The following is a 72,089-nucleotide window of genomic DNA, read 5'->3' as shown; positions in this document are numbered from 1 at the left end:
ACGCCGTGTTAAGCTTCCAGAGCCCCGGCTAAGCAATTTTACCGGGTCGCCCGGTTCTTTTTTTAACCAGCCCGGTTCTTTTTACACATCCAGCTGGAGCTCAGCAGCGTGTAAAACATAAACCAAACGATGAAATTGGTTATTTCTTCATGTATAATGATCAATTCGATACTCCCTAGCCCCCAACAGCCTTTTTTTCCATAACACTTTAACCAGAGTGACGGGAGAGCGGCATTTCAGAAAACGTGCTTATCTCGGCGAGAAAAAGCGATTTCGGCAATAAAATTTAAAACGCGTGTAAAACATAAACCAAACGATGAAATTGGTAATTTCTTCATGTATAATGATCAACTCGATACTCCCTAGCCCCCAACAGCCTTTTTTTTCATAACACTTTAACCAGAGTGACGGGAGAGCGGCATTTCAGAAAACGTGCTTATCTCGGCGAGAAAAAGCGATTTCGGCAATAAAATTTAAAACGCGTGTAAAACATAAACCAAACGATGAAATTGGTTATTTCTTCATGTATAATGATCAACTCGATACTCCCTAGCCCCCAACAGCCTTTTTTTTCATAACACTTTAACCAGAGTGACGGGAGAGCGGCATTTCAGAAAACGTGCTTATCTCGGCGAGAAAAAGCGATTTCGGCAATAAAATTTAAAACGCGTGTAAAACATAAACCAAACGATGAAATTGGTTATTTCTTCATGTATAATGATCAACTCGATACTCCCTAGCCCCCAACAGCCTTTTTTTTCATAACACTTTAACCAGAGTGACGGGAGAGCGGCATTTCAGAAAACGTGCTTATCTCGGCGAGAAAAAGCGATTTCGGCAATAAAATTTAAAACGCGTGTAAAACATAAACCAAACGATGAAATTGGTTATTTCTTCATGTATAATGATCAACTCGATACTCCCTAGCCCCCAACAGCCTTTTTTTTCATAACACTTTAACCAGAGTGACGGGAGAGCGGCATTTCAGAAAACGTGCTTATCTCGGCGAGAAAAAGCGATTTCGGCAATAAAATTTAAAACGCGTGTAAAACATAAACCAAACGATGAAATTGGTTATTTCTTCATGTATAATGATCAACTCGATACTCCCTAGCCCCCAACAGCCTTTTTTTTCATAACACTTTAACCAGAGTGACGGGAGAGCGGCATTTCAGAAAACGTGCTTATCTCGGCGAGAAAAAGCGATTTCGGCAATAAAATTTAAAACGCGTGTAAAACATAAACCAAACGATGAAATTGGTTATTTCTTCATGTATAATGATCAACTCGATACTCCCTAGCCCCCAACAGCCTTTTTTTGCATAACACTTTAACCAGAGTGACGGGAGAGCGGCATTTCAGAAAACGTGCTTATCTCGGCGAGAAAAAGCGATTTCGGCAATAAAATTTAAAACGCGTGTAAAACATAAACCAAACGATGAAATTGGTTATTTCTTCATGTATAATGATCAACTCGATACTCCCTAGCCCCCAACAGCCTTTTTTTTCATAACACTTTAACCAGAGTGACGGGAGAGCGGCATTTCAGAAAACGTGCTTATCTCGGCGAGAAAAAGCGATTTCGGCAATAAAATTTAAAACGCGTGTAAAACATAAACCAAACGATGAAATTGGTTATTTCTTCATGTATAATGATCAACTCGATACTCCCTAGCCCCCAACAGCCTTTTTTTTCATAACACTTTAACCAGAGTGACGGGAGAGCGGCATTTCAGAAAACGTGCTTATCTCGGCGAGAAAAAGCGATTTCGGCAATAAAATTTAAAACGCGTGTAAAACATAAACCAAACGATGAAATTGGTTATTTCTTCATGTATAATGATCAACTCGATACTCCCTAGCCCCCAACAGCCTTTTTTTTCATAACACTTTAACCAGAGTGACGGGAGAGCGGCATTTCAGAAAACGTGCTTATCTCGGCGAGAAAAAGCGATTTCGGCAATAAAATTTAAAACGCGTGTAAAACATAAACCAAACGATGAAATTGGTTATTTCTTCATGTATAATGATCAACTCGATACTCCCTAGCCCCCAACAGCCTTTTTTTTCATAACACTTTAACCAGAGTGACGGGAGAGCGGCATTTCAGAAAACGTGCTTATCTCGGCGAGAAAAAGCGATTTCGGCAATAAAATTTAAAACGCGTGTAAAACATAAACCAAACGATGAAATTGGTTATTTCTTCATGTATAATGATCAACTCGATACTCCCTAGCCCCCAACAGCCTTTTTTTTCATAACACTTTAACCAGAGTGACGGGAGAGCGGCATTTCAGAAAACGTGCTTATCTCGGCGAGAAAAAGCGATTTCGGCAATAAAATTTAAAACGCGTGTAAAACATAAACCAAACGATGAAATTGGTTATTTCTTCATGTATAATGATCAACTCGATACTCCCTAGCCCCCAACAGCCTTTTTTTTCATAACACTTTAACCAGAGTGACGGGAGAGCGGCATTTCAGAAAACGTGCTTATCTCGGCGAGAAAAAGCGATTTCGGCAATAAAATTTAAAACGCGTGTAAAACATAAACCAAACGATGAAATTGGTTATTTCTTCATGTATAATGATCAACTCGATACTCCCTAGCCCCCAACAGCCTTTTTTTTCATAACACTTTAACCAGAGTGACGGGAGAGCGGCATTTCAGAAAACGTGCTTATCTCGGCGAGAAAAAGCGATTTCGGCAATAAAATTTAAAACGCGTGTAAAACATAAACCAAACGATGAAATTGGTTATTTCTTCATGTATAATGATCAACTCGATACTCCCTAGCCCCCAACAGCCTTTTTTTTCATAACACTTTAACCAGAGTGACGGGAGAGCGGCATTTCAGAAAACGTGCTTATCTCGGCGAGAAAAAGCGATTTCGGCAATAAAATTTAAAACGCGTGTAAAACATAAACCAAACGATGAAATTGGTTATTTCTTCATGTATAATGATCAACTCGATACTCCCTAGCCCCCAACAGCCTTTTTTTTCATAACACTTTAACCAGAGTGACGGGAGAGCGGCATTTCAGAAAACGTGCTTATCTCGGCGAGAAAAAGCGATTTCGGCAATAAAATTTAAAACGCGTGTAAAACATAAACCAAACGATGAAATTGGTTATTTCTTCATGTATAATGATCAACTCGATACTCCCTAGCCCCCAACAGCCTTTTTTTTCATAACACTTTAACCAGAGTGACGGGAGAGCGGCATTTCAGAAAACGTGCTTATCTCGGCGAGAAAAAGCGATTTCGGCAATAAAATTTAAAACGCGTGTAAAACATAAACCAAACGATGAAATTGGTTATTTCTTCATGTATAATGATCAACTCGAGTCGAGCTCCAGGGAGAGAGGCTGATTTTTCGCTTTTTGAGGCCGACCGACGAACCGGCGCGGGTCGGACTCAAAAGCTCGCAGAGCCGTAGGCACATAGAAAAGTTTCGCCTTTGGCTGTGAGCTCCAGGGGGAGAGGCTGGTTTTGCGTTATTTCAGGCCGGCTGGAGAACCGGCGCGGGTCGGACGCACAATCCCCGCAGAGCCGTGGGCACTTAGAAATTTTTCGCCAAGTTGGCTCTGAGCGCCTGGTACCTAATATGGAAGTATAGAGGCCGACTTTCGGGCAAGATCACGCCGCGTTAGGCTTCCAGGACCCCGGCTAAGCAATTTTACCGGGCCGCCCGGTTCTTTTTTTGAACCAGCCCGGTTCTTTTTACACTTCCAGCTGGAGCTCAGCAGCGGCTTTTGGCGCAAGATCACGCCGGGTTAGGCTTCCAGGACCTCGGCTAAGCAATTCTACCGGGCCGCCCGGTTCTTTTTTTGAACCAGCCCGGTTCTTTTTACACTTCCAGCTGGAGCTCACGAGCGGCTTTTGGGACAAGATCACGCCGTGTTAGGCTTCCAGAGCCCCGGCTAAGCAATTTTACCGGCCCGCCCGGTTCTTTTTTTTTTAACCAGCCCGGTTCTTTTTACACTTCCAGCTGGAGCTCACGAGCGGCTTTTTGGACAATATCACGCCGGGTCAGGCTTCCAGGACCCCGGCTAAGCAATTTTACCGGGCCGCCCGGTTCTTTTTTTTAACCAGCCCGGTTCTTTTTACACTTCCAGCTGGAGCTCACGAGCGGCTTTTTGGACAAGATCACGCCTGGTTAGGCTTCCAGAGCCCCGGCTAAGCAATTTTAACGGGCCGCCCGGTTCTTTTTTTTTAAACAGCCCGGTTCTTTTTACACTTCCAGCTGGAGCTCAGCAGCGGCTTTTTGGACAAGATCACGCCGTGTTAGGCTTCCAGAGCCCCGGCTAAGCAATTTTACCGGGTCGCCCGGTTCTTTTTTTAACCAGCCCGGTTCTTTTTACACTTCCAGCTGGAGCTCAGCAGCGGCTTTTTGCACAGTATCACGCCGGGTTAGGCTTCCAGGACCCCGGCTAGGCAATTTTACCGGGCCGCCCGGTTCTTTTTTTTAACCAGCCCGGTTCTTTTTACACTTCCAGCTGGAGCTCAGCAGCGGCTTTTTGGACAAGATCACGCCGTGTTAGGCTTCCAGATCCCCGGCTAAGCAATTTTACCGGGTCGCCCGGTTCTTTTTTTTAACCAGCCCGGTTCTTTTTACACTTCCAGCTGGAGCTCAGCAGCGGCTTTTTGGACAAGATCACGCCGTGTTAAGCTTCCAGAGCCCCGGCTAAGCAATTTTACCGGGTCGCCCGGTTCTTTTTTTAACCAGCCCGGTTCTTTTTACACATCCAGCTGGAGCTCAGCAGCGTGTAAAACATAAACCAAACGATGAAATTGGTTATTTCTTCATGTATAATGATCAATTCGATACTCCCTAGCCCCCAACAGCCTTTTTTTCCATAACACTTTAACCAGAGTGACGGGAGAGCGGCATTTCAGAAAACGTGCTTATCTCGGCGAGAAAAAGCGATTTCGGCAATAAAATTTAAAACGCGTGTAAAACATAAACCAAACGATGAAATTGGTAATTTCTTCATGTATAATGATCAACTCGATACTCCCTAGCCCCCAACAGCCTTTTTTTTCATAACACTTTAACCAGAGTGACGGGAGAGCGGCATTTCAGAAAACGTGCTTATCTCGGCGAGAAAAAGCGATTTCGGCAATAAAATTTAAAACGCGTGTAAAACATAAACCAAACGATGAAATTGGTTATTTCTTCATGTATAATGATCAACTCGATACTCCCTAGCCCCCAACAGCCTTTTTTTTCATAACACTTTAACCAGAGTGACGGGAGAGCGGCATTTCAGAAAACGTGCTTATCTCGGCGAGAAAAAGCGATTTCGGCAATAAAATTTAAAACGCGTGTAAAACATAAACCAAACGATGAAATTGGTTATTTCTTCATGTATAATGATCAACTCGATACTCCCTAGCCCCCAACAGCCTTTTTTTTCATAACACTTTAACCAGAGTGACGGGAGAGCGGCATTTCAGAAAACGTGCTTATCTCGGCGAGAAAAAGCGATTTCGGCAATAAAATTTAAAACGCGTGTAAAACATAAACCAAACGATGAAATTGGTTATTTCTTCATGTATAATGATCAACTCGATACTCCCTAGCCCCCAACAGCCTTTTTTTTCATAACACTTTAACCAGAGTGACGGGAGAGCGGCATTTCAGAAAACGTGCTTATCTCGGCGAGAAAAAGCGATTTCGGCAATAAAATTTAAAACGCGTGTAAAACATAAACCAAACGATGAAATTGGTTATTTCTTCATGTATAATGATCAACTCGATACTCCCTAGCCCCCAACAGCCTTTTTTTTTCATAACACTTTAACCAGAGTGACGGGAGAGCGGCATTTCAGAAAACGTGCTTATCTCGGCGAGAAAAAGCGATTTCGGCAATAAAATTTAAAACGCGTGTAAAACATAAACCAAACGATGAAATTGGTTATTTCTTCATGTATAATGATCAACTCGATACTCCCTAGCCCCCAACAGCCTTTTTTTTCATAACACTTTAACCAGAGTGACGGGAGAGCGGCATTTCAGAAAACGTGCTTATCTCGGCGAGAAAAAGCGATTTCGGCAATAAAATTTAAAACGCGTGTAAAACATAAACCAAACGATGAAATTGGTTATTTCTTCATGTATAATGATCAACTCGATACTCCCTAGCCCCCAACAGCCTTTTTTTTTCATAACACTTTAACCAGAGTGACGGGAGAGCGGCATTTCAGAAAACGTGCTTATCTCGGCGAGAAAAAGCGATTTCGGCAATAAAATTTAAAACGCGTGTAAAACATAAACCAAACGATGAAATTGGTTATTTCTTCATGTATAATGATCAACTCGATACTCCCTAGCCCCCAACAGCCTTTTTTTTCATAACACTTTAACCAGAGTGACGGGAGAGCGGCATTTCAGAAAACGTGCTTATCTCGGCGAGAAAAAGCGATTTCGGCAATAAAATTTAAAACGCGTGTAAAACATAAACCAAACGATGAAATTGGTTATTTCTTCATGTATAATGATCAACTCGATACTCCCTAGCCCCCAACAGCCTTTTTTTTCATAACACTTTAACCAGAGTGACGGGAGAGCGGCATTTCAGAAAACGTGCTTATCTCGGCGAGAAAAAGCGATTTCGGCAATAAAATTTAAAACGCGTGTAAAACATAAACCAAACGATGAAATTGGTTATTTCTTCATGTATAATGATCAACTCGATACTCCCTAGCCCCCAACAGCCTTTTTTTTCATAACACTTTAACCAGAGTGACGGGAGAGCGGCATTTCAGAAAACGTGCTTATCTCGGCGAGAAAAAGCGATTTCGGCAATAAAATTTAAAACGCGTGTAAAACATAAACCAAACGATGAAATTGGTTATTTCTTCATGTATAATGATCAACTCGATACTCCCTAGCCCCCAACAGCCTTTTTTTTCATAACACTTTAACCAGAGTGACGGGAGAGCGGCATTTCAGAAAACGTGCTTATCTCGGCGAGAAAAAGCGATTTCGGCAATAAAATTTAAAACGCGTGTAAAACATAAACCAAACGATGAAATTGGTTATTTCTTCATGTATAATGATCAACTCGATACTCCCTAGCCCCCAACAGCCTTTTTTTTCATAACACTTTAACCAGAGTGACGGGAGAGCGGCATTTCAGAAAACGTGCTTATCTCGGCGAGAAAAAGCGATTTCGGCAATAAAATTTAAAACGTGTGTAAAACATAAACCAAACGATGAAATTGGTTATTTCTTCATGTATAATGATCAACTCGATACTCCCTAGCCCCCAACAGCCTTTTTTTTCATAACACTTTAACCAGAGTGACGGGAGAGCGGCATTTCAGAAAACGTGCTTATCTCGGCGAGAAAAAGCGATTTCGGCAATAAAATTTAAAACGCGTGTAAAACATAAACCAAACGATGAAATTGGTTATTTCTTCATGTATAATGATCAACTCGATACTCCCTAGCCCCCAACAGCCTTTTTTTTCATAACACTTTAACCAGAGTGACGGGAGAGCGGCATTTCAGAAAACGTGCTTATCTCGGCGAGAAAAAGCGATTTCGGCAATAAAATTTAAAACGCGTGTAAAACATAAACCAAACGATGAAATTGGTTATTTCTTCATGTATAATGATCAACTCGATACTCCCTAGCCCCCAACAGCCTTTTTTTTCATAACACTTTAACCAGAGTGACGGGAGAGCGGCATTTCAGAAAACGTGCTTATCTCGGCGAGAAAAAGCGATTTCGGCAATAAAATTTAAAACGCGTGTAAAACATAAACCAAACGATGAAATTGGTTATTTCTTCATGTATAATGATCAACTCGATACTCCCTAGCCCCCAACAGCCTTTTTTTTCATAACACTTTAACCAGAGTGACGGGAGAGCGGCATTTCAGAAAACGTGCTTATCTCGGCGAGAAAAAGCGATTTCGGCAATAAAATTTAAAACGCGTGTAAAACATAAACCAAACGATGAAATTGGTTATTTCTTCATGTATAATGATCAACTCGATACTCCCTAGCCCCCAACAGCCTTTTTTTTCATAACACTTTAACCAGAGTGACGGGAGAGCGGCATTTCAGAAAACGTGCTTATCTCGGCGAGAAAAAGCGATTTCGGCAATAAAATTTAAAACGCGTGTAAAACATAAACCAAACGATGAAATTGGCTATTTCTTCATGTATAATGATCAACTCGATACTCCCTAGCCCCCAACAGCCTTTTTTTTCATAACACGTTAACCAGAGTGACGGGAGAGCGGCATTTCAGAAAACGTCCTTATCTCGGCGAGAAAAAGCGATTTCGGCAATAAAATTTAAAACGCGTGTAAAACATAAACCAAACGATGAAATTGGTTATTTGTTCATGTATAATGATCAACTCGATACTCCCTAGCCCCCAACAGCCTTTTTTTTCATAACACTTTAACCAGAGTGACGGGAGAGCGGCATTTCAGAAAACGTGCTTATCTCGGCGAGAAAAAGCGATTTCGGCAATAAAATTTAAAACGCGTGTAAAACATAAACCAAACGATGAAATTGGTTATTTCTTCATGTATAATGATCAACTCGATACTCCCTAGCCCCCAACAGCCTTTTTTTTCATAACACTTTAACCAGAGTGACGGGAGAGCGGCATTTCAGAAAACGTGCTTATCTCGGCGAGAAAAAGCGATTTCGGCAATAAAATTTAAAACGCGTGTAAAACATAAACCAAACGATGAAATTGGTTATTTCTTCATGTATAATGATCAACTCGATACTCCCTAGCCCCCAACAGCCTTTTTTTTCAAAACACTTTAACCAGAGTGACGGGAGAGCGGCATTTCAGAAAACGTGCTTATCTCGGCGAGAAAAAGCGATTACGGCAATAAAATTTAAAACGCGTGTAAAACATAAACCAAACGATGAAATTGGTTATTTCTTCATGTATAATGATCAACTCGATACTCCCTAGCCCCCAACAGCCTTTTTTTTCATAACACTTTAACCAGAGTGACGGGAGAGCGGCATTTCAGAAAACGTGCTTATCTCGGCGAGAAAAAGCGATTTCGGCAATAAAATTTAAAACGCGTGTAAAACATAAACCAAACGATGAAATTGGTTATTTCTTCATGTATAATGATCAACTCGATACTCCCTAGCCCCCAACAGCCTTTTTTTTCATAACACTTTAACCAGAGTGACGGGAGAGCGGCATTTCAGAAAACGTGCTTATCTCGGCGAGAAAAAGCGATTTCGGCAATAAAATTTAAAACGCGTGTAAAACATAAACCAAACGATGAAATTGGTTATTTCTTCATGTATAATGATCAACTCGATACTCCCTAGCCCCCAACAGCCTTTTTTTTCATAACACTTTAACCAGAGTGACGGGAGAGCGGCATTTCAGAAAACGTGCTTATCTCGGCGAGAAAAAGCGATTTCGGCAATAAAATTTAAAACGCGTGTAAAACATAAACCAAACGATGAAATTGGTTATTTCTTCATGTATAATGATCAACTCGATACTCCCTAGCCCCCAACAGCCTTTTTTTTCATAACACTTTAACCAGAGTGACGGGAGAGCGGCATTTCAGAAAACGTGCTTATCTCGGCGAGAAAAAGCGATTTCGGCAATAAAATTTAAAACGCGTGTAAAACATAAACCAAACGATGAAATTGGTTATTTCTTCATGTATAATGATCAACTCGATACTCCCTAGCCCCCAACAGCCTTTTTTTTCATAACACTTTAACCAGAGTGACGGGAGAGCGGCATTTCAGAAAACGTGCTTATCTCGGCGAGAAAAAGCGATTTCGGCAATAAAATTTAAAACGCGTGTAAAACATAAACCAAACGATGAAATTGGTTATTTCTTCATGTATAATGATCAACTCGATACTCCCTAGCCCCCAACAGCCTTTTTTTTCATAACACTTTAACCAGAGTGATGGGAGAGCGGCATTTCAGAAAACGTGCTTATCTCGGCGAGAAAAAGCGATTTCGGCAATAAAATTTAAAACGCGTGTAAAACATAAACCAAACGATGAAATTGGTTATTTCTTCATGTATAATGATCAACTCGATACTCCCTAGCCCCCAACAGCCTTTTTTTTCATAACACTTTAACCAGAGTGACGGGAGAGCGAAATTTCAGAAAACGTGCTTATCTCGGCGAGAAAAAGCGATTTCGGCAATAAAATTTAAAACGCGTGTAAAACATAAACCAAACGATGAAATTGGTTATTTCTTCATGTATAATGATCAACTCGATACTCCCTAGCCCCCAACAGCCTTTTTTTCATAACACTTTAACCAGAGTGACGGGAGAGCGGCATTTCAGAAAACGTGCTTATCTCGGCGAGAAAAAGCGATTTCGGCAATAAAATTTAAAACGCGTGTAAAACATAAACCAAACGATGAAATTGGTTATTTCTTCATGTATAATGATCAACTCGATACTCCCTAGCCCCCAACAGCCTTCTTTTTTCATAACACTTTAACCAGAGTGACGGGAGAGCGGCATTTCAGAAAACGTGCTTATCTCGGCGAGAAAAAGCGATTTCGGCAATAAAATTTAAAACGCGTGTAAAACATAAACCAAACGATGAAATTGGTTATTTCTTCATGTATAATGATCAACTCGAGTCGAGCTCCAGGGAGAGAGGCTGATTTTTCGCTTTTTGAGGCCGACCGACGAACCGGCGCGGGGCGGACTCAAAAGCTCGCAGAGCCGTAGGCACATAGAAAAGTTTCGCCTTTGGCTGTGAGCTCCAGGGGGAGAGGCTGGTTTTGCGTTATTTCAGGCCGGCTGGAGAACCGGCGCGGGTCGGACGCACAATCCCCGCAGAGCCGTGGGCACTTAGAAAATTTTCGCCAAGTTGGCTCTGAGCGCCTGGTACCTAATATGGAAGTATAGAGGCCGACTTTCGGGCAAGATCACGCCGCGTTAGGCTTCCAGGACCCCGGCTAAGCAATTTTACCGGGCCGCCCGGTTCTTTTTTTGAACCAGCCCGGTTCTTTTTACACTTCCAGCTGGAGCTCAGCAGCGGCTTTTGGCGCAAGATCACGCCGGGTTAGGCTTCCAGGACCTCGGCTAAGCAATTCTACCGGGCCGCCCGGTTCTTTTTTTTGAACCAGCCCGGTTCTTTTTACACTTCCAGCTGGAGCTCACGAGCGGCTTTTGGGACAAGATCACGCCGTGTTAGGCTTCCAGAGCCCCGGCTAAGCAATTTTACCGGCCCGCCCGGTTCTTTTTTTTTTAACCAGCCCGGTTCTTTTTACACTTCCAGCTGGAGCTCACGAGCGGCTTTTTGGACAATATCACGCCGGGTCAGGCTTCCAGGACCCCGGCTAAGCAATTTTACCGGGCCGCCCGGTTCTTTTTTTTAACCAGCCCGGTTCTTTTTACACTTCCAGCTGGAGCTCACGAGCGGCTTTTTGGACAAGATCACGCCTGGTTAGGCTTCCAGAGCCCCGGCTAAGCAATTTTAACGGGCCGCCCGGTTCTTTTTTTTTAAACAGCCCGGTTCTTTTTACACTTCCAGCTGGAGCTCAGCAGCGGCTTTTTGGACAAGATCACGCCGTGTTAGGCTTCCAGAGCCCCGGCTAAGCAATTTTACCGGGTCGCCCGGTTCTTTTTTTAACCAGCCCGGTTCTTTTTACACTTCCAGCTGGAGCTCAGCAGCGGCTTTTTGCACAGTATCACGCCGGGTTAGGCTTCCAGGACCCCGGCTAGGCAATTTTACCGGGCCGCCCGGTTCTTTTTTTTAACCAGCCCGGTTCTTTTTACACTTCCAGCTGGAGCTCAGCAGCGGCTTTTTGGACAAGATCACGCCGTGTTAGGCTTCCAGATCCCCGGCTAAGCAATTTTACCGGGTCGCCCGGTTCTTTTTTTTAACCAGCCCGGTTCTTTTTACACTTCCAGCTGGAGCTCAGCAGCGGCTTTTTGGACAAGATCACGCCGTGTTAAGCTTCCAGAGCCCCGGCTAAGCAATTTTACCGGGTCGCCCGGTTCTTTTTTTAACCAGCCCGGTTCTTTTTACACATCCAGCTGGAGCTCAGCAGCGTGTAAAACATAAACCAAACGATGAAATTGGTTATTTCTTCATGTATAATGATCAATTCGATACTCCCTAGCCCCCAACAGCCTTTTTTTCCATAACACTTTAACCAGAGTGACGGGAGAGCGGCATTTCAGAAAACGTGCTTATCTCGGCGAGAAAAAGCGATTTCGGCAATAAAATTTAAAACGCGTGTAAAACATAAACCAAACGATGAAATTGGTAATTTCTTCATGTATAATGATCAACTCGATACTCCCTAGCCCCCAACAGCCTTTTTTTTCATAACACTTTAACCAGAGTGACGGGAGAGCGGCATTTCAGAAAACGTGCTTATCTCGGCGAGAAAAAGCGATTTCGGCAATAAAATTTAAAACGCGTGTAAAACATAAACCAAACGATGAAATTGGTTATTTCTTCATGTATAATGATCAACTCGATACTCCCTAGCCCCCAACAGCCTTTTTTTTCATAACACTTTAACCAGAGTGACGGGAGAGCGGCATTTCAGAAAACGTGCTTATCTCGGCGAGAAAAAGCGATTTCGGCAATAAAATTTAAAACGCGTGTAAAACATAAACCAAACGATGAAATTGGTTATTTCTTCATGTATAATGATCAACTCGATACTCCCTAGCCCCCAACAGCCTTTTTTTTCATAACACTTTAACCAGAGTGACGGGAGAGCGGCATTTCAGAAAACGTGCTTATCTCGGCGAGAAAAAGCGATTTCGGCAATAAAATTTAAAACGCGTGTAAAACATAAACCAAACGATGAAATTGGTTATTTCTTCATGTATAATGATCAACTCGATACTCCCTAGCCCCCAACAGCCTTTTTTTTCATAACACTTTAACCAGAGTGACGGGAGAGCGGCATTTCAGAAAACGTGCTTATCTCGGCGAGAAAAAGCGATTTCGGCAATAAAATTTAAAACGCGTGTAAAACATAAACCAAACGATGAAATTGGTTATTTCTTCATGTATAATGATCAACTCGATACTCCCTAGCCCCCAACAGCCTTTTTTTTTCATAACACTTTAACCAGAGTGACGGGAGAGCGGCATTTCAGAAAACGTGCTTATCTCGGCGAGAAAAAGCGATTTCGGCAATAAAATTTAAAACGCGTGTAAAACATAAACCAAACGATGAAATTGGTTATTTCTTCATGTATAATGATCAACTCGATACTCCCTAGCCCCCAACAGCCTTTTTTTTCATAACACTTTAACCAGAGTGACGGGAGAGCGGCATTTCAGAAAACGTGCTTATCTCGGCGAGAAAAAGCGATTTCGGCAATAAAATTTAAAACGCGTGTAAAACATAAACCAAACGATGAAATTGGTTATTTCTTCATGTATAATGATCAACTCGATACTCCCTAGCCCCCAACAGCCTTTTTTTTCATAACACTTTAACCAGAGTGACGGGAGAGCGGCATTTCAGAAAACGTGCTTATCTCGGCGAGAAAAAGCGATTTCGGCAATAAAATTTAAAACGCGTGTAAAACATAAACCAAACGATGAAATTGGTTATTTCTTCATGTATAATGATCAACTCGATACTCCCTAGCCCCCAACAGCCTTTTTTTTCATAACACTTTAACCAGAGTGACGGGAGAGCGGCATTTCAGAAAACGTGCTTATCTCGGCGAGAAAAAGCGATTTCGGCAATAAAATTTAAAACGTGTGTAAAACATAAACCAAACGATGAAATTGGTTATTTCTTCATGTATAATGATCAACTCGATACTCCCTAGCCTTTTTTTTCATAACACTTTAACCAGAGTGACGGGAGAGCGGCATTTCAGAAAACGTGCTTATCTCGGCGAGAAAAAGCGATTTCGGCAATAAAATTTAAAACGCGTGTAAAACATAAACCAAACGATGAAATTGGTTATTTCTTCATGTATAATGATCAACTCGATACTCCCTAGCCCCCAACAGCCTTTTTTTTCATAACACTTTAACCAGAGTGACGGGAGAGCGGCATTTCAGAAAACGTGCTTATCTCGGCGAGAAAAAGCGATTTCGGCAATAAAATTTAAAACGCGTGTAAAACATAAACCAAACGATGAAATTGGTTATTTCTTCATGTATAATGATCAACTCGATACTCCCTAGCCCCCAACAGCCTTTTTTTTCATAACACTTTAACCAGAGTGACGGGAGAGCGGCATTTCAGAAAACGTGCTTATCTCGGCGAGAAAAAGCGATTTCGGCAATAAAATTTAAAACGCGTGTAAAACATAAACCAAACGATGAAATTGGTTATTTCTTCATGTATAATGATCAACTCGATACTCCCTAGCCCCCAACAGCCTTTTTTTTCATAACACTTTAACCAGAGTGACGGGAGAGCGGCATTTCAGAAAACGTGCTTATCTCGGCGAGAAAAAGCGATTTCGGCAATAAAATTTAAAACGCGTGTAAAACATAAACCAAACGATGAAATTGGTTATTTCTTCATGTATAATGATCAACTCGATACTCCCTAGCCCCCAACAGCCTTTTTTTTCATAACACTTTAACCAGAGTGACGGGAGAGCGGCATTTCAGAAAACGTGCTTATCTCGGCGAGAAAAAGCGATTTCGGCAATAAAATTTAAAACGTGTGTAAAACATAAACCAAACGATGAAATTGGTTATTTCTTCATGTATAATGATCAACTCGATACTCCCTAGCCCCCAACAGCCTTTTTTTTCATAACACTTTAACCAGAGTGACGGGAGAGCGGCATTTCAGAAAACGTGCTTATCTCGGCGAGAAAAAGCGATTTCGGCAATAAAATTTAAAACGCGTGTAAAACATAAACCAAACGATGAAATTGGTTATTTCTTCATGTATAATGATCAACTCGATACTCCCTAGCCCCCAACAGCCTTTTTTTTCATAACACTTTAACCAGAGTGACGGGAGAGCGGCATTTCAGAAAACGTGCTTATCTCGGCGAGAAAAAGCGATTTCGGCAATAAAATTTAAAACGCGTGTAAAACATAAACCAAACGATGAAATTGGTTATTTCTTCATGTATAATGATCAACTCGATACTCCCTAGCCCCCAACAGCCTTTTTTTTCATAACACTTTAACCAGAGTGACGGGAGAGCGGCATTTCAGAAAACGTGCTTATCTCGGCGAGAAAAAGCGATTTCGGCAATAAAATTTAAAACGCGTGTAAAACATAAACCAAACGATGAAATTGGTTATTTCTTCATGTATAATGATCAACTCGATACTCCCTAGCCCCCAACAGCCTTTTTTTTCATAACACTTTAACCAGAGTGACGGGAGAGCGGCATTTCAGAAAACGTGCTTATCTCGGCGAGAAAAAGCGATTTCGGCAATAAAATTTAAAACGCGTGTAAAACATAAACCAAACGATGAAATTGGTTATTTCTTCATGTATAATGATCAACTCGATACTCCCTAGCCCCCAACAGCCTTTTTTTTCATAACACTTTAACCAGAGTGACGGGAGAGCGGCATTTCAGAAAACGTGCTTATCTCGGCGAGAAAAAGCGATTTCGGCAATAAAATTTAAAACGCGTGTAAAACATAAACCAAACGATGAAATTGGCTATTTCTTCATGTATAATGATCAACTCGATACTCCCTAGCCCCCAACAGCCTTTTTTTTCATAACACGTTAACCAGAGTGACGGGAGAGCGGCATTTCAGAAAACGTCCTTATCTCGGCGAGAAAAAGCGATTTCGGCAATAAAATTTAAAACGCGTGTAAAACATAAACCAAACGATGAAATTGGTTATTTGTTCATGTATAATGATCAACTCGATACTCCCTAGCCCCCAACAGCCTTTTTTTTTCATAACACTTTAACCAGAGTGACGGGAGAGCGGCATTTCAGAAAACGTGCTTATCTCGGCGAGAAAAAGCGATTTCGGCAATAAAATTTAAAACGCGTGTAAAACATAAACCAAACGATGAAATTGGTTATTTCTTCATGTATAATGATCAACTCGATACTCCCTAGCCCCCAACAGCCTTTTTTTTCATAACACTTTAACCAGAGTGACGGGAGAGCGGCATTTCAGAAAACGTGCTTATCTCGGCGAGAAAAAGCGATTTCGGCAATAAAATTTAAAACGCGTGTAAAACATAAACCAAACGATGAAATTGGTTATTTCTTCATGTATAATGATCAACTCGATACTCCCTAGCCCCCAACAGCCTTTTTTTTCATAACACTTTAACCAGAGTGACGGGAGAGCGGCATTTCAGAAAACGTGCTTATCTCGGCGAGAAAAAGCGATTTCGGCAATAAAATTTAAAACGCGTGTAAAACATAAACCAAACGATGAAATTGGTTATTTCTTCATGTATAATGATCAACTCGATACTCCCTAGCCCCCAACAGCCTTTTTTTTCATAACACTTTAACCAGAGTGACGGGAGAGCGGCATTTCAGAAAACGTGCTTATCTCGGCGAGAAAAAGCGATTTCGGCAATAAAATTTAAAACGCGTGTAAAACATAAACCAAACGATGAAATTGGTTATTTCTTCATGTATAATGATCAACTCGATACTCCCTAGCCCCCAACAGCCTTTTTTTTCATAACACTTTAACCAGAGTGACGGGAGAGCGGCATTTCAGAAAACGTGCTTATCTCGGCGAGAAAAAGCGATTTCGGCAATAAAATTTAAAACGCGTGTAAAACATAAACCAAACGATGAAATTGGTTATTTCTTCATGTATAATGATCAACTCGATACTCCCTAGCCCCCAACAGCCTTTTTTTTCATAACACTTTAACCAGAGTGATGGGAGAGCGGCATTTCAGAAAACGTGCTTATCTCGGCGAGAAAAAGCGATTTCGGCAATAAAATTTAAAACGCGTGTAAAACATAAACCAAACGATGAAATTGGTTATTTCTTCATGTATAATGATCAACTCGATACTCCCTAGCCCCCAACAGCCTTTTTTTTCATAACACTTTAACCAGAGTGACGGGAGAGCGAAATTTCAGAAAACGTGCTTATCTCGGCGAGAAAAAGCGATTTCGGCAATAAAATTTAAAACGCGTGTAAAACATAAACCAAACGATGAAATTGGTTATTTCTTCATGTATAATGATCAACTCGATACTCCCTAGCCCCCAACAGCCTTTTTTTTCATAACACTTTAACCAGAGTGACGGGAGAGCGGCATTTCAGAAAACGTGCTTATCTCGGCGAGAAAAAGCGATTTCGGCAATAAAATTTAAAACGCGTGTAAAACATAAACCAAACGATGAAATTGGTTATTTCTTCATGTATAATGATCAACTCGATACTCCCTAGCCCCCAACAGCCTTTTTTTTCATAACACTTTAACCAGAGTGACGGGAGAGCGGCATTTCAGAAAACGTGCTTATCTCGGCGAGAAAAAGCGATTTCGGCAATAAAATTTAAAACGTGTGTAAAACATAAACCAAACGATGAAATTGGTTATTTCTTCATGTATAATGATCAACTCGATACTCCCTAGCACCCAACAGCCTTTTTTTTCATAACACTTTAACCAGAGTGACGGGAGAGCGGCATTTCAGAAAACGTGCTTATCTCGGCGAGAAAAAGCGATTTCGGCAATAAAATTTAAAACGCGTGTAAAACATAAACCAAACGATGAAATTGGTTATTTCTTCATGTATAATGATCAACTCGATACTCCCTAGCCCCCAACAGCCTTTTTTTTCATAACACTTTAACCAGAGTGACGGGAGAGCGGCATTTCAGAAAACGTGCTTATCTCGGCGAGAAAAAGCGATTTCGGCAATAAAATTTAAAACGCGTGTAAAACATAAACCAAACGATGAAATTGGTTATTTCTTCATGTATAATGATCAACTCGATACTCCCTAGCCCCCAACTGCCTTTTTTTTCATAACACTTTAACCAGAGTGACGGGAGAGCGGCATTTCAGAAAACGTGCTTATCTCGGCGAGAAAAAGCGATTTCGGCAATAAAATTTAAAACGCGTGTAAAACATAAACCAAACGATGAAATTGGTTATTTCTTCATGTATAATGATCAACTCGATACTCCCTAGCCCCCAACAGCCTTTGTTTTCATAACACTTTAACCAGAGTGACGGGAGAGCGGCATTTCAGAAAACGTGCTTATCTCGGCGAGAAAAAGCGATTTCGGCAATAAAATTTAAAACGCGTGTAAAACATAAACCAAACGATGAAATTGGTTATTTCTTCATGTATAATGATCAACTCGATACTCCCTAGCCCCCAACAGCCTTTTTTTTCATAACACTTTAACCAGAGTGACGGGAGAGCGGCATTTCAGAAAACGTGCTTATCTCGGCGAGAAAAAGCGATTTTGGCAATAAAATTTAAAACGCGTGTAAAACATAAACCAAACGATGAAATTGGTAATTTCTTCATGTATAATGATCAACTCGATACTCCCTAGCCCCCAACAGCCTTTTTTTTCATAACACTTTAACCAGAGTGACGGGAGAGCGGCATTTCAGAAAACGTGCTTATCTCGGCGAGAAAAAGCGATTTCGGCAATAAAATTTAAAACGCGTGTAAAACATAAACCAAACGATGAAATTGGTTATTTCTTCATGTATAATGATCAACTCGATACTCCCTAGCCCCCAACAGCCTTTTTTTTCATAACACTTTAACCAGAGTGACGGGAGAGCGGCATTTCAGAAAACGTGCTTATCTCGGCGAGAAAAAGCGATTTCGGCAATAAAATTTAAAACGCGTGTAAAACATAAACCAAACGATGAAATTGGTTATTTCTTCATGTATAATGATCAACTCGATACTCCCTAGCCCCCAACAGCCTTTTTTTTCATAACACTTTAACCAGAGTGACGGGAGAGCGGCATTTCAGAAAACGTGCTTATCTCGGCGAGAAAAAGCGATTTCGGCAATAAAATTTAAAACGTGTGTAAAACATAAACCAAACGATGAAATTGGTTATTTCTTCATGTATAATGATCAACTCGATACTCCCTAGCCCCCAACAGCCTTTTTTTTCATAACACTTTAACCAGAGTGACGGGAGAGCGGCATTTCAGAAAACGTGCTTATCTCGGCGAGAAAAAGCGATTTCGGCAATAAAATTTAAAACGCGTGTAAAACATAAACCAAACGATGAAATTGGTTATTTCTTCATGTATAATGATCAACTCGATACTCCCTAGCCCCCAACAGCCTTTTTTTTCATAACACTTTAACCAGAGTGACGGGAGAGCGGCATTTCAGAAAACGTGCTTATCTCGGCGAGAAAAAGCGATTTCGGCAATAAAATTCAAAACGCGTGTAAAACATAAACCAAACGATGAAATTGGTTATTTCTTCATGTATAATGATCAACTCGATACTCCCTAGCCCCCAACAGCCTTTTTTTTCATAACACTTTAACCAGAGTGACGGGAGAGCGGCATTTCAGAAAACGTGCTTATCTCGGCGAGAAAAAGCGATTTCGGCAATAAAATTTAAAACGCGTGTAAAACATAAACCAAACGATGAAATTGGTTATTTCTTCATGTATAATGATCAACTCGATACTCCCTAGCCCCCAACAGCCTTTTTTTTCATAACACTTTAACCAGAGTGACGGGAGAGCGGCATTTCAGAAAACGTGCTTATCTCGGCGAGAAAAAGCGATTTCGGCAATAAAATTTAAAACGCGTGTAAAACATAAACCAAACGATGAAATTGGTTATTTCTTCATGTATAATGATCAACTCGAGTCGAGCTCCAGGGAGAGAGGCTGATTTTTCGCTTTTTGAGGCCGACCGACGAACCGGCGCGGGGCGGACTCAAAAGCTCGCAGAGCCGTAGGCACATAGAAAAGTTTCGCCTTTGGCTGTGAGCTCCAGGGGGAGAGGCTGGTTTTGCGTTATTTCAGGCCGGCTGGAGAACCGGCGCGGGTCGGACGCACAATCCCCGCAGAGCCGTGGGCACTTAGAAAATTTTCGCCAAGTTGGCTCTGAGCGCCTGGTACCTAATATGGAAGTATAGAGGCCGACTTTCGGGCAAGATCACGCCGCGTTAGGCTTCCAGGACCCCGGCTAAGCAATTTTACCGGGCCGCCCGGTTCTTTTTTTGAACCAGCCCGGTTCTTTTTACACTTCCAGCTGGAGCTCAGCAGCGGCTTTTGGCGCAAGATCACGCCGGGTTAGGCTTCCAGGACCTCGGCTAAGCAATTCTACCGGGCCGCCCGGTTCTTTTTTTTGAACCAGCCCGGTTCTTTTTACACTTCCAGCTGGAGCTCACGAGCGGCTTTTGGGACAAGATCACGCCGTGTTAGGCTTCCAGAGCCCCGGCTAAGCAATTTTACCGGCCCGCCCGGTTCTTTTTTTTTTAACCAGCCCGGTTCTTTTTACACTTCCAGCTGGAGCTCACGAGCGGCTTTTTGGACAATATCACGCCGGGTCAGGCTTCCAGGACCCCGGCTAAGCAATTTTACCGGGCCGCCCGGTTCTTTTTTTTAACCAGCCCGGTTCTTTTTACACTTCCAGCTGGAGCTCACGAGCGGCTTTTTGGACAAGATCACGCCTGGTTAGGCTTCCAGAGCCCCGGCTAAGCAATTTTAACGGGCCGCCCGGTTCTTTTTTTTTAAACAGCCCGGTTCTTTTTACACTTCCAGCTGGAGCTCAGCAGCGGCTTTTTGGACAAGATCACGCCGTGTTAGGCTTCCAGAGCCCCGGCTAAGCAATTTTACCGGGTCGCCCGGTTCTTTTTTTAACCAGCCCGGTTCTTTTTACACTTCCAGCTGGAGCTCAGCAGCGGCTTTTTGCACAGTATCACGCCGGGTTAGGCTTCCAGGACCCCGGCTAGGCAATTTTACCGGGCCGCCCGGTTCTTTTTTTTAACCAGCCCGGTTCTTTTTACACTTCCAGCTGGAGCTCAGCAGCGGCTTTTTGGACAAGATCACGCCGTGTTAGGCTTCCAGATCCCCGGCTAAGCAATTTTACCGGGTCGCCCGGTTCTTTTTTTTAACCAGCCCGGTTCTTTTTACACTTCCAGCTGGAGCTCAGCAGCGGCTTTTTGGACAAGATCACGCCGTGTTAAGCTTCCAGAGCCCCGGCTAAGCAATTTTACCGGGTCGCCCGGTTCTTTTTTTAACCAGCCCGGTTCTTTTTACACATCCAGCTGGAGCTCAGCAGCGTGTAAAACATAAACCAAACGATGAAATTGGTTATTTCTTCATGTATAATGATCAATTCGATACTCCCTAGCCCCCAACAGCCTTTTTTTCCATAACACTTTAACCAGAGTGACGGGAGAGCGGCATTTCAGAAAACGTGCTTATCTCGGCGAGAAAAAGCGATTTCGGCAATAAAATTTAAAACGCGTGTAAAACATAAACCAAACGATGAAATTGGTAATTTCTTCATGTATAATGATCAACTCGATACTCCCTAGCCCCCAACAGCCTTTTTTTTCATAACACTTTAACCAGAGTGACGGGAGAGCGGCATTTCAGAAAACGTGCTTATCTCGGCGAGAAAAAGCGATTTCGGCAATAAAATTTAAAACGCGTGTAAAACATAAACCAAACGATGAAATTGGTTATTTCTTCATGTATAATGATCAACTCGATACTCCCTAGCCCCCAACAGCCTTTTTTTTCATAACACTTTAACCAGAGTGACGGGAGAGCGGCATTTCAGAAAACGTGCTTATCTCGGCGAGAAAAAGCGATTTCGGCAATAAAATTTAAAACGCGTGTAAAACATAAACCAAACGATGAAATTGGTTATTTCTTCATGTATAATGATCAACTCGATACTCCCTAGCCCCCAACAGCCTTTTTTTTCATAACACTTTAACCAGAGTGACGGGAGAGCGGCATTTCAGAAAACGTGCTTATCTCGGCGAGAAAAAGCGATTTCGGCAATAAAATTTAAAACGCGTGTAAAACATAAACCAAACGATGAAATTGGTTATTTCTTCATGTATAATGATCAACTCGATACTCCCTAGCCCCCAACAGCCTTTTTTTTCATAACACTTTAACCAGAGTGACGGGAGAGCGGCATTTCAGAAAACGTGCTTATCTCGGCGAGAAAAAGCGATTTCGGCAATAAAATTTAAAACGCGTGTAAAACATAAACCAAACGATGAAATTGGTTATTTCTTCATGTATAATGATCAACTCGATACTCCCTAGCCCCCAACAGCCTTTTTTTTTCATAACACTTTAACCAGAGTGACGGGAGAGCGGCATTTCAGAAAACGTGCTTATCTCGGCGAGAAAAAGCGATTTCGGCAATAAAATTTAAAACGCGTGTAAAACATAAACCAAACGATGAAATTGGTTATTTCTTCATGTATAATGATCAACTCGATACTCCCTAGCCCCCAACAGCCTTTTTTTTCATAACACTTTAACCAGAGTGACGGGAGAGCGGCATTTCAGAAAACGTGCTTATCTCGGCGAGAAAAAGCGATTTCGGCAATAAAATTTAAAACGCGTGTAAAACATAAACCAAACGATGAAATTGGTTATTTCTTCATGTATAATGATCAACTCGATACTCCCTAGCCCCCAACAGCCTTTTTTTTCATAACACTTTAACCAGAGTGACGGGAGAGCGGCATTTCAGAAAACGTGCTTATCTCGGCGAGAAAAAGCGATTTCGGCAATAAAATTTAAAACGCGTGTAAAACATAAACCAAACGATGAAATTGGTTATTTCTTCATGTATAATGATCAACTCGATACTCCCTAGCCCCCAACAGCCTTTTTTTTCATAACACTTTAACCAGAGTGACGGGAGAGCGGCATTTCAGAAAACGTGCTTATCTCGGCGAGAAAAAGCGATTTCGGCAATAAAATTTAAAACGTGTGTAAAACATAAACCAAACGATGAAATTGGTTATTTCTTCATGTATAATGATCAACTCGATACTCCCTAGCCTTTTTTTTCATAACACTTTAACCAGAGTGACGGGAGAGCGGCATTTCAGAAAACGTGCTTATCTCGGCGAGAAAAAGCGATTTCGGCAATAAAATTTAAAACGCGTGTAAAACATAAACCAAACGATGAAATTGGTTATTTCTTCATGTATAATGATCAACTCGATACTCCCTAGCCCCCAACAGCCTTTTTTTTCATAACACTTTAACCAGAGTGACGGGAGAGCGGCATTTCAGAAAACGTGCTTATCTCGGCGAGAAAAAGCGATTTCGGCAATAAAATTTAAAACGCGTGTAAAACATAAACCAAACGATGAAATTGGTTATTTCTTCATGTATAATGATCAACTCGATACTCCCTAGCCCCCAACAGCCTTTTTTTTCATAACACTTTAACCAGAGTGACGGGAGAGCGGCATTTCAGAAAACGTGCTTATCTCGGCGAGAAAAAGCGATTTCGGCAATAAAATTTAAAACGCGTGTAAAACATAAACCAAACGATGAAATTGGTTATTTCTTCATGTATAATGATCAACTCGATACTCCCTAGCCCCCAACAGCCTTTTTTTTCATAACACTTTAACCAGAGTGACGGGAGAGCGGCATTTCAGAAAACGTGCTTATCTCGGCGAGAAAAAGCGATTTCGGCAATAAAATTTAAAACGCGTGTAAAACATAAACCAAACGATGAAATTGGTTATTTCTTCATGTATAATGATCAACTCGATACTCCCTAGCCCCCAACAGCCTTTTTTTTCATAACACTTTAACCAGAGTGACGGGAGAGCGGCATTTCAGAAAACGTGCTTATCTCGGCGAGAAAAAGCGATTTCGGCAATAAAATTTAAAACGTGTGTAAAACATAAACCAAACGATGAAATTGGTTATTTCTTCATGTATAATGATCAACTCGATACTCCCTAGCCCCCAACAGCCTTTTTTTTCATAACACTTTAACCAGAGTGACGGGAGAGCGGCATTTCAGAAAACGTGCTTATCTCGGCGAGAAAAAGCGATTTCGGCAATAAAATTTAAAACGCGTGTAAAACATAAACCAAACGATGAAATTGGTTATTTCTTCATGTATAATGATCAACTCGATACTCCCTAGCCCCCAACAGCCTTTTTTTTCATAACACTTTAACCAGAGTGACGGGAGAGCGGCATTTCAGAAAACGTGCTTATCTCGGCGAGAAAAAGCGATTTCGGCAATAAAATTTAAAACGCGTGTAAAACATAAACCAAACGATGAAATTGGTTATTTCTTCATGTATAATGATCAACTCGATACTCCCTAGCCCCCAACAGCCTTTTTTTTCATAACACTTTAACCAGAGTGACGGGAGAGCGGCATTTCAGAAAACGTGCTTATCTCGGCGAGAAAAAGCGATTTCGGCAATAAAATTTAAAACGCGTGTAAAACATAAACCAAACGATGAAATTGGTTATTTCTTCATGTATAATGATCAACTCGATACTCCCTAGCCCCCAACAGCCTTTTTTTTCATAACACTTTAACCAGAGTGACGGGAGAGCGGCATTTCAGAAAACGTGCTTATCTCGGCGAGAAAAAGCGATTTCGGCAATAAAATTTAAAACGCGTGTAAAACATAAACCAAACGATGAAATTGGTTATTTCTTCATGTATAATGATCAACTCGATACTCCCTAGCCCCCAACAGCCTTTTTTTTCATAACACTTTAACCAGAGTGACGGGAGAGCGGCATTTCAGAAAACGTGCTTATCTCGGCGAGAAAAAGCGATTTCGGCAATAAAATTTAAAACGCGTGTAAAACATAAACCAAACGATGAAATTGGCTATTTCTTCATGTATAATGATCAACTCGATACTCCCTAGCCCCCAACAGCCTTTTTTTTCATAACACGTTAACCAGAGTGACGGGAGAGCGGCATTTCAGAAAACGTCCTTATCTCGGCGAGAAAAAGCGATTTCGGCAATAAAATTTAAAACGCGTGTAAAACATAAACCAAACGATGAAATTGGTTATTTGTTCATGTATAATGATCAACTCGATACTCCCTAGCCCCCAACAGCCTTTTTTTTTCATAACACTTTAACCAGAGTGACGGGAGAGCGGCATTTCAGAAAACGTGCTTATCTCGGCGAGAAAAAGCGATTTCGGCAATAAAATTTAAAACGCGTGTAAAACATAAACCAAACGATGAAATTGGTTATTTCTTCATGTATAATGATCAACTCGATACTCCCTAGCCCCCAACAGCCTTTTTTTTCATAACACTTTAACCAGAGTGACGGGAGAGCGGCATTTCAGAAAACGTGCTTATCTCGGCGAGAAAAAGCGATTTCGGCAATAAAATTTAAAACGCGTGTAAAACATAAACCAAACGATGAAATTGGTTATTTCTTCATGTATAATGATCAACTCGATACTCCCTAGCCCCCAACAGCCTTTTTTTTCATAACACTTTAACCAGAGTGACGGGAGAGCGGCATTTCAGAAAACGTGCTTATCTCGGCGAGAAAAAGCGATTTCGGCAATAAAATTTAAAACGCGTGTAAAACATAAACCAAACGATGAAATTGGTTATTTCTTCATGTATAATGATCAACTCGATACTCCCTAGCCCCCAACAGCCTTTTTTTTCATAACACTTTAACCAGAGTGACGGGAGAGCGGCATTTCAGAAAACGTGCTTATCTCGGCGAGAAAAAGCGATTTCGGCAATAAAATTTAAAACGCGTGTAAAACATAAACCAAACGATGAAATTGGTTATTTCTTCATGTATAATGATCAACTCGATACTCCCTAGCCCCCAACAGCCTTTTTTTTCATAACACTTTAACCAGAGTGACGGGAGAGCGGCATTTCAGAAAACGTGCTTATCTCGGCGAGAAAAAGCGATTTCGGCAATAAAATTTAAAACGCGTGTAAAACATAAACCAAACGATGAAATTGGTTATTTCTTCATGTATAATGATCAACTCGATACTCCCTAGCCCCCAACAGCCTTTTTTTTCATAACACTTTAACCAGAGTGATGGGAGAGCGGCATTTCAGAAAACGTGCTTATCTCGGCGAGAAAAAGCGATTTCGGCAATAAAATTTAAAACGCGTGTAAAACATAAACCAAACGATGAAATTGGTTATTTCTTCATGTATAATGATCAACTCGATACTCCCTAGCCCCCAACAGCCTTTTTTTTCATAACACTTTAACCAGAGTGACGGGAGAGCGAAATTTCAGAAAACGTGCTTATCTCGGCGAGAAAAAGCGATTTCGGCAATAAAATTTAAAACGCGTGTAAAACATAAACCAAACGATGAAATTGGTTATTTCTTCATGTATAATGATCAACTCGATACTCCCTAGCCCCCAACAGCCTTTTTTTTCATAACACTTTAACCAGAGTGACGGGAGAGCGGCATTTCAGAAAACGTGCTTATCTCGGCGAGAAAAAGCGATTTCGGCAATAAAATTTAAAACGCGTGTAAAACATAAACCAAACGATGAAATTGGTTATTTCTTCATGTATAATGATCAACTCGATACTCCCTAGCCCCCAACAGCCTTTTTTTTCATAACACTTTAACCAGAGTGACGGGAGAGCGGCATTTCAGAAAACGTGCTTATCTCGGCGAGAAAAAGCGATTTCGGCAATAAAATTTAAAACGTGTGTAAAACATAAACCAAACGATGAAATTGGTTATTTCTTCATGTATAATGATCAACTCGATACTCCCTAGCACCCAACAGCCTTTTTTTTCATAACACTTTAACCAGAGTGACGGGAGAGCGGCATTTCAGAAAACGTGCTTATCTCGGCGAGAAAAAGCGATTTCGGCAATAAAATTTAAAACGCGTGTAAAACATAAACCAAACGATGAAATTGGTTATTTCTTCATGTATAATGATCAACTCGATACTCCCTAGCCCCCAACAGCCTTTTTTTTCATAACACTTTAACCAGAGTGACGGGAGAGCGGCATTTCAGAAAACGTGCTTATCTCGGCGAGAAAAAGCGATTTCGGCAATAAAATTTAAAACGCGTGTAAAACATAAACCAAACGATGAAATTGGTTATTTCTTCATGTATAATGATCAACTCGATACTCCCTAGCCCCCAACTGCCTTTTTTTTCATAACACTTTAACCAGAGTGACGGGAGAGCGGCATTTCAGAAAACGTGCTTATCTCGGCGAGAAAAAGCGATTTCGGCAATAAAATTTAAAACGCGTGTAAAACATAAACCAAACGATGAAATTGGTTATTTCTTCATGTATAATGATCAACTCGATACTCCCTAGCCCCCAACAGCCTTTGTTTTCATAACACTTTAACCAGAGTGACGGGAGAGCGGCATTTCAGAAAACGTGCTTATCTCGGCGAGAAAAAGCGATTTCGGCAATAAAATTTAAAACGCGTGTAAAACATAAACCAAACGATGAAATTGGTTATTTCTTCATGTATAATGATCAACTCGATACTCCCTAGCCCCCAACAGCCTTTTTTTTCATAACACTTTAACCAGAGTGACGGGAGAGCGGCATTTCAGAAAACGTGCTTATCTCGGCGAGAAAAAGCGATTTTGGCAATAAAATTTAAAACGCGTGTAAAACATAAACCAAACGATGAAATTGGTAATTTCTTCATGTATAATGATCAACTCGATACTCCCTAGCCCCCAACAGCCTTTTTTTTCATAACACTTTAACCAGAGTGACGGGAGAGCGGCATTTCAGAAAACGTGCTTATCTCGGCGAGAAAAAGCGATTTCGGCAATAAAATTTAAAACGCGTGTAAAACATAAACCAAACGATGAAATTGGTTATTTCTTCATGTATAATGATCAACTCGATACTCCCTAGCCCCCAACAGCCTTTTTTTTCATAACACTTTAACCAGAGTGACGGGAGAGCGGCATTTCAGAAAACGTGCTTATCTCGGCGAGAAAAAGCGATTTCGGCAATAAAATTTAAAACGCGTGTAAAACATAAACCAAACGATGAAATTGGTTATTTCTTCATGTATAATGATCAACTCGATACTCCCTAGCCCCCAACAGCCTTTTTTTTCATAACACTTTAACCAGAGTGACGGGAGAGCGGCATTTCAGAAAACGTGCTTATCTCGGCGAGAAAAAGCGATTTCGGCAATAAAATTTAAAACGTGTGTAAAACATAAACCAAACGATGAAATTGGTTATTTCTTCATGTATAATGATCAACTCGATACTCCCTAGCCCCCAACAGCCTTTTTTTTCATAACACTTTAACCAGAGTGACGGGAGAGCGGCATTTCAGAAAACGTGCTTATCTCGGCGAGAAAAAGCGATTTCGGCAATAAAATTTAAAACGCGTGTAAAACATAAACCAAACGATGAAATTGGTTATTTCTTCATGTATAATGATCAACTCGATACTCCCTAGCCCCCAACAGCCTTTTTTTTCATAACACTTTAACCAGAGTGACGGGAGAGCGGCATTTCAGAAAACGTGCTTATCTCGGCGAGAAAAAGCGATTTCGGCAATAAAATTCAAAACGCGTGTAAAACATAAACCAAACGATGAAATTGGTTATTTCTTCATGTATAATGATCAACTCGATACTCCCTAGCCCCCAACAGCCTTTTTTTTCATAACACTTTAACCAGAGTGACGGGAGAGCGGCATTTCAGAAAACGTGCTTATCTCGGCGAGAAAAAGCGATTTCGGCAATAAAATTTAAAACGCGTGTAAAACATAAACCAAACGATGAAATTGGTTATTTCTTCATGTATAATGATCAACTCGATACTCCCTAGCCCCCAACAGCCTTTTTTTTCATAACACTTTAACCAGAGTGACGGGAGAGCGGCATTTCAGAAAACGTGCTTATCTCGGCGAGAAAAAGCGATTTCGGCAATAAAATTTAAAACGCGTGTAAAACATAAACCAAACGATGAAATTGGTTATTTCTTCATGTATAATGATCAACTCGAGTCGAGCTCCAGGGAGAGAGGCTGATTTTTCGCTTTTTGAGGCCGACCGACGAACCGGCGCGGGGCGGACTCAAAAGCTCGCAGAGCCGTAGGCACATAGAAAAGTTTCGCCTTTGGCTGTGAGCTCCAGGGGGAGAGGCTGGTTTTGCGTTATTTCAGGCCGGCTGGAGAACCGGCGCGGGTCGGACGCACAATCCCCGCAGAGCCGTGGGCACTTAGAAAATTTTCGCCAAGTTGGCTCTGAGCGCCTGGTACCTAATATGGAAGTATAGAGGCCGACTTTCGGGCAAGATCACGCCGCGTTAGGCTTCCAGGACCCCGGCTAAGCAATTTTACCGGGCCGCCCGGTTCTTTTTTTGAACCAGCCCGGTTCTTTTTACACTTCCAGCTGGAGCTCAGCAGCGGCTTTTGGCGCAAGATCACGCCGGGTTAGGCTTCCAGGACCTCGGCTAAGCAATTCTACCGGGCCGCCCGGTTCTTTTTTTTGAACCAGCCCGGTTCTTTTTACACTTCCAGCTGGAGCTCACGAGCGGCTTTTGGGACAAGATCACGCCGTGTTAGGCTTCCAGAGCCCCGGCTAAGCAATTTTACCGGCCCGCCCGGTTCTTTTTTTTTTAACCAGCCCGGTTCTTTTTACACTTCCAGCTGGAGCTCACGAGCGGCTTTTTGGACAATATCACGCCGGGTCAGGCTTCCAGGACCCCGGCTAAGCAATTTTACCGGGCCGCCCGGTTCTTTTTTTTAACCAGCCCGGTTCTTTTTACACTTCCAGCTGGAGCTCACGAGCGGCTTTTTGGACAAGATCACGCCTGGTTAGGCTTCCAGAGCCCCGGCTAAGCAATTTTAACGGGCCGCCCGGTTCTTTTTTTTTAAACAGCCCGGTTCTTTTTACACTTCCAGCTGGAGCTCAGCAGCGGCTTTTTGGACAAGATCACGCCGTGTTAGGCTTCCAGAGCCCCGGCTAAGCAATTTTACCGGGTCGCCCGGTTCTTTTTTTAACCAGCCCGGTTCTTTTTACACTTCCAGCTGGAGCTCAGCAGCGGCTTTTTGCACAGTATCACGCCGGGTTAGGCTTCCAGGACCCCGGCTAGGCAATTTTACCGGGCCGCCCGGTTCTTTTTTTTAACCAGCCCGGTTCTTTTTACACTTCCAGCTGGAGCTCAGCAGCGGCTTTTTGGACAAGATCACGCCGTGTTAGGCTTCCAGATCCCCGGCTAAGCAATTTTACCGGGTCGCCCGGTTCTTTTTTTTAACCAGCCCGGTTCTTTTTACACTTCCAGCTGGAGCTCAGCAGCGGCTTTTTGGACAAGATCACGCCGTGTTAAGCTTCCAGAGCCCCGGCTAAGCAATTTTACCGGGTCGCCCGGTTCTTTTTTTAACCAGCCCGGTTCTTTTTACACATCCAGCTGGAGCTCAGCAGCGTGTAAAACATAAACCAAACGATGAAATTGGTTATTTCTTCATGTATAATGATCAATTCGATACTCCCTAGCCCCCAACAGCCTTTTTTTCCATAACACTTTAACCAGAGTGACGGGAGAGCGGCATTTCAGAAAACGTGCTTATCTCGGCGAGAAAAAGCGATTTCGGCAATAAAATTTAAAACGCGTGTAAAACATAAACCAAACGATGAAATTGGTAATTTCTTCATGTATAATGATCAACTCGATACTCCCTAGCCCCCAACAGCCTTTTTTTTCATAACACTTTAACCAGAGTGACGGGAGAGCGGCATTTCAGAAAACGTGCTTATCTCGGCGAGAAAAAGCGATTTCGGCAATAAAATTTAAAACGCGTGTAAAACATAAACCAAACGATGAAATTGGTTATTTCTTCATGTATAATGATCAACTCGATACTCCCTAGCCCCCAACAGCCTTTTTTTTCATAACACTTTAACCAGAGTGACGGGAGAGCGGCATTTCAGAAAACGTGCTTATCTCGGCGAGAAAAAGCGATTTCGGCAATAAAATTTAAAACGCGTGTAAAACATAAACCAAACGATGAAATTGGTTATTTCTTCATGTATAATGATCAACTCGATACTCCCTAGCCCCCAACAGCCTTTTTTTTCATAACACTTTAACCAGAGTGACGGGAGAGCGGCATTTCAGAAAACGTGCTTATCTCGGCGAGAAAAAGCGATTTCGGCAATAAAATTTAAAACGCGTGTAAAACATAAACCAAACGATGAAATTGGTTATTTCTTCATGTATAATGATCAACTCGATACTCCCTAGCCCCCAACAGCCTTTTTTTTCATAACACTTTAACCAGAGTGACGGGAGAGCGGCATTTCAGAAAACGTGCTTATCTCGGCGAGAAAAAGCGATTTCGGCAATAAAATTTAAAACGCGTGTAAAACATAAACCAAACGATGAAATTGGTTATTTCTTCATGTATAATGATCAACTCGATACTCCCTAGCCCCCAACAGCCTTTTTTTTTCATAACACTTTAACCAGAGTGACGGGAGAGCGGCATTTCAGAAAACGTGCTTATCTCGGCGAGAAAAAGCGATTTCGGCAATAAAATTTAAAACGCGTGTAAAACATAAACCAAACGATGAAATTGGTTATTTCTTCATGTATAATGATCAACTCGATACTCCCTAGCCCCCAACAGCCTTTTTTTTCATAACACTTTAACCAGAGTGACGGGAGAGCGGCATTTCAGAAAACGTGCTTATCTCGGCGAGAAAAAGCGATTTCGGCAATAAAATTTAAAACGCGTGTAAAACATAAACCAAACGATGAAATTGGTTATTTCTTCATGTATAATGATCAACTCGATACTCCCTAGCCCCCAACAGCCTTTTTTTTCATAACACTTTAACCAGAGTGACGGGAGAGCGGCATTTCAGAAAACGTGCTTATCTCGGCGAGAAAAAGCGATTTCGGCAATAAAATTTAAAACGCGTGTAAAACATAAACCAAACGATGAAATTGGTTATTTCTTCATGTATAATGATCAACTCGATACTCCCTAGCCCCCAACAGCCTTTTTTTTCATAACACTTTAACCAGAGTGACGGGAGAGCGGCATTTCAGAAAACGTGCTTATCTCGGCGAGAAAAAGCGATTTCGGCAATAAAATTTAAAACGCGTGTAAAACATAAACCAAACGATGAAATTGGTTATTTCTTCATGTATAATGATCAACTCGATACTCCCTAGCCCCCAACAGCCTTTTTTTTCATAACACTTTAACCAGAGTGACGGGAGAGCGGCATTTCAGAAAACGTGCTTATCTCGGCGAGAAAAAGCGATTTCGGCAATAAAATTTAAAACGTGTGTAAAACATAAACCAAACGATGAAATTGGTTATTTCTTCATGTATAATGATCAACTCGATACTCCCTAGCCCCCAACAGCCTTTTTTTTCATAACACTTTAACCAGAGTGACGGGAGAGCGGCATTTCAGAAAACGTGCTTATCTCGGCGAGAAAAAGCGATTTCGGCAATAAAATTTAAAACGCGTGTAAAACATAAACCAAACGATGAAATTGGTTATTTCTTCATGTATAATGATCAACTCGATACTCCCTAGCCCCCAACAGCCTTTTTTTTCATAACACTTTAACCAGAGTGACGGGAGAGCGGCATTTCAGAAAACGTGCTTATCTCGGCGAGAAAAAGCGATTTCGGCAATAAAATTTAAAACGCGTGTAAAACATAAACCAAACGATGAAATTGGTTATTTCTTCATGTATAATGATCAACTCGATACTCCCTAGCCCCCAACAGCCTTTTTTTTCATAACACTTTAACCAGAGTGACGGGAGAGCGGCATTTCAGAAAACGTGCTTATCTCGGCGAGAAAAAGCGATTTCGGCAATAAAATTTAAAACGCGTGTAAAACATAAACCAAACGATGAAATTGGTTATTTCTTCATGTATAATGATCAACTCGATACTCCCTAGCCCCCAACAGCCTTTTTTTTCATAACACTTTAACCAGAGTGACGGGAGAGCGGCATTTCAGAAAACGTGCTTATCTCGGCGAGAAAAAGCGATTTCGGCAATAAAATTTAAAACGCGTGTAAAACATAAACCAAACGATGAAATTGGTTATTTCTTCATGTATAATGATCAACTCGAGTCGAGCTCCAGGGAGAGAGGCTGATTTTTCGCTTTTTGAGGCCGACCGACGAACCGGCGCGGGGCGGACTCAAAAGCTCGCAGAGCCGTAGGCACATAGAAAAGTTTCGCCTTTGGCTGTGAGCTCCAGGGGGAGAGGCTGGTTTTGCGTTATTTCAGGCCGGCTGGAGAACCGGCGCGGGTCGGACGCACAATCCCCGCAGAGCCGTGGGCACTTAGAAAATTTTCGCCAAGTTGGCTCTGAGCGCCTGGTACCTAATATGGAAGTATAGAGGCCGACTTTCGGGCAAGATCACGCCGCGTTAGGCTTCCAGGACCCCGGCTAAGCAATTTTACCGGGCCGCCCGGTTCTTTTTTTGAACCAGCCCGGTTCTTTTTACACTTCCAGCTGGAGCTCAGCAGCGGCTTTTGGCGCAAGATCACGCCGGGTTAGGCTTCCAGGACCTCGGCTAAGCAATTCTACCGGGCCGCCCGGTTCTTTTTTTTGAACCAGCCCGGTTCTTTTTACACTTCCAGCTGGAGCTCACGAGCGGCTTTTGGGACAAGATCACGCCGTGTTAGGCTTCCAGAGCCCCGGCTAAGCAATTTTACCGGCCCGCCCGGTTCTTTTTTTTTTAACCAGCCCGGTTCTTTTTACACTTCCAGCTGGAGCTCACGAGCGGCTTTTTGGACAATATCACGCCGGGTCAGGCTTCCAGGACCCCGGCTAAGCAATTTTACCGGGCCGCCCGGTTCTTTTTTTTAACCAGCCCGGTTCTTTTTACACTTCCAGCTGGAGCTCACGAGCGGCTTTTTGGACAAGATCACGCCTGGTTAGGCTTCCAGAGCCCCGGCTAAGCAATTTTAACGGGCCGCCCGGTTCTTTTTTTTAAACAGCCCGGTTCTTTTTACACTTCCAGCTGGAGCTCAGCAGCGGCTTTTTGGACAAGATCACGCCGTGTTAGGCTTCCAGAGCCCCGGCTAAGCAATTTTACCGGGTCGCCCGGTTCTTTTTTTAACCAGCCCGGTTCTTTTTACACTTCCAGCTGGAGCTCAGCAGCGGCTTTTTGCACAGTATCACGCCGGGTTAGGCTTCCAGGACCCCGGCTAGGCAATTTTACCGGGCCGCCCGGTTCTTTTTTTTAACCAGCCCGGTTCTTTTTACACTTCCAGCTGGAGCTCAGCAGCGGCTTTTTGGACAAGATCACGCCGTGTTAGGCTTCCAGAGCCCCGGCTAAGCAATTTTACCGGGTCGCCCGGTTCTTTTTTTTAACCAGCCCGGTTCTTTTTACACTTCCAGCTGGAGCTCAGCAGCGGCTTTTTGGACAAGATCACGCCGTGTTAAGCTTCCAGAGCCCCGGCTAAGCAATTTTACCGGGTCGCCCGGTTCTTTTTTTAACCAGCCCGGTTCTTTTTACACATCCAGCTGGAGCTCAGCAGCGTGTAAAACATAAACCAAACGATGAAATTGGTTATTTCTTCATGTATAATGATCAACTCGATACTCCCTAGCCCCCAACAGCCTTTTTTTTCATAACACTTTAACCAGAGTGACGGGAGAGCGGCATTTCAGAAAACGTGCTTATCTCGGCGAGAAAAAGCGATTTCGGCAATAAAATTTAAAACGCGTGTAAAACATAAACCAAACGATGAAATTGGTAATCTCTTCATGTATAATGATCAACTCGATACTCCCTAGCCCCCAACAGCCTTTTTTTTCATAACACTTTAACCAGAGTGACGGGAGAGCGGCATTTCAGAAAACGTGCTTATCTCGGCGAGAAAAAGCGATTTCGGCAATAAAATTTAAAACGCGTGTAAAACATAAACCAAACGATGAAATTGGTTATTTCTTCATGTATAATGATCAACTCGATACTCCCTAGCCCCCAACAGCCTTTTTTTTCATAACACTTTAACCAGAGTGACGGGAGAGCGGCATTTCAGAAAACGTGCTTATCTCGGCGAGAAAAAGCGATTTCGGCAATAAAATTTAAAACGCGTGTAAAACATAAACCAAACGATGAAATTGGTTATCTCTTCATGTATAATGATCAACTCGATACTCCCTAGCCCCCAACAGCCTTTTTTTTCATAACACTTTAACCAGAGTGACGGGAGAGCGGCATTTCAGAAAACGTGCTTATCTCGGCGAGAAAAAGCGATTTCGGCAATAAAATTTAAAACGCGTGTAAAACATAAACCAAACGATGAAATTGGTTATTTCTTCATGTATAATGATCAACTCGATACTCCCTAGCCCCCAACAGCCTTTTTTTTCATAACACTTTAACCAGAGTGACGGGAGAGCGGCATTTCAGAAAACGTGCTTATCTCGGCGAGAAAAAGCGATTTCGGCAATAAAATTTAAAACGCGTGTAAAACATAAACCAAACGATGAAATTGGTTATTTCTTCATGTATAATGATCAACTCGATACTCCCTAGCCCCCAACAGCCTTTTTTTTCATAACACTTTAACCAGAGTGACGGGAGAGCGGCATTTCAGAAAACGTGCTTATCTCGGCGAGAAAAAGCGATTTCGGCAATAAAATTTAAAACGCGTGTAAAACATAAACCAAACGATGAAATTGGTTATTTCTTCATGTATAATGATCAACTCGATACTCCCTAGCCCCCAACAGCCTTTTTTTTCATAACACTTTAACCAGAGTGACGGGAGAGCGGCATTTCAGAAAACGTGCTTATCTCGGCGAGAAAAAGCGATTTCGGCAATAAAATTCAAAACGCGTGTAAAACATAAACCAAACGATGAAATTGGTTATTTCTTCATGTATAATGATCAACTCGATACTCCCTAGCCCCCAACAGCCTTTTTTTTCATAACACTTTAACCAGAGTGACGGGAGAGCGGCATTTCAGAAAACGTGCTTATCTCGGCGAGAAAAAGCGATTTCGGCAATAAAATTTAAAACGCGTGTAAAACATAAACCAAACGATGAAATTGGTTATTTCTTCATGTATAATGATCAACTCGATACTCCCTAGCCCCCAACAGCCTTTTTTTTCATAACACTTTAACCAGAGTGACGGGAGAGCGGCATTTCAGAAAACGTGCTTATCTCGGCGAGAAAAAGCGATTTCGGCAATAAAATTTAAAACGCGTGTAAAACATAAACCAAACGATGAAATTGGTTATTTCTTCATGTATAATGATCAACTCGAGTCGAGCTCCAGGGAGAGAGGCTGATTTTTCGCTTTTTGAGGCCGACCGACGAACCGGCGCGGGTCGGACTCAAAAGCTCGCAGAGCCGTAGGCACATAGAAAAGTTTCGCCTTTGGCTGTGAGCTCCAGGGGGAGAGGCTGGTTTTGCGTTATTTCAGGCCGGCTGGAGAACCGGCGCGGGTCGGACGCACAATCCCCGCAGAGCCGTGGGCACTTAGAAAATTTTCGCCAAGTTGGCTCTGAGCGCCTGGTACCTAATATGGAAGTATAGAGGCCGACTTTCGGGCAAGATCACGCCGCGTTAGGCTTCCAGGACCCCGGCTAAGCAATTTTACCGGGCCGCCCGGTTCTTTTTTTGAACCAGCCCGGTTCTTTTTACACTTCCAGCTGGAGCTCAGCAGCGGCTTTTGGCGCAAGATCACGCCGGGTTAGGCTTCCAGGACCTCGGCTAAGCAATTCTACCGGGCCGCCCGGTTCTTTTTTTGAACCAGCCCGGTTCTTTTTACACTTCCAGCTGGAGCTCACGAGCGGCTTTTGGGACAAGATCACGCCGTGTTAGGCTTCCAGAGCCCCGGCTAAGCAATTTTACCGGCCCGCCCGGTTCTTTTTTTTTTAACCAGCCCGGTTCTTTTTACACTTCCAGCTGGAGCTCACGAGCGGCTTTTTGGACAATATCACGCCGGGTCAGGCTTCCAGGACCCCGGCTAAGCAATTTTACCGGGCCGCCCGGTTCTTTTTTTTAACCAGCCCGGTTCTTTTTACACTTCCAGCTGGAGCTCACGAGCGGCTTTTTGGACAAGATCACGCCTGGTTAGGCTTCCAGAGCCCCGGCTAAGCAATTTTAACGGGCCGCCCGGTTCTTTTTTTTTTAAACAGCCCGGTTCTTTTTACACTTCCAGCTGGAGCTCAGCAGCGGCTTTTTGGACAAGATCACGCCGTGTTAGGCTTCCAGAGCCCCGGCTAAGCAATTTTACCGGGTCGCCCGGTTCTTTTTTTAACCAGCCCGGTTCTTTTTACACTTCCAGCTGGAGCTCAGCAGCGGCTTTTTGCACAGTATCACGCCGGGTTAGGCTTCCAGGACCCCGGCTAGGCAATTTTACCGGGCCGCCCGGTTCTTTTTTTTAACCAGCCCGGTTCTTTTTACACTTCCAGCTGGAGCTCAGCAGCGGCTTTTTGGACAAGATCACGCCGTGTTAGGCTTCCAGATCCCCGGCTAAGCAATTTTACCGGGTCGCCCGGTTCTTTTTTTTAACCAGCCCGGTTCTTTTTACACTTCCAGCTGGAGCTCAGCAGCGGCTTTTTGGACAAGATCACGCCGTGTTAAGCTTCCAGAGCCCCGGCTAAGCAATTTTACCGGGTCGCCCGGTTCTTTTTTTAACCAGCCCGGTTCTTTTTACACATCCAGCTGGAGCTCAGCAGCGTGTAAAACATAAACCAAACGATGAAATTGGTTATTTCTTCATGTATAATGATCAATTCGATACTCCCTAGCCCCCAACAGCCTTTTTTTCCATAACACTTTAACCAGAGTGACGGGAGAGCGGCATTTCAGAAAACGTGCTTATCTCGGCGAGAAAAAGCGATTTCGGCAATAAAATTTAAAACGCGTGTAAAACATAAACCAAACGATGAAATTGGTAATTTCTTCATGTATAATGATCAACTCGATACTCCCTAGCCCCCAACAGCCTTTTTTTTCATAACACTTTAACCAGAGTGACGGGAGAGCGGCATTTCAGAAAACGTGCTTATCTCGGCGAGAAAAAGCGATTTCGGCAATAAAATTTAAAACGCGTGTAAAACATAAACCAAACGATGAAATTGGTTATTTCTTCATGTATAATGATCAACTCGATACTCCCTAGCCCCCAACAGCCTTTTTTTCATAACACTTTAACCAGAGTGACGGGAGAGCGGCATTTCAGAAAACGTGCTTATCTCGGCGAGAAAAAGCGATTTCGGCAATAAAATTTAAAACGCGTGTAAAACATAAACCAAACGATGAAATTGGTTATTTCTTCATGTATAATGATCAACTCGATACTCCCTAGCCCCCAACAGCCTTTTTTTTCATAACACTTTAACCAGAGTGACGGGAGAGCGGCATTTCAGAAAACGTGCTTATCTCGGCGAGAAAAAGCGATTTCGGCAATAAAATTTAAAACGCGTGTAAAACATAAACCAAACGATGAAATTGGTTATTTCTTCATGTATAATGATCAACTCGATACTCCCTAGCCCCCAACAGCCTTTTTTTTCATAACACTTTAACCAGAGTGACGGGAGAGCGGCATTTCAGAAAACGTGCTTATCTCGGCGAGAAAAAGCGATTTCGGCAATAAAATTTAAAACGCGTGTAAAACATAAACCAAACGATGAAATTGGTTATTTCTTCATGTATAATGATCAACTCGATACTCCCTAGCCCCCAACAGCCTTTTTTTTCATAACACTTTAACCAGAGTGACGGGAGAGCGGCATTTCAGAAAACGTGCTTATCTCGGCGAGAAAAAGCGATTTCGGCAATAAAATTTAAAACGCGTGTAAAACATAAACCAAACGATGAAATTGGTTATTTCTTCATGTATAATGATCAACTCGATACTCCCTAGCCCCCAACAGCCTTTTTTTTCATAACACTTTAACCAGAGTGACGGGAGAGCGGCATTTCAGAAAACGTGCTTATCTCGGCGAGAAAAAGCGATTTCGGCAATAAAATTTAAAACGCGTGTAAAACATAAACCAAACGATGAAATTGGTTATTTCTTCATGTATAATGATCAACTCGATACTCCCTAGCCCCCAACAGCCTTTTTTTTCATAACACTTTAACCAGAGTGACGGGAGAGCGGCATTTCAGAAAACGTGCTTATCTCGGCGAGAAAAAGCGATTTCGGCAATAAAATTTAAAACGCGTGTAAAACATAAACCAAACGATGAAATTGGTAATTTCTTCATGTATAATGATCAACTCGATACTCCCTAGCCCCCAACAGCCTTTTTTTTCATAACACTTTAACCAGAGTGACGGGAGAGCGGCATTTCAGAAAACGTGCTTATCTCGGCGAGAAAAAGCGATTTCGGCAATAAAATTTAAAACGCGTGTAAAACATAAACCAAACGATGAAATTGGTTATTTCTTCATGTATAATGATCAACTCGATACTCCCTAGCCCCCAACAGCCTTTTTTTTCATAACACTTTAACCAGAGTGACGGGAGAGCGGCATTTCAGAAAACGTGCTTATCTCGGCGAGAAAAAGCGATTTCGGCAATAAAATTTAAAACGCGTGTAAAACATAAACCAAACGATGAAATTGGTTATTTCTTCATGTATAATGATCAACTCGATACTCCCTAGCCCCCAACAGCCTTTTTTTTCATAACACTTTAACCAGAGTGACGGGAGAGCGGCATTTCAGAAAACGTGCTTATCTCGGCGAGAAAAAGCGATTTCGGCAATAAAATTTAAAACGCGTGTAAAACATAAACCAAACGATGAAATTGGTAATTTCTTCATGTATAATGATCAACTCGATACTCCCTAGCCCCCAACAGCCTTTTTTTTCATAACACTTTAACCAGAGTGACGGGAGAGCGGCATTTCAGAAAACGTGCTTATCTCGGCGAGAAAAAGCGATTTCGGCAATAAAATTTAAAACGCGTGTAAAACATAAACCAAACGATGAAATTGGTTATTTCTTCATGTATAATGATCAACTCGATACTCCCTAGCCCCCAACAGCCTTTTTTTTCATAACACTTTAACCAGAGTGACGGGAGAGCGGCATTTCAGAAAACGTGCTTATCTCGGCGAGAAAAAGCGATTTCGGCAATAAAATTTAAAACGCGTGTAAAACATAAACCAAACGATGAAATTGGTTATTTCTTCATGTATAATGATCAACTCGATACTCCCTAGCCCCCAACAGCCTTTTTTTTCATAACACTTTAACCAGAGTGACGGGAGAGCGGCATTTCAGAAAACGTGCTTATCTCGGCGAGAAAAAGCGATTTCGGCAATAAAATTTAAAACGCGTGTAAAACATAAACCAAACGATGAAATTGGTTATTTCTTCATGTATAATGATCAACTCGATACTCCCTAGCCCCCAACAGCCTTTTTTTTCATAACACTTTAACCAGAGTGACGGGAGAGCGGCATTTCAGAAAACGTGCTTATCTCGGCGAGAAAAAGCGATTTCGGCAATAAAATTTAAAACGCGTGTAAAACATAAACCAAACGATGAAATTGGTTATTTCTTCATGTATAATGATCAACTCGATACTCCCTAGCCCCCAACAGCCTTTTTTTTCATAACACTTTAACCAGAGTGACGGGAGAGCGGCATTTCAGAAAACGTGCTTATCTCGGCGAGAAAAAGCGATTTCGGCAATAAAATTTAAAACGCGTGTAAAACATAAACCAAACGATGAAATTGGTTATTTCTTCATGTATAATGATCAACTCGATACTCCCTAGCCCCCAACAGCCTTTTTTTTCATAACACTTTAACCAGAGTGACGGGAGAGCGGCATTTCAGAAAACGTGCTTATCTCGGCGAGAAAAAGCGATTTCGGCAATAAAATTTAAAACGCGTGTAAAACATAAACCAAACGATGAAATTGGTTATTTCTTCATGTATAATGATCAACTCGATACTCCCTAGCCCCCAACAGCCTTTTTTTTCATAACACTTTAACCAGAGTGACGGGAGAGCGGCATTTCAGAAAACGTGCTTATCTCGGCGAGAAAAAGCGATTTCGGCAATAAAATTTAAAACGCGTGTAAAACATAAACCAAACGATGAAATTGGTTATTTCTTCATGTATAATGATCAACTCGATACTCCCTAGCCCCCAACAGCCTTTTTTTTCATAACACTTTAACCAGAGTGACGGGAGAGCGGCATTTCAGAAAACGTGCTTATCTCGGCGAGAAAAAGCGATTTCGGCAATAAAATTTAAAACGCGTGTAAAACATAAACCAAACGATGAAATTGGTTATTTCTTCATGTATAATGATCAACTCGATACTCCCTAGCCCCCAACAGCCTTTTTTTTCATAACACTTTAACCAGAGTGACGGGAGAGCGGCATTTCAGAAAACGTGCTTATCTCGGCGAGAAAAAGCGATTTCGGCAATAAAATTTAAAACGCGTGTAAAACATAAACCAAACGATGAAATTGGTTATTTCTTCATGTATAATGATCAACTCGATACTCCCTAGCCCCCAACAGCCTTTTTTTTCATAACACTTTAACCAGAGTGACGGGAGAGCGGCATTTCAGAAAACGTGCTTATCTCGGCGAGAAAAAGCGATTTCGGCAATAAAATTTAAAACGCGTGTAAAACATAAACCAAACGATGAAATTGGTTATTTCTTCATGTATAATGATCAACTCGATACTCCCTAGCCCCCAACAGCCTTTTTTTTCATAACACTTTAACCAGAGTGACGGGAGAGCGGCATTTCAGAAAACGTGCTTATCTCGGCGAGAAAAAGCGATTTCGGCAATAAAATTTAAAACGCGTGTAAAACATAAACCAAACGATGAAATTGGTTATTTCTTCATGTATAATGATCAACTCGATACTCCCTAGCCCCCAACAGCCTTTTTTTTCATAACACTTTAACCAGAGTGACGGGAGAGCGGCATTTCAGAAAACGTGCTTATCTCGGCGAGAAAAAGCGATTTCGGCAATAAAATTTAAAACGCGTGTAAAACATAAACCAAACGATGAAATTGGTTATTTCTTCATGTATAATGATCAACTCGATACTCCCTAGCCCCCAACAGCCTTTTTTTTCATAACACTTTAACCAGAGTGACGGGAGAGCGGCATTTCAGAAAACGTGCTTATCTCGGCGAGAAAAAGCGATTTCGGCAATAAAATTTAAAACGCGTGTAAAACATAAACCAAACGATGAAATTGGTTATTTCTTCATGTATAATGATCAACTCGATACTCCCTAGCCCCCAACAGCCTTTTTTTTCATAACACTTTAACCAGAGTGACGGGAGAGCGGCATTTCAGAAAACGTGCTTATCTCGGCGAGAAAAAGCGATTTCGGCAATAAAATTTAAAACGCGTGTAAAACATAAACCAAACGATGAAATTGGTTATTTCTTCATGTATAATGATCAACTCGATACTCCCTAGCCCCCAACAGCCTTTTTTTTCATAACACTTTAACCAGAGTGACGGGAGAGCGGCATTTCAGAAAACGTGCTTATCTCGGCGAGAAAAAGCGATTTCGGCAATAAAATTTAAAACGCGTGTAAAACATAAACCAAACGATGAAATTGGTTATTTCTTCATGTATAATGATCAACTCGATACTCCCTAGCCCCCAACAGCCTTTTTTTTCATAACACTTTAACCAGAGTGACGGGAGAGCGGCATTTCAGAAAACGTGCTTATCTCGGCGAGAAAAAGCGATTTCGGCAATAAAATTTAAAACGCGTGTAAAACATAAACCAAACGATGAAATTGGTTATTTCTTCATGTATAATGATCAACTCGATACTCCCTAGCCCCCAACAGCCTTTTTTTTCATAACACTTTAACCAGAGTGACGGGAGAGCGGCATTTCAGAAAACGTGCTTATCTCGGCGAGAAAAAGCGATTTCGGCAATAAAATTTAAAACGCGTGTAAAACATAAACCAAACGATGAAATTGGTTATTTCTTCATGTATAATGATCAACTCGATACTCCCTAGCCCCCAACAGCCTTTTTTTTCATAACACTTTAACCAGAGTGACGGGAGAGCGGCATTTCAGAAAACGTGCTTATCTCGGCGAGAAAAAGCGATTTCGGCAATAAAATTTAAAACGCGTGTAAAACATAAACCAAACGATGAAATTGGTTATTTCTTCATGTATAATGATCAACTCGATACTCCCTAGCCCCCAACAGCCTTTTTTTTCATAACACTTTAACCAGAGTGACGGGGGAGAGCGGCATTTCAGAAAACGTGCTTATCTCGGCGAGAAAAAGCGATTTCGGCAATAAAATTTAAAACGCGTGTAAAACATAAACCAAACGATGAAATTGGTTATTTCTTCATGTATAATGATCAACTCGATACTCCCTAGCCCCCAACAGCCTTTTTTTTCATAACACTTTAACCAGAGTGACGGGAGAGCGGCATTTCAGAAAACGTGCTTATCTCGGCGAGAAAAAGCGATTTCGGCAATAAAATTTAAAACGCGTGTAAAACATAAACCAAACGATGAAATTGGTTATTTCTTCATGTATAATGATCAACTCGATACTCCCTAGCCCCCAACAGCCTTTTTTTTCATAACACTTTAACCAGAGTGACGGGAGAGCGGCATTTCAGAAACGTGCTTATCTCGGCGAGAAAAAGCGATTTCGGCAATAAAATTTAAAACGCGTGTAAAACATAAACCAAACGATGAAATTGGGTTATTTCTTCATGTATAATGATCAACTCGATACTCCCTAGCCCCCAACAGCCTTTTTTTTCATAACACTTTAACCAGAGTGACGGGAGAGCGGCATTTCAGAAACGTGCTTATCTCGGCGAGAAAAAGCGATTTCGGCAATAAAATTTAAAACGCGTGTAAAACATAAACCAAACGATGAAATTGGTTATTTCTTCATGTATAATGATCAACTCGATACTCCCTAGCCCCCAACAGCCTTTTTTTTCATAACACTTTAACCAGAGTGACGGGAGAGCGGCATTTCAGAAAACGTGCTTATCTCGGCGAGAAAAAGCGATTTCGGCAATAAAATTTAAAACGCGTGTAAAACATAAACCAAACGATGAAATTGGTTATTTCTTCATGTATAATGATCAACTCGATACTCCCTAGCCCCCAACAGCCTTTTTTTTCATAACACTTTAACCAGAGTGACGGGAGAGCGGCATTTCAGAAAACGTGCTTATCTCGGCGAGAAAAAGCGATTTCGGCAATAAAATTTAAAACGCGTGTAAAACATAAACCAAACGATGAAATTGGTTATTTCTTCATGTATAATGATCAACTCGATACTCCCTAGCCCCCAACAGCCTTTTTTTTCATAACACTTTAACCAGAGTGACGGGAGAGCGGCATTTCAGAAAACGTGCTTATCTCGGCGAGAAAAAGCGATTTCGGCAATAAAATTTAAAACGCGTGTAAAACATAAACCAACGATGAAATTGGTTATTTCTTCATGTATAATGATCAACTCGATACTCCCTAGCCCCCAACAGCCTTTTTTTTTCATAACACTTTAACCAGAGTGACGGGAGAGCGGCATTTCAGAAAACGTGCTTATCTCGGCGAGAAAAAGCGATTTCGGCAATAAAATTTAAAACGCGTGTAAAACATAAACCAAACGATGAAATTGGCTTATTTCTTCATGTATAATGATCAACTCGATACTCCCTAGCCCCCAACAGCCTTTTTTTTCATAACACTTTAACCAGAGTGACGGGAGAGCGGCATTTCAGAAAACGTGCTTATCTCGGCGAGAAAAAGCGATTTCGGCAATAAAATTTAAAACGCGTGTAAAACATAAACCAAACGATGAAATTGGTTATTTCTTCATGTATAATGATCAACTCGATACTCCCTAGCCCCCAACAGCCTTTTTTTTCATAACACTTTAACCAGAGTGACGGGAGAGCGGCATTTCAGAAAACGTGCTTATCTCGGCGAGAAAAAGCGATTTCCGTAATAAAATTTAAAACGCGTGTAAAACATAAACCAAACGATGAAATTGGTTATTTCTTCATGTATAATGATCAACTCGATACTCCCTAGCCCTCAACAGCCTTTTTTTTCATAACACTTTAACCAGAGTGACGGGAGAGCGGCATTTCAGAAAACGTGCTTATCTCGGCGAGAAAAAGCGATTTCGGCAATAACATTTAAAACGCGTGTAAAACATAAACCAAACGATGAAATTGGTTATTTCTTCATGTATAATGATCAACTCGATACTCCCTAGCCCCCAACAGCCTTTTTTTTCATAACACTTTAACCAGAGTGACGGGAGAGCGGCATTTCAGAAAACGTGCTTATCTCGGCGAGAAAAAGCGATTTCGGCAATAAAATTTAAAACGCGTGTAAAACATAAACCAAACGATGAAATTGGTTATTTCTTCATGTATAATGATCAACTCGATACTCCCTAGCCCTCAACAGCCTTTTTTTTCATAACACTTTAACCAGAGTGACGGGAGAGCGGCATTTCAGAAAACGTGCTTATCTCGGCGAGAAAAGCGATTTCGGCAATAAAATTTAAAACGCGTGTAAAACATAAACCAAACGATGAAATTGGTTATTTCTTCATGTATAATGATCAACTCGATACTCCCTAGCCCCCAACAGCCTTTTTTTTAATAACACTTTAACCAGAGTGACGGGAGAGCGGCATTTCAGAAAACGTGCTTATCTCGGCGAGAAAAAGCGATTTCGGCAATAAAATTTAAAACGCGTGTAAAACATAAACCAAACGATGAAATTGGTTATTTCTTCATGTATAATGATCAACTCGATACTCCCTAGCCCCCAACAGCCTTTTTTTTCATAACACTTTAACCAGAGTGACGGGAGAGCGGCATTTCAGAAAACGTGCTTATCTCGGCGAGAAAAAGCGATTTCGGCAATAAAATTTAAAACGCGTGTAAAACATAAACCAAACGATGAAATTGGTTATTTCTTCATGTATAATGATCAACTCGATACTCCCTAGCCCCCAACAGCCTTTTTTTTCATAACACTTTAACCAGAGTGACGGGAGAGCGGCATTTCAGAAAACGTGCTTATCTCGGCGAGAAAAAGCGATTTCGGCAATAAAATTTAAAACGCGTGTAAAACATAAACCAAACGATGAAATTGGTTATTTCTTCATGTATAATGATCAACTCGATACTCCCTAGCCCCCAACAGCCTTTTTTTTCATAACACTTTAACCAGAGTGACGGGAGAGCGGCATTTCAGAAAACGTGCTTATCTCGGCGAGAAAAAGCGATTTCGGCAATAAAATTTAAAACGCGTGTAAAACATAAACCAAACGATGAAATTGGTTATTTCTTCATGTATAATGATCAACTCGATACTCCCTAGCCCCCAACAGCCTTTTTTTTCATAACACTTTAACCAGAGTGACGGGAGAGCGGCATTTCAGAAAACGTGCTTATCTCGGCGAGAAAAAGCGATTTCGGCAATAAAATTTAAAACGCGTGTAAAACATAAACCAAACGATGAAATTGGTTATTTCTTCATGTATAATGATCAACTCGATACTCCCTAGCCCCCAACAGCCTTTTTTTTCATAACACTTTAACCAGAGTGACGGGAGAGCGGCATTTCAGAAAACGTGCTTATCTCGGCGAGAAAAAGCGATTTCGGCAATAAAATTTAAAACGCGTGTAAAACATAAACCAAACGATGAAATTGGTTATTTCTTCATGTATAATGATCAACTCGATACTCCCTAGCCCCCAACAGCCTTTTTTTTCATAACACTTTAACCAGAGTGACGGGAGAGCGGCATTTCAGAAAACGTGCTTATCTCGGCGAGAAAAAGCGATTTCGGCAATAAAATTTAAAACGCGTGTAAAACATAAACCAAACGATGAAATTGGTTATTTCTTCATGTATAATGATCAACTCGATACTCCCTAGCCCCCAACAGCCTTTTTTTTCATAACACTTTAACCAGAGTGACGGGAGAGCGGCATTTCAGAAAACGTGCTTATCTCGGCGAGAAAAAGCGATTTCGGCAATAAAATTTAAAACGCGTGTAAAACATAAACCAAACGATGAAATTGGTTATTTCTTCATGTATAATGATCAACTCGATACTCCCTAGCCCCCAACAGCCTTTTTTTTCATAACACTTTAACCAGAGTGACGGGAGAGCGGCATTTCAGAAAACGTGCTTATCTCGGCGAGAAAAAGCGATTTCGGCAATAAAATTTAAAACGCGTGTAAAACATAAACCAAACGATGAAATTGGTTATTTCTTCATGTATAATGATCAACTCGATACTCCCTAGCCCCCAACAGCCTTTTTTTTCATAACACTTTAACCAGAGTGACGGGAGAGCGGCATTTCAGAAAACGTGCTTATCTCGGCGAGAAAAAGCGATTTCGGCAATAAAATTTAAAACGCGTGTAAAACATAAACCAAACGATGAAATTGGTTATTTCTTCATGTATAATGATCAACTCGATACTCCCTAGCCCCCAACAGCCTTTTTTTTCATAACACTTTAACCAGAGTGACGGGAGAGCGGCATTTCAGAAAACGTGCTTATCTCGGCGAGAAAAAGCGATTTCGGCAATAAAATTTAAAACGCGTGTAAAACATAAACCAAACGATGAAATTGGTTATTTCTTCATGTATAATGATCAACTCGATACTCCCTAGCCCCCAACAGCCTTTTTTTTCATAACACTTTAACCAGAGTGACGGGAGAGCGGCATTTCAGAAAACGTGCTTATCTCGGCGAGAAAAAGCGATTTCGGCAATAAAATTTAAAACGCGTGTAAAACATAAACCAAACGATGAAATTGGTTATTTCTTCATGTATAATGATCAACTCGATACTCCCTAGCCCCCAACAGCCTTTTTTTTCATAACACTTTAACCAGAGTGACGGGAGAGCGGCATTTCAGAAAACGTGCTTATCTCGGCGAGAAAAAGCGATTTCGGCAATAAAATTTAAAACGCGTGTAAAACATAAACCAAACGATGAAATTGGTTATTTCTTCATGTATAATGATCAACTCGATACTCCCTAGCCCCCAACAGCCTTTTTTTTCATAACACTTTAACCAGAGTGACGGGAGAGCGGCATTTCAGAAAACGTGCTTATCTCGGCGAGAAAAAGCGATTTCGGCAATAAAATTTAAAACGCGTGTAAAACATAAACCAAACGATGAAATTGGTTATTTCTTCATGTATAATGATCAACTCGATACTCCCTAGCCCCCAACAGCCTTTTTTTTCATAACACTTTAACCAGAGTGACGGGAGAGCGGCATTTCAGAAAACGTGCTTATCTCGGCGAGAAAAAGCGATTTCGGCAATAAAATTTAAAACGCGTGTAAAACATAAACCAAACGATGAAATTGGTTATTTCTTCATGTATAATGATCAACTCGATACTCCCTAGCCCCCAACAGCCTTTTTTTTCATAACACTTTAACCAGAGTGACGGGAGAGCGGCATTTCAGAAAACGTGCTTATCTCGGCGAGAAAAAGCGATTTCGGCAATAAAATTTAAAACGCGTGTAAAACATAAACCAAACGATGAAATTGGTTATTTCTTCATGTATAATGATCAACTCGATACTCCCTAGCCCCCAACAGCCTTTTTTTTCATAACACTTTAACCAGAGTGACGGGAGAGCGGCATTTCAGAAAACGTGCTTATCTCGGCGAGAAAAAGCGATTTCGGCAATAAAATTTAAAACGCGTGTAAAACATAAACCAAACGATGAAATTGGTTATTTCTTCATGTATAATGATCAACTCGATACTCCCTAGCCCCCAACAGCCTTTTTTTTCATAACACTTTAACCAGAGTGACGGGAGAGCGGCATTTCAGAAAACGTGCTTATCTCGGCGAGAAAAAGCGATTTCGGCAATAAAATTTAAAACGCGTGTAAAACATAAACCAAACGATGAAATTGGTTATTTCTTCATGTATAATGATCAACTCGATACTCCCTAGCCCCCAACAGCCTTTTTTTTCATAACACTTTAACCAGAGTGACGGGAGAGCGGCATTTCAGAAAACGTGCTTATCTCGGCGAGAAAAAGCGATTTCGGCAATAAAATTTAAAACGCGTGTAAAACATAAACCAAACGATGAAATTGGTTATTTCTTCATGTATAATGATCAACTCGATACTCCCTAGCCCCCAACAGCCTTTTTTTTCATAACACTTTAACCAGAGTGACGGGAGAGCGGCATTTCAGAAAACGTGCTTATCTCGGCGAGAAAAAGCGATTTCGGCAATAAAATTTAAAACGCGTGTAAAACATAAACCAAACGATGAAATTGGTTATTTCTTCATGTATAATGATCAACTCGATACTCCCTAGCCCCCAACAGCCTTTTTTTTCATAACACTTTAACCAGAGTGACGGGAGAGCGGCATTTCAGAAAACGTGCTTATCTCGGCGAGAAAAAGCGATTTCGGCAATAAAATTTAAAACGCGTGTAAAACATAAACCAAACGATGAAATTGGTTATTTCTTCATGTATAATGATCAACTCGATACTCCCTAGCCCCCAACAGCCTTTTTTTTCATAACACTTTAACCAGAGTGACGGGAGAGCGGCATTTCAGAAAACGTGCTTATCTCGGCGAGAAAAAGCGATTTCGGCAATAAAATTTAAAACGCGTGTAAAACATAAACCAAACGATGAAATTGGTTATTTCTTCATGTATAATGATCAACTCGATACTCCCTAGCCCCCAACAGCCTTTTTTTTCATAACACTTTAACCAGAGTGACGGGAGAGCGGCATTTCAGAAAACGTGCTTATCTCGGCGAGAAAAAGCGATTTCGGCAATAAAATTTAAAACGCGTGTAAAACATAAACCAAACGATGAAATTGGTTATTTCTTCATGTATAATGATCAACTCGATACTCCCTAGCCCCCAACAGCCTTTTTTTTCATAACACTTTAACCAGAGTGACGGGAGAGCGGCATTTCAGAAAACGTGCTTATCTCGGCGAGAAAAAGCGATTTCGGCAATAAAATTTAAAACGCGTGTAAAACATAAACCAAACGATGAAATTGGTTATTTCTTCATGTATAATGATCAACTCGATACTCCCTAGCCCCCAACAGCCTTTTTTTTCATAACACTTTAACCAGAGTGACGGGAGAGCGGCATTTCAGAAAACGTGCTTATCTCGGCGAGAAAAAGCGATTTCGGCAATAAAATTTAAAACGCGTGTAAAACATAAACCAAACGATGAAATTGGTTATTTCTTCACTGTATAATGATCAACTCGATACTCCCTAGCCCCCAACAGCCTTTTTTTTCATAACACTTTAACCAGAGTGACGGGAGAGCGGCATTTCAGAAAACGTGCTTATCTCGGCGAGAAAAAGCGATTTCGGCAATAAAATTTAAAACGCGTGTAAAACATAAACCAAACGATGAAATTGGTTATTTCTTCACGTATAATGATCAACTCGATACTCCCTAGCCCCCAACAGCCTTTTTTTTCATAACACTTTAACCAGAGTGACGGGAGAGCGGCATTTCAGAAAACGTGCTTATCTCGGCGAGAAAAAGCGATTTCGGCAATAAAATTTAAAACGCGTGTAAAACATAAACCAAACGATGAAATTGGTTATTTCTTCATGTATAATGATCAACTCGATACTCCCTAGCCCCCAACAGCCTTTTTTTTCATAACACTTTAACCAGAGTGACGGGAGAGCGGCATTTCAGAAAACGTGCTTATCTCGGCGAGAAAAAGCGATTTCGGCAATAAAATTTAAAACGCGTGTAAAACATAAACCAAACGATGAAATTGGTTATTTCTTCATGTATAATGATCAACTCGATACTCCCTAGCCCCCAACAGCCTTTTTTTTCATAACACTTTAACCAGAGTGACGGGAGAGCGGCATTTCAGAAAACGTGCTTATCTCGGCGAGAAAAAGCGATTTCGGCAATAAAATTTAAAACGCGTGTAAAACATAAACCAAACGATGAAATTGGTTATTTCTTCATGTATAATGATCAACTCGATACTCCCTAGCCCCCAACAGCCTTTTTTTTCATAACACTTTAACCAGAGTGACGGGAGAGCGGCATTTCAGAAAACGTGCTTATCTCGGCGAGAAAAAGCGATTTCGGCAATAAAATTTAAAACGCGTGTAAAACATAAACCAAACGATGAAATTGGTTATTTCTTCATGTATAATGATCAACTCGATACTCCCTAGCCCCCAACAGCCTTTTTTTTCATAACACTTTAACCAGAGTGACGGGAGAGCGGCATTTCAGAAAACGTGCTTATCTCGGCGAGAAAAAGCGATTTCGGCAATAAAATTTAAAACGCGTGTAAAACATAAACCAAACGATGAAATTGGTTATTTCTTCATGTATAATGATCAACTCGATACTCCCTAGCCCCCAACAGCCTTTTTTTTCATAACACTTTAACCAGAGTGACGGGAGAGCGGCATTTCAGAAAACGTGCTTATCTCGGCGAGAAAAAGCGATTTCGGCAATAAAATTTAAAACGCGTGTAAAACATAAACCAAACGATGAAATTGGTTATTTCTTCATGTATAATGATCAACTCGATACTCCCTAGCCCCCAACAGCCTTTTTTTTCATAACACTTTAACCAGAGTGACGGGAGAGCGGCATTTCAGAAAACGTGCTTATCTCGGCGAGAAAAAGCGATTTCGGCAATAAAATTTAAAACGCGTGTAAAACATAAACCAAACGATGAAATTGGTTATTTCTTCATGTATAATGATCAACTCGATACTCCCTAGCCCCCAACAGCCTTTTTTTTCATAACACTTTAACCAGAGTGACGGGAGAGCGGCATTTCAGAAAACGTGCTTATCTCGGCGAGAAAAAGCGATTTCGGCAATAAAATTTAAAACGCGTGTAAAACATAAACCAAACGATGAAATTGGTTATTTCTTCATGTATAATGATCAACTCGATACTCCCTAGCCCCCAACAGCCTTTTTTTTCATAACACTTTAACCAGAGTGACGGGAGAGCGGCATTTCAGAAAACGTGCTTATCTCGGCGAGAAAAAGCGATTTCGGCAATAAAATTTAAAACGCGTGTAAAACATAAACCAAACGATGAAATTGGTTATTTCTTCATGTATAATGATCAACTCGATACTCCCTAGCCCCCAACAGCCTTTTTTTTCATAACACTTTAACCAGAGTGACGGGAGAGCGGCATTTCAGAAAACGTGCTTATCTCGGCGAGAAAAAGCGATTTCGGCAATAAAATTTAAAACGCGTGTAAAACATAAACCAAACGATGAAATTGGTTATTTCTTCATGTATAATGATCAACTCGATACTCCCTAGCCCCCAACAGCCTTTTTTTTCATAACACTTTAACCAGAGTGACGGGAGAGCGGCATTTCAGAAAACGTGCTTATCTCGGCGAGAAAAAGCGATTTCGGCAATAAAATTTAAAACGCGTGTAAAACATAAACCAAACGATGAAATTGGTTATTTCTTCATGTATAATGATCAACTCGATACTCCCTAGCCCCCAACAGCCTTTTTTTTCATAACACTTTAACCAGAGTGACGGGAGAGCGGCATTTCAGAAAACGTGCTTATCTCGGCGAGAAAAAGCGATTTCGGCAATAAAATTTAAAACGCGTGTAAAACATAAACCAAACGATGAAATTGGTTATTTCTTCATGTATAATGATCAACTCGATACTCCCTAGCCCCCAACAGCCTTTTTTTTCATAACACTTTAACCAGAGTGACGGGAGAGCGGCATTTCAGAAAACGTGCTTATCTCGGCGAGAAAAAGCGATTTCGGCAATAAAATTTAAAACGCGTGTAAAACATAAACCAAACGATGAAATTGGTTATTTCTTCATGTATAATGATCAACTCGATACTCCCTAGCCCCCAACAGCCTTTTTTTTCATAACACTTTAACCAGAGTGACGGGAGAGCGGCATTTCAGAAAACGTGCTTATCTCGGCGAGAAAAAGCGATTTCGGCAATAAAATTTAAAACGCGTGTAAAACATAAACCAAACGATGAAATTGGTTATTTCTTCATGTATAATGATCAACTCGATACTCCCTAGCCCCCAACAGCCTTTTTTTTCATAACACTTTAACCAGAGTGACGGGAGAGCGGCATTTCAGAAAACGTGCTTATCTCGGCGAGAAAAAGCGATTTCGGCAATAAAATTTAAAACGCGTGTAAAACATAAACCAAACGATGAAATTGGTTATTTCTTCATGTATAATGATCAACTCGATACTCCCTAGCCCCCAACAGCCTTTTTTTTCATAACACTTTAACCAGAGTGACGGGAGAGCGGCATTTCAGAAAACGTGCTTATCTCGGCGAGAAAAAGCGATTTCGGCAATAAAATTTAAAACGCGTGTAAAACATAAACCAAACGATGAAATTGGTTATTTCTTCATGTATAATGATCAACTCGATACTCCCTAGCCCCCAACAGCCTTTTTTTTCATAACACTTTAACCAGAGTGACGGGAGAGCGGCATTTCAGAAAACGTGCTTATCTCGGCGAGAAAAAGCGATTTCGGCAATAAAATTTAAAACGCGTGTAAAACATAAACCAAACGATGAAATTGGTTATTTCTTCATGTATAATGATCAACTCGATACTCCCTAGCCCCCAACAGCCTTTTTTTTCATAACACTTTAACCAGAGTGACGGGAGAGCGGCATTTCAGAAAACGTGCTTATCTCGGCGAGAAAAAGCGATTTCGGCAATAAAATTTAAAACGCGTGTAAAACATAAACCAAACGATGAAATTGGTTATTTCTTCATGTATAATGATCAACTCGATACTCCCTAGCCCCCAACAGCCTTTTTTTTCATAACACTTTAACCAGAGTGACGGGAGAGCGGCATTTCAGAAAACGTGCTTATCTCGGCGAGAAAAAGCGATTTCGGCAATAAAATTTAAAACGCGTGTAAAACATAAACCAAACGATGAAATTGGTTATTTCTTCATGTATAATGATCAACTCGATACTCCCTAGCCCCCAACAGCCTTTTTTTTCATAACACTTTAACCAGAGTGACGGGAGAGCGGCATTTCAGAAAACGTGCTTATCTCGGCGAGAAAAAGCGATTTCGGCAATAAAATTTAAAACGCGTGTAAAACATAAACCAAACGATGAAATTGGTTATTTCTTCACTGTATAATGATCAACTCGATACTCCCTAGCCCCCAACAGCCTTTTTTTTCATAACACTTTAACCAGAGTGACGGGAGAGCGGCATTTCAGAAAACGTGCTTATCTCGGCGAGAAAAAGCGATTTCGGCAATAAAATTTAAAACGCGTGTAAAACATAAACCAAACGATGAAATTGGTTATTTCTTCATGTATAATGATCAACTCGATACTCCCTAGCCCCCAACAGCCTTTTTTTTCATAACACTTTAACCAGAGTGACGGGAGAGCGGCATTTCAGAAAACGTGCTTATCTCGGCGAGAAAAAGCGATTTCGGCAATAAAATTTAAAACGCGTGTAAAACATAAACCAAACGATGAAATTGGTTATTTCTTCATGTATAATGATCAACTCGATACTCCCTAGCCCCCAACAGCCTTTTTTTTCATAACACTTTAACCAGAGTGACGGGAGAGCGGCATTTCAGAAAACGTGCTTATCTCGGCGAGAAAAAGCGATTTCGGCAATAAAATTTAAAACGCGTGTAAAACATAAACCAAACGATGAAATTGGTTATTTCTTCATGTATAATGATCAACTCGATACTCCCTAGCCCCCAACAGCCTTTTTTTTCATAACACTTTAACCAGAGTGACGGGAGAGCGGCATTTCAGAAAACGTGCTTATCTCGGCGAGAAAAAGCGATTTCGGCAATAAAATTTAAAACGCGTGTAAAACATAAACCAAACGATGAAATTGGTTATTTCTTCATGTATAATGATCAACTCGATACTCCCTAGCCCCCAACAGCCTTTTTTTTCATAACACTTTAACCAGAGTGACGGGAGAGCGGCATTTCAGAAAACGTGCTTATCTCGGCGAGAAAAAGCGATTTCGGCAATAAAATTTAAAACGCGTGTAAAACATAAACCAAACGATGAAATTGGTTATTTCTTCATGTATAATGATCAACTCGATACTCCCTAGCCCCCAACAGCCTTTTTTTTCATAACACTTTAACCAGAGTGACGGGAGAGCGGCATTTCAGAAAACGTGCTTATCTCGGCGAGAAAAAGCGATTTCGGCAATAAAATTTAAAACGCGTGTAAAACATAAACCAAACGATGAAATTGGTTATTTCTTCATGTATAATGATCAACTCGATACTCCCTAGCCCCCAACAGCCTTTTTTTTCATAACACTTTAACCAGAGTGACGGGAGAGCGGCATTTCAGAAAACGTGCTTATCTCGGCGAGAAAAAGCGATTTCGGCAATAAAATTTAAAACGCGTGTAAAACATAAACCAAACGATGAAATTGGTTATTTCTTCATGTATAATGATCAACTCGATACTCCCTAGCCCCCAACAGCCTTTTTTTTCATAACACTTTAACCAGAGTGACGGGAGAGCGGCATTTCAGAAAACGTGCTTATCTCGGCGAGAAAAAGCGATTTCGGCAATAAAATTTAAAACGCGTGTAAAACATAAACCAAACGATGAAATTGGTTATTTCTTCATGTATAATGATCAACTCGATACTCCCTAGCCCCCAACAGCCTTTTTTTTCATAACACTTTAACCAGAGTGACGGGAGAGCGGCATTTCAGAAAACGTGCTTATCTCGGCGAGAAAAAGCGATTTCGGCAATAAAATTTAAAACGCGTGTAAAACATAAACCAAACGATGAAATTGGTTATTTCTTCATGTATAATGATCAACTCGATACTCCCTAGCCCCCAACAGCCTTTTTTTTCATAACACTTTAACCAGAGTGACGGGAGAGCGGCATTTCAGAAAACGTGCTTATCTCGGCGAGAAAAAGCGATTTCGGCAATAAAATTTAAAACGCGTGTAAAACATAAACCAAACGATGAAATTGGTTATTTCTTCATGTATAATGATCAACTCGATACTCCCTAGCCCCCAACAGCCTTTTTTTTCATAACACTTTAACCAGAGTGACGGGAGAGCGGCATTTCAGAAAACGTGCTTATCTCGGCGAGAAAAAGCGATTTCGGCAATAAAATTTAAAACGCGTGTAAAACATAAACCAAACGATGAAATTGGTTATTTCTTCATGTATAATGATCAACTCGATACTCCCTAGCCCCCAACAGCCTTTTTTTTCATAACACTTTAACCAGAGTGACGGGAGAGCGGCATTTCAGAAAACGTGCTTATCTCGGCGAGAAAAAGCGATTTCGGCAATAAAATTTAAAACGCGTGTAAAACATAAACCAAACGATGAAATTGGTTATTTCTTCATGTATAATGATCAACTCGATACTCCCTAGCCCCCAACAGCCTTTTTTTTCATAACACTTTAACCAGAGTGACGGGAGAGCGGCATTTCAGAAAACGTGCTTATCTCGGCGAGAAAAAGCGATTTCGGCAATAAAATTTAAAACGCGTGTAAAACATAAACCAAACGATGAAATTGGTTATTTCTTCATGTATAATGATCAACTCGATACTCCCTAGCCCCCAACAGCCTTTTTTTTCATAACACTTTAACCAGAGTGACGGGAGAGCGGCATTTCAGAAAACGTGCTTATCTCGGCGAGAAAAAGCGATTTCGGCAATAAAATTTAAAACGCGTGTAAAACATAAACCAAACGATGAAATTGGTTATTTCTTCATGTATAATGATCAACTCGATACTCCCTAGCCCCCAACAGCCTTTTTTTTCATAACACTTTAACCAGAGTGACGGGAGAGCGGCATTTCAGAAAACGTGCTTATCTCGGCGAGAAAAAGCGATTTCGGCAATAAAATTTAAAACGCGTGTAAAACATAAACCAAACGATGAAATTGGTTATTTCTTCATGTATAATGATCAACTCGATACTCCCTAGCCCCCAACAGCCTTTTTTTTCATAACACTTTAACCAGAGTGACGGGAGAGCGGCATTTCAGAAAACGTGCTTATCTCGGCGAGAAAAAGCGATTTCGGCAATAAAATTTAAAACGCGTGTAAAACATAAACCAAACGATGAAATTGGTTATTTCTTCATGTATAATGATCAACTCGATACTCCCTAGCCCCCAACAGCCTTTTTTTTCATAACACTTTAACCAGAGTGACGGGAGAGCGGCATTTCAGAAAACGTGCTTATCTCGGCGAGAAAAAGCGATTTCGGCAATAAAATTTAAAACGCGTGTAAAACATAAACCAAACGATGAAATTGGTTATTTCTTCATGTATAATGATCAACTCGATACTCCCTAGCCCCCAACAGCCTTTTTTTTCATAACACTTTAACCAGAGTGACGGGAGAGCGGCATTTCAGAAAACGTGCTTATCTCGGCGAGAAAAAGCGATTTCGGCAATAAAATTTAAAACGCGTGTAAAACATAAACCAAACGATGAAATTGGTTATTTCTTCATGTATAATGATCAACTCGATACTCCCTAGCCCCCAACAGCCTTTTTTTTCATAACACTTTAACCAGAGTGACGGGAGAGCGGCATTTCAGAAAACGTGCTTATCTCGGCGAGAAAAAGCGATTTCGGCAATAAAATTTAAAACGCGTGTAAAACATAAACCAAACGATGAAATTGGTTATTTCTTCATGTATAATGATCAACTCGATACTCCCTAGCCCCCAACAGCCTTTTTTTTCATAACACTTTAACCAGAGTGACGGGAGAGCGGCATTTCAGAAAACGTGCTTATCTCGGCGAGAAAAAGCGATTTCGGCAATAAAATTTAAAACGCGTGTAAAACATAAACCAAACGATGAAATTGGTTATTTCTTCATGTATAATGATCAACTCGATACTCCCTAGCCCCCAACAGCCTTTTTTTTCATAACACTTTAACCAGAGTGACGGGAGAGCGGCATTTCAGAAAACGTGCTTATCTCGGCGAGAAAAAGCGATTTCGGCAATAAAATTTAAAACGCGTGTAAAACATAAACCAAACGATGAAATTGGTTATTTCTTCATGTATAATGATCAACTCGATACTCCCTAGCCCCCAACAGCCTTTTTTTTCATAACACTTTAACCAGAGTGACGGGAGAGCGGCATTTCAGAAAACGTGCTTATCTCGGCGAGAAAAAGCGATTTCGGCAATAAAATTTAAAACGCGTGTAAAACATAAACCAAACGATGAAATTGGTTATTTCTTCATGTATAATGATCAACTCGATACTCCCTAGCCCCCAACAGCCTTTTTTTTCATAACACTTTAACCAGAGTGACGGGAGAGCGGCATTTCAGAAAACGTGCTTATCTCGGCGAGAAAAAGCGATTTCGGCAATAAAATTTAAAACGCGTGTAAAACATAAACCAAACGATGAAATTGGTTATTTCTTCATGTATAATGATCAACTCGATACTCCCTAGCCCCCAACAGCCTTTTTTTTCATAACACTTTAACCAGAGTGACGGGAGAGCGGCATTTCAGAAAACGTGCTTATCTCGGCGAGAAAAAGCGATTTCGGCAATAAAATTTAAAACGCGTGTAAAACATAAACCAAACGATGAAATTGGTTATTTCTTCATGTATAATGATCAACTCGATACTCCCTAGCCCCCAACAGCCTTTTTTTTCATAACACTTTAACCAGAGTGACGGGAGAGCGGCATTTCAGAAAACGTGCTTATCTCGGCGAGAAAAAGCGATTTCGGCAATAAAATTTAAAACGCGTGTAAAACATAAACCAAACGATGAAATTGGTTATTTCTTCATGTATAATGATCAACTCGATACTCCCTAGCCCCCAACAGCCTTTTTTTTCATAACACTTTAACCAGAGTGACGGGAGAGCGGCATTTCAGAAAACGTGCTTATCTCGGCGAGAAAAAGCGATTTCGGCAATAAAATTTAAAACGCGTGTAAAACATAAACCAAACGATGAAATTGGTTATTTCTTCATGTATAATGATCAACTCGATACTCCCTAGCCCCCAACAGCCTTTTTTTTCATAACACTTTAACCAGAGTGACGGGAGAGCGGCATTTCAGAAAACGTGCTTATCTCGGCGAGAAAAAGCGATTTCGGCAATAAAATTTAAAACGCGTGTAAAACATAAACCAAACGATGAAATTGGTTATTTCTTCATGTATAATGATCAACTCGATACTCCCTAGCCCCCAACAGCCTTTTTTTTCATAACACTTTAACCAGAGTGACGGGAGAGCGGCATTTCAGAAAACGTGCTTATCTCGGCGAGAAAAAGCGATTTCGGCAATAAAATTTAAAACGCGTGTAAAACATAAACCAAACGATGAAATTGGTTATTTCTTCATGTATAATGATCAACTCGATACTCCCTAGCCCCCAACAGCCTTTTTTTTCATAACACTTTAACCAGAGTGACGGGAGAGCGGCATTTCAGAAAACGTGCTTATCTCGGCGAGAAAAAGCGATTTCGGCAATAAAATTTAAAACGCGTGTAAAACATAAACCAAACGATGAAATTGGTTATTTCTTCATGTATAATGATCAACTCGATACTCCCTAGCCCCCAACAGCCTTTTTTTTCATAACACTTTAACCAGAGTGACGGGAGAGCGGCATTTCAGAAAACGTGCTTATCTCGGCGAGAAAAAGCGATTTCGGCAATAAAATTTAAAACGCGTGTAAAACATAAACCAAACGATGAAATTGGTTATTTCTTCATGTATAATGATCAACTCGATACTCCCTAGCCCCCAACAGCCTTTTTTTTCATAACACTTTAACCAGAGTGACGGGAGAGCGGCATTTCAGAAAACGTGCTTATCTCGGCGAGAAAAAGCGATTTCGGCAATAAAATTTAAAACGCGTGTAAAACATAAACCAAACGATGAAATTGGTTATTTCTTCATGTATAATGATCAACTCGATACTCCCTAGCCCCCAACAGCCTTTTTTTTCATAACACTTTAACCAGAGTGACGGGAGAGCGGCATTTCAGAAAACGTGCTTATCTCGGCGAGAAAAAGCGATTTCGGCAATAAAATTTAAAACGCGTGTAAAACATAAACCAAACGATGAAATTGGTTATTTCTTCATGTATAATGATCAACTCGATACTCCCTAGCCCCCAACAGCCTTTTTTTTCATAACACTTTAACCAGAGTGACGGGAGAGCGGCATTTCAGAAAACGTGCTTATCTCGGCGAGAAAAAGCGATTTCGGCAATAAAATTTAAAACGCGTGTAAAACATAAACCAAACGATGAAATTGGTTATTTCTTCATGTATAATGATCAACTCGATACTCCCTAGCCCCCAACAGCCTTTTTTTTCATAACACTTTAACCAGAGTGACGGGAGAGCGGCATTTCAGAAAACGTGCTTATCTCGGCGAGAAAAAGCGATTTCGGCAATAAAATTTAAAACGCGTGTAAAACATAAACCAAACGATGAAATTGGTTATTTCTTCATGTATAATGATCAACTCGATACTCCCTAGCCCCCAACAGCCTTTTTTTTCATAACACTTTAACCAGAGTGACGGGAGAGCGGCATTTCAGAAAACGTGCTTATCTCGGCGAGAAAAAGCGATTTCGGCAATAAAATTTAAAACGCGTGTAAAACATAAACCAAACGATGAAATTGGTTATTTCTTCATGTATAATGATCAACTCGATACTCCCTAGCCCCCAACAGCCTTTTTTTTCATAACACTTTAACCAGAGTGACGGGAGAGCGGCATTTCAGAAAACGTGCTTATCTCGGCGAGAAAAAGCGATTTCGGCAATAAAATTTAAAACGCGTGTAAAACATAAACCAAACGATGAAATTGGTTATTTCTTCATGTATAATGATCAACTCGATACTCCCTAGCCCCCAACAGCCTTTTTTTTCATAACACTTTAACCAGAGTGACGGGAGAGCGGCATTTCAGAAAACGTGCTTATCTCGGCGAGAAAAAGCGATTTCGGCAATAAAATTTAAAACGCGTGTAAAACATAAACCAAACGATGAAATTGGTTATTTCTTCATGTATAATGATCAACTCGATACTCCCTAGCCCCCAACAGCCTTTTTTTTCATAACACTTTAACCAGAGTGACGGGAGAGCGGCATTTCAGAAAACGTGCTTATCTCGGCGAGAAAAAGCGATTTCGGCAATAAAATTTAAAACGCGTGTAAAACATAAACCAAACGATGAAATTGGTTATTTCTTCATGTATAATGATCAACTCGATACTCCCTAGCCCCCAACAGCCTTTTTTTTCATAACACTTTAACCAGAGTGACGGGAGAGCGGCATTTCAGAAAACGTGCTTATCTCGGCGAGAAAAAGCGATTTCGGCAATAAAATTTAAAACGCGTGTAAAACATAAACCAAACGATGAAATTGGTTATTTCTTCATGTATAATGATCAACTCGATACTCCCTAGCCCCCAACAGCCTTTTTTTTCATAACACTTTAACCAGAGTGACGGGAGAGCGGCATTTCAGAAAACGTGCTTATCTCGGCGAGAAAAAGCGATTTCGGCAATAAAATTTAAAACGCGTGTAAAACATAAACCAAACGATGAAATTGGTTATTTCTTCATGTATAATGATCAACTCGATACTCCCTAGCCCCCAACAGCCTTTTTTTTCATAACACTTTAACCAGAGTGACGGGAGAGCGGCATTTCAGAAAACGTGCTTATCTCGGCGAGAAAAAGCGATTTCGGCAATAAAATTTAAAACGCGTGTAAAACATAAACCAAACGATGAAATTGGTTATTTCTTCATGTATAATGATCAACTCGATACTCCCTAGCCCCCAACAGCCTTTTTTTTCATAACACTTTAACCAGAGTGACGGGAGAGCGGCATTTCAGAAAACGTGCTTATCTCGGCGAGAAAAAGCGATTTCGGCAATAAAATTTAAAACGCGTGTAAAACATAAACCAAACGATGAAATTGGTTATTTCTTCATGTATAATGATCAACTCGATACTCCCTAGCCCCCAACAGCCTTTTTTTTCATAACACTTTAACCAGAGTGACGGGAGAGCGGCATTTCAGAAAACGTGCTTATCTCGGCGAGAAAAAGCGATTTCGGCAATAAAATTTAAAACGCGTGTAAAACATAAACCAAACGATGAAATTGGTTATTTCTTCATGTATAATGATCAACTCGATACTCCCTAGCCCCCAACAGCCTTTTTTTTCATAACACTTTAACCAGAGTGACGGGAGAGCGGCATTTCAGAAAACGTGCTTATCTCGGCGAGAAAAAGCGATTTCGGCAATAAAATTTAAAACGCGTGTAAAACATAAACCAAACGATGAAATTGGTTATTTCTTCATGTATAATGATCAACTCGATACTCCCTAGCCCCCAACAGCCTTTTTTTTCATAACACTTTAACCAGAGTGACGGGAGAGCGGCATTTCAGAAAACGTGCTTATCTCGGCGAGAAAAAGCGATTTCGGCAATAAAATTTAAAACGCGTGTAAAACATAAACCAAACGATGAAATTGGTTATTTCTTCATGTATAATGATCAACTCGATACTCCCTAGCCCCCAACAGCCTTTTTTTTCATAACACTTTAACCAGAGTGACGGGAGAGCGGCATTTCAGAAAACGTGCTTATCTCGGCGAGAAAAAGCGATTTCGGCAATAAAATTTAAAACGCGTGTAAAACATAAACCAAACGATGAAATTGGTTATTTCTTCATGTATAATGATCAACTCGATACTCCCTAGCCCCCAACAGCCTTTTTTTTCATAACACTTTAACCAGAGTGACGGGAGAGCGGCATTTCAGAAAACGTGCTTATCTCGGCGAGAAAAAGCGATTTCGGCAATAAAATTTAAAACGCGTGTAAAACATAAACCAAACGATGAAATTGGTTATTTCTTCATGTATAATGATCAACTCGATACTCCCTAGCCCCCAACAGCCTTTTTTTTCATAACACTTTAACCAGAGTGACGGGAGAGCGGCATTTCAGAAAACGTGCTTATCTCGGCGAGAAAAAGCGATTTCGGCAATAAAATTTAAAACGCGTGTAAAACATAAACCAAACGATGAAATTGGTTATTTCTTCATGTATAATGATCAACTCGATACTCCCTAGCCCCCAACAGCCTTTTTTTTCATAACACTTTAACCAGAGTGACGGGAGAGCGGCATTTCAGAAAACGTGCTTATCTCGGCGAGAAAAAGCGATTTCGGCAATAAAATTTAAAACGCGTGTAAAACATAAACCAAACGATGAAATTGGTTATTTCTTCATGTATAATGATCAACTCGATACTCCCTAGCCCCCAACAGCCTTTTTTTTCATAACACTTTAACCAGAGTGACGGGAGAGCGGCATTTCAGAAAACGTGCTTATCTCGGCGAGAAAAAGCGATTTCGGCAATAAAATTTAAAACGCGTGTAAAACATAAACCAAACGATGAAATTGGTTATTTCTTCATGTATAATGATCAACTCGATACTCCCTAGCCCCCAACAGCCTTTTTTTTCATAACACTTTAACCAGAGTGACGGGAGAGCGGCATTTCAGAAAACGTGCTTATCTCGGCGAGAAAAAGCGATTTCGGCAATAAAATTTAAAACGCGTGTAAAACATAAACCAAACGATGAAATTGGTTATTTCTTCATGTATAATGATCAACTCGATACTCCCTAGCCCCCAACAGCCTTTTTTTTCATAACACTTTAACCAGAGTGACGGGAGAGCGGCATTTCAGAAAACGTGCTTATCTCGGCGAGAAAAAGCGATTTCGGCAATAAAATTTAAAACGCGTGTAAAACATAAACCAAACGATGAAATTGGTTATTTCTTCATGTATAATGATCAACTCGATACTCCCTAGCCCCCAACAGCCTTTTTTTTCATAACACTTTAACCAGAGTGACGGGAGAGCGGCATTTCAGAAAACGTGCTTATCTCGGCGAGAAAAAGCGATTTCGGCAATAAAATTTAAAACGCGTGTAAAACATAAACCAAACGATGAAATTGGTTATTTCTTCATGTATAATGATCAACTCGATACTCCCTAGCCCCCAACAGCCTTTTTTTTCATAACACTTTAACCAGAGTGACGGGAGAGCGGCATTTCAGAAAACGTGCTTATCTCGGCGAGAAAAAGCGATTTCGGCAATAAAATTTAAAACGCGTGTAAAACATAAACCAAACGATGAAATTGGTTATTTCTTCATGTATAATGATCAACGCGATACTCCCTAGCCCCCAACAGCCTTTTTTTTCATAACACTTTAACCAGAGTGACGGGAGAGCGGCATTTCAGAAAACGTGCTTATCTCGGCGAGAAAAAGCGATTTCGGCAATAAAATTTAAAACGCGTGTAAAACATAAACCAAACGATGAAATTGGTTATTTCTTCATGTATAATGATCAACAAACGATGAAATTGGTTATTTCTTCATGTATAATGATCAACTCGATACTCCCTAGCCCCCAACAGCCTTTTTTTTCATAACACTTTAACCAGAGTGACGGGAGAGCGGCATTTCAGAAAACGTGCTTATCTCGGCGAGAAAAAGCGATTTCGGCAATAAAATTTAAAACGCGTGTAAAACATAAACCAAACCTTTTTTTTCATAACACTTTAACCAGAGTGACGGGAGAGCGGCATTTCAGAAAACGTGCTTATCTCGGCGAGAAAAAGCGATTTCGGCAATAAAATTTAAAACGCGTGTAAAACATAAACCAAACGATGAAATTGGTTATTTCTTCATGTATAATGATCAACTCGATACTCCCTAGCCCCCAACAGCCTTTTTTTTCATAACACTTTAACCAGAGTGACGGGAGAGCGGCATTTCAGAAAACGTGCTTATCTCGGCGATAAAAAGCGATTTCGGCAATAAAATTTAAAACGCGTGTAAAACATAAACCAAACGATGAAATTGGTTATTTCTTCATGTATAATGATCAACTCGATACTCCCTAGCCCCCAACAGCCTTTTTTTTCATAACACTTTAACCAGAGTGACGGGAGAGCGGCATTTCAGAAAACGTGCTTATCTCGGCGAGAAAAAGCGATTTCGGCAATAAAATTTAAAACGCGTGTAAAACATAAACCAAACGATGAAATTGGTTATTTCTTCATGTATAATGATCAACTCGATACTCCCTAGCCCCCAACAGCCTTTTTTTTCATAACACTTTAACCAGAGTGACGGGAGAGCGGCATTTCAGAAAACGTGCTTATCTCGGCGAGAAAAAGCGATTTCGGCAATAAAATTTAAAACGCGTGTAAAACATAAACCAAACGATGAAATTGGTTATTTCTTCATGTATAATGATCAACTCGATACTCCCTAGCCCCCAACAGCCTTTTTTTTCATAACACTTTAACCAGAGTGACGGGAGAGCGGCATTTCAGAAAACGTGCTTATCTCGGCGAGAAAAAGCGATTTCGGCAATAAAATTTAAAACGCGTGTAAAACATAAACCAAACGATGAAATTGGTTATTTCTTCATGTATAATGATCAACTCAAAACTCCCTAGCCCCCAACAGCCTTTTTTTTCATAACACTTTAACCAGAGTGACGGGAGAGCGGCATTTCAGAAAACGTGCTTATCTCGGCGAGAAAAAGCGATTTCGGCAATAAAATTTAAAACGCGTGTAAAACATAAACCAAACGATGAAATTGGTTATTTCTTCATGTATAATGATCAACTCGATACTCCCTAGCCCCCAACAGCCTTTTTTTTCATAACACTTTAACCAGAGTGACGGGAGAGCGGCATTTCAGAAAACGTGCTTATCTCGGCGAGAAAAAGCGATTTCGGCAATAAAATTTAAAACGCGTGTAAAACATAAACCAAACGATGAAATTGGTTATTTCTTCATGTATAATGATCAACTCGATACTCCCTAGCCCCCAACAGCCTTTTTTTTCATAACACTTTAACCAGAGTGACGGGAGAGCGGCATTTCAGAAAACGTGCTTATCTCGGCGAGAAAAAGCGATTTCGGCAATAAAATTTAAAACGCGTGTAAAACATAAACCAAACGATGAAATTGGTTATTTCTTCATGTATAATGATCAACTCGATACTCCCTAGCCCCCAACAGCCTTTTTTTTCATAACACTTTAACCAGAGTGACGGGAGAGCGGCATTTCAGAAAACGTGCTTATCTCGGCGAGAAAAAGCGATTTCGGCAATAAAATTTAAAACGCGTGTAAAACATAAACCAAACGATGAAATTGGTTATTTCTTTATGTATAATGATCAACTCGATACTCCCTAGCCCCCAACAGCCTTTTTTTTTCATAACACTTTAACCAGAGTGACGGGAGAGCGGAATTTCAGAAAACGTGCTTATCTCGGCGAGAAAAAGCGATTTCGGCAATAAAATTTAAAACGCGTGTAAAACATAAACCAAACGATGAAATTGGTTATTTCTTCATGTATAATGATCAACTCGATACTCCCTAGCCCCCAACAGCCTTTTTTTTCATAACACTTTAACCAGAGTGACGGGAGAGCGGCATTTCAGAAAACGTGCTTATCTCGGCGAGAAAAAGCGATTTCGGCAATAAAATTTAAAACGCGTGTAAAACATAAACCAAACGATGAAATTGGTTATTTCTTCATGTATAATGATCAACTCGATACTCCCTAGCCCCCAACAGCCTTTTTTTTCATAACACTTTAACCAGAGTGACGGGAGAGCGGCATTTCAGAAAACGTGCTTATCTCGGTGAGAAAAAGCGATTTCGGCAATAAAATTTAAAACGCGTGTAAAACATAAACCCAACGATGAAATTGGTTATATCTTAATGTATAATGATCAACTCGATACTCCCTAGCCCCCAACAGCCTTTTTTTTCATAACACTTTAACCAGAGTGACGGGAGAGCAGCATTTCAGAAAACGTGCTTATCTCGGCGAGAAAAAGCGATTTCGGCAATAAAATTTAAAACGCGTGTAAAACATAAACCAAACGATGAAATTGGTTTTTTCTTCATGTATAATGATCAACTCGATACTCCCTAGCCCCCAACAGCCTTTTTTTTCATAACACTTTAACCAGAGTGACGGGAGAGCGGCATTTCAGAAAACGTGCTTATCTCGGGGAGAAAAAGCGATTTCGGCAATAAAATTTAAAACACGTGTAAAACATAAACCAAACGATGAAATTGGTTATTTCTTCATGTATAATGATCAACTCGATACTCCCTAGCCCCCAACAGCCTTTTTTTTTCATAACACTTTAACCAGAGTGATGGGAGAGCAGCATTTCAGAAAACGTGCTTATCTCGGCGAGAAAAAGCGATTTCGGCAATAAAATTTAAAACGCGTGTAAAACATAAACCAAACGATGAAATTGGTTATTTCTTCATGTATAATGATCAACTCGATACTCCCTAGCCCCCAACAGCCTTTTTTTTCATAACACTTTAACCAGAGTGACGGGAGAGCGGCATTTCAGAAAACGTGCTTATCTGGGCGAGAAAAAGCGATTTCGGCAATAAAATTTAAAACGCGTGTAAAACATAAACCAAACGATGAAATTGGTTATTTCTTCATGTATAATGATCAACTCGATACTCCCTAGCCCCCAACAGCCTTTTTTTTCATAAAACTTTAACCAGAGTGACGGGAGAGCAGCATTTCAGAAAACGTGCTTATCTCGGCGAGCTTAAGCGATTTCGGCAATAAAATTTAAAACGCGTGTAAAACATAAACCAAACGATGAAATTGGTTATTTCTTCATGTATAATGATCAACTCGATACTCCCTAGCCCCCAACAGCCTTTTTTTTCATAACACTTTAACCAGAGTGACGGGAGAGCGGCATTTCAGAAAACGTGCTTATCTCGGCGAGAAAAAGCGATTTCGGCAATAAAATTTAAAACGCGTGTAAAACATAAACCAAACGATGAAATTGGTTATTTCTTCATGTATAATGATCAACTCAATACTCCCTAGCCCCCAACAGCCTTTTTTTTCATAACACTTTAACCAGAGTGACGGGAGAGCGGCATTTCAGAAAACGTGCTTATCTCGGCGAGAAAAAGCGATTTCGGCAATAAAATTTAAAACGCGTGTAAAACATAAACCAAACGATGAAATTGGTTATTTCTTCATGTATAATGATCAACTCGATACTCCCTAGCCCCCAGCAGCCTTTTTTTTCATAACACTTTAACCAGAGTGACGGGAGAGCGGCATTTCAGAAAACGTGCTTATCTCGGCGAGAAAAAGCGATTTCGGCAATAAAATTTAAAACGCGTGTAAAACATAAACCAAACGATGAAATTGGTTATTTCTTCATGTATAATGATCAACTCGATACTCCCTAGCCCCCAACAGCCTTTTTTTTCATAACACTTTAACCAGAGTGACGGGAGAGCGGCATTTCAGAAAACGTGCTTATCTCGGCGAGAAAAAGCGATTTCGGCAATAAAATTTAAAACGCGTGTAAAACATAAACCAAACGATGAAATTGGTTATTTCTTCATGTATAATGATCAACTCGATACTCCCTAGCCCCCAACAGCCTTTTTTTTCATAACACTTTAACGAGAGTGACGGGAGAGCGGCATTTCAGAAAACGTGCTTATCTCGGCGAGAAAAAGCGATTTCGGCAATAAAATTTAAAACGCGTGTAAAACATAAACCAAACGATGAAATTGGTTATTTCTTCATGTATAATGATCAACTCGATACTCCCTAGCCCCCAACAGCCTTTTTTTTCATAACACTTTAACCAGAGTGACGGGAGAGCGGCATTTCAGAAAACGTGCTTATCTCGGCGAGAAAAAGCGATTTCGGCAATAAAATTTAAAACGCGTGTAAAACATAAACCAAACGATGAAATTGGTTATTTCTTCATGTATAATGATCAACTCGATACTCCCTAGCCCCCAACAGCCTTTTTTTTCATAACACTTTAACGAGAGTGACGGGAGAGCGGCATTTCAGAAAACGTGCTTATCTCGGCGAGAAAAAGCGATTTCGGCAATAAAATTTAAAACGCGTGTAAAACATAAACCAAACGATGAAATTGGTTATTTCTTCATGTATAATGATCAACTCGATACTCCCTAGCCCCCAACAGCCTTTTTTTTCATAACACTTTAACCAGAGTGACGGGAGAGCGGCATTTCAGAAAACGTGCTTATCTCGGCGAGAAAAAGCGATTTCGGCAATAAAATTTAAAACGCGTGTAAAACATAAACCAAACGATGAAATTGGTTATTTCTTCATGTATAATGATCAACTCGATACTCCCTAGCCCCCAACAGCCTTTTTTTTCATAACACTTTAACCAGAGTGACGGGAGAGCGGCATTTCAGAAAACGTGCTTATCTCGGCGAGAAAAAGCGATTTCGGCAATAAAATTTAAAACGCGTGTAAAACATAAACCAAACGATGAAATTGGTTATTTCTTCATGTATAATGATCAACTCGATACTCCCTAGCCCCCAACAGCCTTTTTTTTCATAACACTTTAACCAGAGTGACGGGAGAGCGGCATTTCAGAAAACGTGCTTATCTCGGCGAGAAAAAGCGATTTCGGCAATAAAATTTAAAACGCGTGTAAAACATAAACCAAACGATGAAATTGGTTATTTCTTCATGTATAATGATCAACTCGATACTCCCTAGCCCCCAACAGCCTTTTTTTTCATAACACTTTAACCAGAGTGACGGGAGAGCGGCATTTCAGAAAACGTGCTTATCTCGGCGAGAAAAAGCGATTTCGGCAATAAAATTTAAAACGCGTGTAAAACATAAACCAAACGATGAAATTGGTTATTTCTTCATGTATAATGATCAACTCGATACTCCCTAGCCCCCAACAGCCTTTTTTTTCATAACACTTTAACCAGAGTGACGGGAGAGCGGCATTTCAGAAAACGTGCTTATCTCGGCGAGAAAAAGCGATTTCGGCAATAAAATTTAAAACGCGTGTAAAACATAAACCAAACGATAAAATTGGTTATTTCTTCATGTATAATGATCAACTCGATACTCCCTAGCCCCCAACAGCCTTTTTTTTCATAACACTTTAACCAGAGTGACGGGAGAGCGGCATTTCAGAAAACGTGCTTATCTCGGCGAGAAAAAGCGATTTCGGCAATAAAATTTAAAACGCGTGTAAAACATAAACCAAACGATGAAATTGGTTATTTCTTCATGTATAATGATCAACTCGATACTCCCTAGCCCCCAACAGCCTTTTTTTTCATAACACTTTAACCAGAGTGACGGGAGAGCAGCATTTCAGAAAACGTGCTTATCTCGGCGAGAAAAAGCGATTTCGGCAATAAAATTTAAAACGCGTGTAAAACATAAACCAAACGATGAAATTGGTTATTTCTTCATGTATAATGATCAACTCGATACTCCCTAGCCCCCAACAGCCTTTTTTTTTATAACACTTTAACCAGAGTGACGGGAGAGCGGCATTTCAGAAAACGTGCTTATCTCGGCGAGAAAAAGCGATTTCGGCAATAAAATTTAAAACGCGTGTAAAACATAAACCAAACGATGAAATTGGTTATTTCTTCATGTATAATGATCAACTCGATACTCCCTAGCCCCCAACAGCCTTTTTTTTTCATAAAACTTTAACCAGAGTGACGGGAGAGCAGCTTTTCAGAAAACGTGCTTATCTCGGCGAGAAAAAGCGATTTCGGCAATAAAATTTAAAACGCGTGTAAAACATAAACCAAACGATGAAGTTGGTTATTTCTTCATGTATAATGATCAACTCGATACTCCCTAGCCCCCAACAGCCTTTTTTTTCATAACACTTTAACCAGAGTGACGGGAGAGCGGCATTTCAGAAAACGTGCTTATCTCGGCGAGAAAAAGCGATTTCGGCAATAAAATTTAAAACGCGTGTAAAACATAAACCAAACGATGAAATTGGTTATTTCTTCATGTATAATGATCAACTCGATACTCCCTAGCCCCCAACAGCCTTTTTTTTCATAACACTTTAACCAGAGTGACGGGAGAGCGGCATTTCAGAAAACGTGCTTATCTCGGCGAGAAAAAGCGATTTCGGCAATAAAATTTAAAACGCGTGTAAAACATAAACCAAACGATGAAATTGGTTATTTCTTCATGTATAATGATCAACTCGATACTCCCTAGCCCCCAAAAGCCTTTTTTTTCATAACACTTTAACCAGAGTGACGGGAGAGCGGCATTTCAGAAAACGTGCTTATCTCGGCGAGAAAAAGCGATTTCGGCAATAAAATTTAAAACGCGTGTAAAACATAAACCAAACGATGAAAATGGTTATTTCTTCATGTATAATGATCAACTCGATACTCCCTAGCCCCCAAAAGCCTTTTTTTTCATAACACTTTAACCAGAGTGACGGGAGAGCGGCATTTCAGAAAACGTGCTTATCTCGGCGAGAAAAAGCGATTTCGGCAATAAAATTTAAAACGCGTGTAAAACATAAACCAAACGATGAAATTGGTTATTTCTTCATGTATAATGATCAACTCGATACTCCCTAGCCCCCAACAGCCTTTTTTTTCATAACACTTTAACCAGAGTGACGGGAGAGCGGCATTTCAGAAAACGTGCTTATCTCGGCGAGAAAAAGCGATTTCGGCAATAAAATTTAAAACGCGTGTAAAACATAAACCAAACGATGAAATTGGTTATTTCTTCATGTATAATGATCAACTCGATACTCCCTAGCCCCCAACAGCCTTTTTTTTCATAACACTTTAACCAGAGTGACGGGAGAGCAGCATTTCAGAAAACGTGCTTATCTCGGCGAGAAAAAGCGATTTCGGCAATAAAATTTAAAACGCGTGTAAAACATATACCAAACGATAAAATTGGTTATTTCTTCATGTATAATGATCAACTCGAGTCGAGCTTCAGGGAGAGAGGCTGATTTTTCGCTTTTTGAGGCCGACCGACGAACCGGCGCGGGGCGGACTCAAAAGCCCGCAGATCCGTAGGCACTTAGAAAAGTTCGCCTTTGGCTGTGAGCTCCAGGGGGAGAGGCTGGTTTTGCGTTATTTCAGGCCGGCTGGAGAACCGGCGCGGGTCGGACGCACAATCCCCGCAGAGCCGTGGGCACTTAGAAAATTTTC

The sequence above is a fragment of the Syngnathus leptorhynchus genome, chromosome 1 (genome assembly GCF_054491065.1).
Source record: "Syngnathus leptorhynchus isolate UIUO chromosome 1, UIUO_Slep, whole genome shotgun sequence".
Taxonomy (NCBI): Eukaryota; Metazoa; Chordata; class Actinopteri; order Syngnathiformes; family Syngnathidae; genus Syngnathus; species Syngnathus leptorhynchus.
This window is presented reverse-complemented; position numbering follows the sequence as displayed.